The 68,038-nt window shown below is 65.0% G+C and overlaps 2 protein-coding genes across 6 annotated transcripts in view; one reads left to right on the top strand and one right to left on the bottom strand.

Moving 5' to 3' along the window:
• PTGES (prostaglandin E synthase) overlaps window positions 1–12,430 on the top strand; it is a 19,777-nt gene extending 7,347 nt beyond the window's left edge. For 3 of the 5 annotated variants that reach the window (XR_016225922.1, XR_016225915.1, XR_016225929.1), the window contains exons 2-3: window positions 1,506–4,102; window positions 6,728–6,810. Coding sequence is in view for 1 of the 5 variants with exons in the window: in XM_051829514.3 (XP_051685474.1) it covers window positions 3,974–4,102; window positions 6,728–6,810; window positions 12,181–12,430 (462 nt within the window). In the remaining 4 variants the exon portion in view is untranslated. Of the gene's footprint in view, window positions 880–1,505; window positions 4,103–6,727; window positions 6,811–12,180 lie in introns of those variants that run through there. The other 2 variants (XR_016225925.1, XM_051829514.3) reach the window with 2 other exon arrangements.
• Window positions 12,431–23,818: 11,388 nt separating this feature from the next.
• On the bottom strand, window positions 23,819–59,997 carry PRRX2 (paired related homeobox 2). Its single transcript, XM_070066608.2, has 4 exons — window positions 59,603–59,997; window positions 25,915–26,099; window positions 24,971–25,149; window positions 23,819–24,184 (listed from the first exon to the last, which is right to left on the bottom strand). Exons 1-4 carry the CDS (start codon window positions 59,832–59,834, stop codon window positions 24,049–24,051), a joined length of 732 nt encoding a protein of 243 aa, XP_069922709.1. The 5' UTR covers window positions 59,835–59,997; the 3' UTR covers window positions 23,819–24,048.
• Window positions 59,998–68,038: the final 8,041 nt, after the last annotated feature.

Raw genomic sequence — 68,038 nt, 5'->3', positions numbered from 1 at the left:
CACGCGCGTGGGAGCCCCCGATGGAGTGCCGGGCTGTTTCCTGACGTCCTCCCGGCTCAGCCTCAGCCTCGTGGGCATCTGGGGGAGTGAACTGAGCAGACTGGAGATCTCCGCCTCTCTGTCTCTCAAATGAATAATAAATAAAGAAATAAGTAGACGGCTCCTTGCTCTGAGCCTGGTGTGCATCTGTGGCCTGCACAGCACATTTCGCAAACGCTGCGTCTCAGACGAGGGCTGACGCCAGCCACAGGGATGACGCCCGGCCGAGGTGCATATTAAAAGGTCACTCCAGCCCCAGTCGCTTCGAGTTCACGTGTGCGGTTCCCCACCGCCGGCTGCATGGGTCAGGAACCAGCGGCCGAGGTGGGGCCGCTTCCTCCTCCCCCGGCCTCCTCTGATGTTCCAGGCAATTAACCAGCGTGAAGAGAGGGTTTGGATCCTCAGGAAATACCAAGGATGGGAGCTGGAATAAACCCGCCCGGCAGGCAGCCGAGGGGGCAGGCGGGGGCACCTTGGCAGCACTGACAGCGTGGAAGACCGACCTCACCTGGGAAGACACAGGCCTTGCGCTTATTCTTGTGCACGCGCTGTTGGGTGTCCACCAGGCCACCCCTCCCCGTGCCCACCGCCAGGCTCCCGGCCCCTCCCCGGCCGGGCAGGGGCACCGAGCTCACCGAAAGGCAAAGAAACCGAGGCCCAGTGAGGAGCCCGGCCACGGTCGGCACCGCGCTCCAAACGGCAGCGGCGGCTCCCCCGGCCGAGGGCAGCTTTGTGGACGGCCCTGGCCGCAGATCAGAGAAGGTTCTGTCCTCCTTGCCAAGCCGTGGCCTCGCTGGCTCATTTCAGCGGCTGGGAGGAAGAGATTCCGGCTGAGGTCAGGTCCGTGGGCGGGAGGTTTCCCTCTGCCCAGCCCTGGGCCAGGAGCGCGTCTCTCCTGACCTTTGAGAAGAACCAGCGGGGCAGAGCAGCCCCGCCCCGCGAAGGACAGGCTCAGGCTGTCACAGGATGGGTCTGGTCCACGATTCTGGGGGTGGCACAGGCATTGGCCCCCAACCGGATAGCTGGGCCTTTTTTTTCTTTTAAGATTTTATTTATTGCGGCTGGTATTGTTAGGCAGGAAGTTAGGTATGAGCTTATGTGTGTGTGATAAAGGCCTCCGGAGAAGACTCCTATGTCCAGCATCTGCATCTGCATCTCCAAGTCATCCCGATAATGCTGCAGGGGCAGCCCAGTGTTCCCATCCTGCCCTGCCCCCTCCTACCCGATAACCTGCCAGGTGGGGGCCCCGCCCCTTCTGCCTGACAAATCTCCCACAGTCTCCCAGGTGCAGCCCAGTGTCAGCATCTCAAACACCCTGCTCCGGATCCCCATTCTCTAGGGGGTCCTGCTCACCCTTCCTCTGAACCCAGGATGGCCCAGCTAGGCTTCCTCCTGTCTGATACCTTCAGGGGAAAACTCAGACAGGAGCTTCTTAATATTTACAGCCATAAAACCCTTTGTTTCAGGAGGAGATGTGTGAAGACAAAGACCCATCTCCTTAAAAACCCCCAGCCTCAACCGGACAGCGGACAGCGGACAGGACAGCGGACAGTGCGCTCAGCCCTCTGCCTCTCTGCTGAGCCGCCCGCCTGGCCTGGCCAGGTGTCATCTCTCCACTCAATCATGTAACCTCGCTCCCCCCCCCCCAGTCTCTCAGGCTCTGTCTGGGGGGTGCCCATCCATCCTTATGGATGTCCCTGCCCTAATAAACCTTGCTATTTTACCTCCTACTACTCTCTGTCTCATGCCTGAATTCTTTCTGGCACGAAGACAAGAACCCTGCAATTTCTCCAGTAACAGTACTGTGGCATAGCGGGTAAAGATGCCGTCTGTGGTGCTGGCGTCCCATATGGGTGCCTGTTAGAGTCCCAGCTGCTCCACTTCCGATCCAGCTCCCTGCTGTGGCCTGGGAAAGCAGTGGAGATGGCCCAAGTGCTTGGGCCCCTGCACCTGTGTGAGAGAGAGTTACAGACAGAGGCAGAGAGGGAGAGAGAGAGATCTCCATCCGCTGGTTCACTCCCCAAATGGCCACAACAGCCTGAGCTGGGCCGATCCAAAGCCAGGAGCCGGGAGCTTCTTCCAGGTCTCCCACGAGGGTGCAGGAGCCCCATCACTGGAGCCGTCACTTGCCTCCCAGGGAGCTGCAGCCAGGAGCCCAGGCACTCCGATGTGGGCGTGGCTGACTTAACCTGGGGTCACAGCCATGAGGACAAAGGGCCACGCGCCTGTAGCTGCCTTTCTCCACAAGGCCCAAGCTGCCTCCAGTGGTTTCCCAGAACTGGGACAAGAGAAGCAGGCATCGGCGTCCGCACACAGCAAGTAGGGGGCTCGCTCGGCTCCCGGGATGCAGGGGTGCGCCCCCACTGGCCGTGCCCCGTGCCTGATGGGGCCTTTGTGGGTGCCAGCGCGAGTCCGTCCGGGCAGCCGGGGACTCAGGACACGAGAGTCGCTTTATCAAACACAGTGTTTGCCCAGGTAAAGCAGTGCGTAGCACATGGTGAGGGGCAGGACACCACGGTCCCCAGCAGGAGGGGCGGGTTCCCCAGCCGCCCTCCTGACGTCCCGCTGGGGAGGGAAGCGGCCCCATTACCGGGAGGAGGAAGCCCAGGCCCAGAGGCTCATCCTGATCGTGGGCCACCTCCGTGCCGGGTGCTCGGTCAGCAGCAGCAACGGGGGCCGGCCGCACCTCGCAGCCGAGGACACCAGCTCAGAGTGGGGACCCTGCCTGCCCCGGGGCCGCACAGCTGCCCCCACCTCCTCCTAGGGCTGGCACTGGGCTCGAGGCCTGCTGGGTCTGGTTCTGGCCGGTCTGCCCCGGATCTCCGCGCCATCCCTGAGGCTCCAGGTGTTCCCAAGAACAGAGCAGGTGCAGGAGGCCATTTTCTCCCTCCCGCACCCCACTCCACCCCGGCACGCCAGCAGAGCCTGAGAGAGCAGGAGACCCCTGCATTCACCAGGCCCCCCGGGAACAGCAAGGTGGTGGAGCCGGCGAATGTCGGGGCTCAGAGGGTTGGTGCTCTCCGGGGGAGGCTTCCAGGGGAGGAGAGGGCACTGGCCTTGGAGGGGCCTGGTCGCTGTCACCGTGGTAACGAATGGCACATCCGGTGGTGGAGATGGCCCAGGTGCGCCCTCACCGGGGCTCACGGGGCTCAGGCGAGGAGCCGCGGGCTGGAGGAGCTCCGGGGGAGAGACTTTTCCCCTGGCTTTTCCCAGCGCCTGCAGCTCGCTCCTCCCACAACTGCAGCCCCGCGTCTGTCCCCAGGCCAGCTGCCGCCTCCTAAAGGCCCTGAGGGTGCCTGGTGCTCACTGGCAGTCCTTAGGAGACCCCTGTCTGCAAAGTCCTTTAGCCGCGGAAGGTGACGCGTTTGCAGATTCTAGGGAGGACATGTGGACCCCAGGCAGGTGGGAAGCCCCCATGGACAGCAAAGCCTCGGCCATACGTGCGTGGCTGGGGCAGATAGCTTGCCCTGACCCCTCCGGTCATGGATCTGTGACATCCGCCACGTGGGGGGATCCCCTTCTGGGCCCCGACCCCCAGCAGGCAGGCTCTTCCCGAAACCCCAGCATTCCAGCCGGGGAAGCGGATCTGAGTGGGATTCGAAAGCGTTTCAGGGTTTGCCAGCGCCGGATGGGGGTGGGGGTGGGGTGGGCGTGGGGATCTCCGGGCTCTGCGTCCTTCCAGCAGCATCCGGAGGCAGGAGTAGCTCCTCCTCTCCGTCCCAGGAGAGGGGGCCGCGGGCACGGCCGGCGGGCGGGCCGGCGGGCGGGGAGTGGGCGGGTGCTGGGTGGGGACGGCGGCTCTGCCCACCTCCTCCGTGCTCTCCCGCAGGCGCCCGTCTCACTCTCAGTCCCGCCGCTGCCGCCGCTGCCGCCGCCATCATCCGTCCGTCCGTCCTTCCGTCTGTCTGTCCATCCCGGAGCGCTCCTCGCAGTCATGCCTGCTCCCGGCCTGGCCATGACGAGCGGCCAGGCGCTCCCAGCCTTCCTGCTCTGCAGCGCACTGCTGGTTCTGAAGATGTACGTGGTGGCCGTCATCACCGGGCAAGTGAGACTTCGGAAGAAGGTACGTGCCCTCCGCGGGGATCCCCCGGCCCCGCCCGCTCCCGCCCAGGGACAGCCGCCCAGGCGGTGTGAGGGCCAGTGCGTGAGCAGGCTCGGGACCGTGTCCTCCCAGACCCCTGGATGGCTCCCCCCTGGCTCTGGGGGCCAGCAGCACCCGCCGCCTCTGGCTCCTGCTGTCGGGACAGGTGACTCAGCCCCGGCCTCCCTGGACGGTGGCGCGTGGGATCCGTGAGTGGCGTGCGGGTGCAAAGCCTGCGCCTGACCCGGCGGCTTCCCGGCCCAGGAGCTCTGACGCTCGGGCGAGTGGGAGCCACAAGATTTTCAGTGGAAATTCCCAGGCGCAGGCTGCCCAGGAACCCGGGGCGGCCTCCAGAGGCTGGGTCTCGGCCGCGGGGCACCCGGTGGGGACTTTCCTCCTCGTCCAAGTCCTTGAACCCCGACGGTGACCAGAGGGGGCCGGGGCAGGCACAGGGTCCAGCGCGGCAGCACAAGGCACCCGGCACTGAGTGCCCGCGAGATCGGGGTGGGTCTGCAAAGCCCAGGCCACGCTCAGGTCCGTGGGAGAATGCGGAGGCCCTGGGGCACCTGCTGCTTATCTGCCCAGGTATTTTAAGTGGGGAGTCATTTCCTGTTGCCGTCTTCCTGTTGGGAGGCAAGCTAGGGGCCCAGACTCCAGACATCTGCCCTGGGAGCCTGGAGCTTGCCCGGGAGCCGCGCAGTCCCTGGTGCAGGCACACGCAGCCTGCCTCGGGGCACGGGTGGGAGGTGCAAGATCCCAGCACGGAGCCAGACACCTGCAGTCAGTCCCAGAGTCCTTCCTGTGTGCCGCCCTCTGGGTGTTAAATCCCCAGCGGGGCGGGCGTGCAGTGCATCAGTTAATTCCGGCCTCAGTGCCTGGGTTCCAGTCCCGCCTCCGCTCCCCCTCCAGCTTCCTGCTAATGTTGCACACCCTGGGCGATGGCTGAGGCACCCCGTGCCTGCCACTCACTTGGGAGACCCGGATTGAGTCCTGAGCTCCTGGCTTCGGCCTGGCCCAGCCCCCATGGTTGCAGGTGTTTGGGGAGTGAATGAGTGGATGGGAGATCTCGCTGTGTCTGCTGTCTCTCCCTTTCACATAAAAATAAATGAACAGCAACACGAGAGTTCCTGCCCCGGCCCTGGGGGAGGCTGGGGGCAACGCGAGAGTTCCTGCCCCGGCCCTGGGGGAGGCCGGGGGGGCGGTGGCTGTGTTCACCCGGGCTTAGAGGCCGCCCTGGGCTTCTGGCTTCTCACAGTGCTTGCCAAGTTCACACAGCCAGGGTTGAACGTAGGGGGCGGGTCCAGGGCCCACAGCCATCTCCGGGCTGGGGAGCCTTCCCGAGGGGATTTAGGGGTGGGAGGAGGTGGGCCTGCCTGCTCTGCAGAAAGGAACCCTTTCGCCGGCCCCCTGGGGCTTCTCCTGGGGCTCGGGGTCCCGACAGGCCCCTGTGGTGCCCACGGAGGGCCGGGGCTTCTCTGCCCATCCCCCACCTCAGGCAAGTCTGGGGGCACAGAGCGGGCGGGGGGACTCAGTGCCTGCCCTGAGCCCACGCTCTCAGCCTCTATGACTGGAGCCCACGCCAGTGGCTCCCACCCTGCCCCTGGGGGAGTCGGAGCCCAGGTTTTTGGCAACAGGAAGTGCTAAGGCTGGCTGGCGTGAGCGCGAGGTGAGCAAGGCCATGAGCTCGGAAGGCAGGCGTCCCCTGAACGCTGAGGCCCTAGGAAGGGGGTCCCGTGCCTGCAGACTCTGGGTGGCTGCCGACGCGTGGACTCCAGGGCCGGCAGGGAGGGGCTCTGGGTGTGGAGCTCCTGTGGTAACCCAACAGGGGTCAGGCCATTCACATGGGGGCAGGGCAGGCCTGCCCTCGGGCCAGCGCTGAGTCAGATGAGCCCTATGGCAAAGCTGCCGCTGAGACAGGTTCTGCTTGGAGCGCCTGGGCGGCAGCAGGTGGAGCGGGGGCTGGGGGCTGGGGGCTGGACCCCTGCTGCCTGGAGCGTGACCTTGAGGGACGCTGAGCGCCCCCCCCCACCCCAGTGCTAGAGGCTTCCCCCGGCCTCCGCCCGCCCATCACCGGGTGCCTGGGCTCCCTTCCACCCGAATCTGCAGGTGAGGAAGCCACGGCACGGGAAGTTCAGAGCCGGGGTTCAAGGCCAGGGCTGGTAAGGCTCCCTCCATGCATTTGCTGCCAAGTCCAAATTCTGACGGAGCCTCCAGGACCCCGCTGACCCCTGCACCTCCATCCCAGGCGCTGTCCCATGGCCTCTGGGCTCCCCAGAGCTGGTTTTCCTGCTCTAAGCTGTCCAGCTCCTTCTGACCCCAGGGCCTTTGCACCTGCCGTTGCTCTGTCGATGCCCCCTTCAACCTCAGGGGAGCCTTCTCTCACCCCCACGGACATCTCTGTGAACAGGGGAGACCACCTGGTCTCCCCTGGTTCTGAGGTGGCTCCCGGTCAGCTGTGAGCTTCGCAGCAGCAGGGACAGAAGGGTCTTGGGGCAGACCGAGTGACTGTGTGGACACGGGTGTGTGACCCAGACCTCTGTCCCAATGCAGGGACAGAGGGGGCAGGCCTGGGGGGACGGTCAGTGATCCTCCGCTGCTCTCTTTCAGGCTTTCGCCAACCCCGAGGACGCCCTGCGCCACGGGGGCCCCCAGTACTGCAGAAGCGACCCGGATGTGGAGCGGTGCCTCAGGCAAGTACTTCCGGGTCACAGCGGGGGGGCCGCGCTCTCCATGCACCTGTGTGTTCCTTGTCTAACAAATCCTCAGAAGGTGACACAGGGCCCTTCGAAAAGTCAGTGGAAAATGGGGTTAAAAGATAAGTTTTCTTTGGTGCAAAAACATCCTGAAATCCGTGTAGATGACGAATGTGCGGCTCCAAGGTGCGTTTCAGAAGTTCGTGAAAAAAAATTCATGGAAAATGTGTGCAGTGGTGCTGACTATGTGTAGATAGCAAGATTTGCACCAAAATAAACTTCCCTTAACTTTCACTTTCCACAAACTTATTTAAAGGCTGAGGGTGAGACAGACAGACAGAGGGAGGCCTCGCTTCCGCTGCTTCCCCCTCCAGATGCCCACAGCAGCCGCGGCAGGTCACTGCTGCCTCGCAGGGTGTGCGGGAGCAGAGCTGGGACTCGAACTTAGGCCATCCCCAAGGCAGAGGCAGAGAGAGACAGAGAGAGAGAGAGGTCTTCCATCCGCTGGTTCACTCCCCAGATGGCTGCAATGGCCAGAGCTGTGCCGATCTGAAGCCAGGAGCCAGGTGCTTCTTCCAGGTCTCCCACGTGGGTGCAGGGGCCCAAGGACCTGGGCCATCCTCCACTGCTTTCCCAGGCCACAGCAGAGAGCTGGATGGGCAGTGGAGCAGCCGGGACTAGAACCGACGCCCATATGGGATGCGGGCCCTGCAGGCGGCGGCTTTACCCGCTACGCCACAGCGCCGGCCCTTGACACCATTTTCAGCAGACCGACATGCGGTCAAACTGTCAGACCTCCGCCGACGTGACCGGCAAAGATTCAGACAGCGTTTGGGCTTTGTTTTGCGTTTCTCTCCTCCTGAGTGGAGGCGGCCATCTTTCCGTGGGCCGCACGCGTCCCCAGTTAGTTAGAAACAGCTTCCCCTCCTGTGGACATGGGAGCGGCCCACGCAGACGCTTTGGGTCGTGGTGAAAATCCACAGGATGCGAAGAAGGAAACCGCTCCCGATCCGCAGCCCTGGTAACACTCCCGGCCCTCTCTTGTCTTCTGTGTCGAAACATGTCTCATAAAAGCAGGCGCGCCGTGGGTTGTCCTCGGGGTTCTGTTTTCCCAGCAGCCTCTGTGTCACAAGCGCTTTCCATGGTCAGGCGAACTGAAAGCCTGATGCTCCAGGCCCGGCTGAGTCTAAATCAGCGTGGGACGCGATGTCGACTTCCTGTGGCCAGTGCCGGCCTCCCCGCTCTTGGCAGCAGCCTGGGGAGGGGGCCTCCGGGCGGGGTGGGGGATGGGGGGTGGGGGAGGAGCAGGAAGCCCTCCGGAGGCCCCAGGTGTGAGGGCGGGAGTGGGTGGGACGCTGAAGTTTGAATAGTAGAAATTCCTTCATGAAAAGGAAGGCTGTGGCTTTTCTTCTGATGTTTTTCTTGGCCGTGGACAATAATATCCGCACCTGCGGTTTCCAGACATCACGGGGATGTGTAATGTAGGCGTGGAGGCTGTTGCTATTCCACTCTTTCTAGTGTGGCTACAATGTGTAAGGAGCAGTGCGAGCCCCACCCAGCTACCGCCCATCCCCCGTCCGTCCATCCTCCCTCCCCCACCCCCACTCATCCACTTTATATCCGTGAGGATGCACTGGGGGCTCCTGTGTCCTGGGGGGGCTGCTGGGTCCCCAGGGCTCGTCAGCCCCCAGACTTCACCGGACGACATGCAAACCCAGGGGGCCACCAGTCCTGCCGTCGATTCCGGAAGGCCGGCTGGAACCCAGCAAGACCCCCGACACCCCAGCCCCCAGAAGCAAAACTTGGCTAAATGCTAGCCCAGCGTGCACAGGGCAATCCGAGTCCACACAGGCGCGCTTACAGCTTGGTTCTGGGAGTGGGATCTGCTCTGCAGATTGGCATGGGCTGGAGCCAGAATGTGGGCCAGCTCTGCAGGAGGCCAGCAGGCCCAGCTGTCCCTGGGCACGCGTGTGCGAGGACAGCGTGGCGCTCTGGGCCCAGCACCGCAGCCCGGCTGAGCTGTAGAGGAGGAGGCTTGCTTCGGCCCTCGGCTCTGGGGGTTCAAGGTCCGGGCCTGGCGCTAGCGTTCCCAGGCTGTCTGCCCTGGCTGGCACCTGTCTTCACCACACAGCTGCCCCAGGGTGCGGGGAGGTCAGGCGGCTGGGCTGGCCGCGGCAGGTGAGAGGCAGGCCGGCAGGTGAGAGGCAGGCCGGATACGGCTGGCGGGAGCTGGCTTGGGGAGCCTCCGCCCTCCCAGCTGCGGCCGCCCTGACTGACACACAGGGCCCGGGCTCTGTCTGCTACGTGACTCCCTCCAGGTCTCAGCCGCGGGGGCGGGGCGGGAGGTGAGTTGGCTGCGTCCCGGTCCCTGCACTGGGCCAGCCCCAGGCCGCGGGGAGCCTTCTCAGCCCTGCCTGGTGACCCTGGGCGGGAGCCGCTGAGGCTCAGCCTGCTCTCTGCAGGGTCCTCTGCTCCCTCCGCCCGCTCCCGCTGCCCGGCTTCTTCCCCCACCGGCTCTCTGGGCCTGGCCGTGGCCGTGCGCTCCTCCCAGGCTCTGTGAGGGTAAACGCGCTCTTTGGGGAGAGCGGTCTGGGCGGAGGGGTTCTCTCCGCTGCTGTACTTTCCCTGCAGCTTTCAAATAAATACGAGGGTGCTCCACAAAGTTTGCGGAAGGTGGGATTAAGAGAGTTTATTTTGGTGTTAAACAGTTTTGAAATCACAGGCATGTTTCTATGGGCTTTAAAAAAGCCCCCTGCACGCCTGGATTCCAGAGCTTTTGGCACCAAAATCGAGGCGTCTTTTTGTCCCGTTTTTTCCCGTAAACATCTGGCCGGCCCTTGTACGTAAATACCGCAGAACGGCTCCTCCCGGGGTACCGCCTTGGGGGCTGTCGGTGGTCGGCAGCCGCGTCTGGGGACATGTTGGCTTCGTCTGAGAAGGGGTCCCTCGGATGGGCACCCAGGGGGCGTCGGGCACACTGCTCCGCGTCCACAGGGCGGAGTGATTTTGGGGGAAGCTCGTCTTTGCTTTCATGGTTCCCAGGGTAGGGCGGGAGCTTGGTGGAGTGGCCCGGGGCAGTGCAGGCCCCGCCCTCCCAGACGCTGTCCCCTGCTGCCCCGGCCAAGGCTGTGGACCTGGAGTGGCCCAGTCCCCGCCTACTCCTCTCCCCCCTTGAGGCCGGCCCCCCAGTATCCCCCAGAGCCCGCCTCTCCGTACTGTGGGCAGGCTGCGTCTTCCCAGAGCTGGGAGACACCTGCCCGGATGCAAAGTTGCCTTTTTTTTTTTTTTAAAGATTTATTTGAAAGGCAGAGTTATGGAGAGAGAAGGAGAGACAGAAGGAGGTCTTCCGTCTACTGGTTCACTCCCCCAAAGGGCGGGGCCAGGCGGGAGCCGGGAGCCTGGAGCTTCTTCCAAGTCTCCCGGGTGGGTGCAGGGGCCCAAGCACTTGGGCGGTCCTCCACTGCTTTCCCAGGCCACAGGCAGGGAGCTGGATCAGAAGTGGAGCAGCTGGGACTAGAACTGTGCTCGGATGGGATGGGCACTGTCCACTTGCTTTCCCCGTAGCTGGGTCACGAAGTCGAGGCTCGCGTCAGGGACGGAGACGCCAGCGGCTGGCCCCCAAGTTCATTCTGAGAAAGCTCCAGGCCTCGCTGGGCTTGCGGGAGTGTCTGTGCCTCAGGTTGAACTCCAGGTTCCTCCCCCGACCTCCCGGGTGCCCTCTTCTCCTGTGACACGCTCCAGCCCCTGCGCCGCGCTCCAGCCCCTGCGCTGCCTCTCTGAGCTTACTCCTACCACAGGGCCTTTGCACGTGTCAATCCCACTCCCAGGAGAGTTCTTCCTTGACTGTCCAGTCTCCTTTCTGGACCACCCAGCCACACTGTGGAGATGTCCCCGCCCCCACCTTGCCCAGTGCCAGGGTGTCCGGCACTCTGGGCCCCGCCTTGCCCTCTTTTTAGGCCGCCACCCGAGACCCCACTTGCCAGCAGGAGTGACAAGGAGACCTCTGGGTCAGGTCACCTTCAGGGGCCTCTGGCTGGACCAGCACCTGTGGTGACCATTCCAGCGGGGGTCTGGAGCGGGGGCTTCCGTCTGCAGGGCCGTGGCCTGTCGCAGGGGAGGGCACGACCTGGACTCCGAACTCCTGTTTATCTGCGCTCCCTCCGCGTGGTCGCCCATGGCCGTCCAGGGTCTGGTTGCTCCTAGTCTCTGATTTATGGGACCGACATCCTTCCCCTCCATAAAGCAAACTGACCGCTAACAGGGGTCACGGGAAACATGAGCCGGCTCTTAGCAGAAGTGGGTGAGCTTTCTCTCGGCCGATTATTTATGGTGGGGTACACACAGCCCCCGCTCCTCCCACCCACACGCCCGACTACTTTAAACAAGGAGCCGAGCCAGGTCCCAGGGCAGGAGGAGGAGGCGGAGCTCTGGGCCCCAGGTGGGGGCTGGGCCGGCCCCAGGGGGCACCCGTGGCTCTGGTGATTGCTGTCTCTGGCACCTGAGTGTAGGGGGCAGCAGCAGAGCCAGGCGGAAGGAGGCGCAGGAGAGACCCGCCCTGGGGGTCCAAAGCCCTAACTCAAGTCAGAATGAGCTCGAACCCCGGCTCCACCAAGTGCCCAGCCGCTCCGAGTCCCATGTCTCCTGCTCGTGTCCTGGAAGCAGAGGGCACTGCGGGGCCGAGTGTGGCAGGGGCCACCGTGGGAAGACGGAAGCCAGCGGCCAGTGCTTCCCCAGGGTCTTGGCTTTCCCGGGCCGCTTGCTCCAGGCCCCTGCTGGGCACTGCTGCTTCCCTCCTGGTCGTGCCCACGAAGGAACCTGAGCAGCTGGGACCCGGTGGGGGACAAGGCCCTGGCCCCTCGGGCAGCTGTGCTGGGAGTGCATGGCTCACTCCCCACCAGCCCCCTCCTGCCCCAGGCAGCTGTGCTGCCCAGGGACTGGCTCACCCCCCACCAGCCCCCTGCCCTGGGGTGGCTGTGCTGGGAGGACCTGGCTCACCCCCACCAGCCCCCTGCCCAGGGTGGCCGTGTTGGGAGGGCCTGACTCACTCCCCACCAGCCCCCTGCCCCGGGGTGGCTGTGCTGGGAGGGCCTGGCTCACCCCCAGCAGCCTCCTGCCCAGGGTGGCTGTGCTGCCCAGGGCCTGGCTCACCCCCCACCAGCCCCCTGGCCTGGGGTGGCCGTGCTGGGAGGGCCTGGCTCACCCCCAGCAGCCTCCTGCCCAGGGTGGCTGTGCTGCCCAGGGCCTGGCTCACCCCCCATCAGCCCCCTGCCCCGGGTGGCTGTGCTGGGAGGTCCTGGCTCACCCCCAGCAGCCCCCTGCCCTGGGCCGCCGTGCTGGGCCTGGCTCACTCCCGCCTTGCCTCCGCAGAGCCCACCGCAACGACATGGAGACCATCTACCCTTTCCTCTTCCTGGGCCTGGTCTACTCCTTCCTGGGGCCTGAGCCCTCCGTCGCCTGGATGCACTTCCTCGTCTTCTTCCTGGGCCGCCTGGTGCACACGGTAGCCTACCTGGGGAAGCTGCGGCCGCCCACGCGCTCCGTGGCCTACACCCTGGCCCAGCTGCCCTGCGCCTCCATGGCCCTGCAGATCCTCTGGGAAGCGGCCCGCCACCTGTGACCGCCCAGCGCCAGCGCCGCCCGCCACCTGTGACCACACAGCGCCAGTGCCGCCCGCCACCTGTGACCGCCCAGCGCCAGCGTCACCCGCCACCTGTGACGGCCCAGGGCCAGCGCCGCCCGCCACCTGTGACGGCCCAGCGCCAGCGCCGCTCGCCACCTGTGACCGCCCAGCGCCAGCGCTGCCCGCCACCTGTGACCGCCCAGCGCCAGCGCCGCCCGCCACCTGTGACGGCCCAGCGCCAGCGCCGCCCGCCACCTGTGACCACACAGCGCCAGCGCCGCCCGCCACCTGTGACCGCCCAGCGCCAGCGTCACCCGCCACCTGTGACGGCCCAGGGCCAGCGCCGCCCGCCACCTGTGACCGCCCAGCGCCAGCTGCTGTGTGAGGGGCCCTGGCTTCCTACTAAGCCGGCTGCTCGCGTGGCCTGTGTGAGCATGTGTATGCACGTGTGTATGTGTGCACATACATGTGTGTGCCTGCGTGTTTCTTAGCCCCTTAGATTCCTGGATGGAGTGGCCGACTGGGGCCATTGAGAGACTGCTCTCAGACAAGTAGAAAATCCTCCACCCCGAGTGATGGCACATGCGTGGCGGAGAGAGACTGCTCAGGACTCCCAGAGCCAGCCCCCGCCCTGGGCAGGACCGCGTGGGCCAAGCTCCCAGGCCACTCCAGAGCGCGGTCCAGACTGCGTCCCTAAGAGCGCTGTGGCTCCTTCGAAATCTGTGAAGTTTGAAAACAGCAAATGTCCACCCAGGGGAACCGTGTGCATGTGTGTCTGTGTGCACACCTGTGTCCCAGGCTCCCATCGGACCACGCGCGTGTGGTTGTCAATCATTAAACGGCAGTTTCGGAGCCTCTGGGGGTGCTGCGTTCCCGGGGTCCCCCCACCCACCCCTGCAGGCCTGAGGCTGCGGCTTGCTGGGTGGTTTTGCTGGTGTGTGCCTGGGGCCGACGGTCAGGACTGGTCCCTGGCACACACTGAGGGACCCCAGTGCTGCTCCCACCGAGCCTCCCAGTGCGGGAACAGGTGAGCCCCGGGATGCCCAAGTCGGGGTCCCCTCCCCTGTGGCATTCCCGCCTCTCTGCTGTCAGTGCAAGGCTGACACCTTGAGCCCGGGGCTACCCGGCTCCAAACCCCTGCTGCCTCAGTTTCCCCAAGTGCTCCCTCCCAGCACCCCGCAGGCCCCAGCCCCTCTGACTGATGGGGCCTGCCCTGGGGGACTTGGTGGGGAAGGGGCTCGGGGCTGCGAGACCCCAGACCTCGGCAGGAAGTGCCGAGCTGGAAGCGGTCACACTGCCCCCTGGTGGTGAGACGCGGCCTCTGTCCCCGGGCCTCGGGCGCCCGCCTGGGAGAGCCCGGCACTGATAGAGGGGGCGTTTACAGAGGAAGGCACAGCGTGCAGGGCGGCAGCCTGGCACGCGTCTGTTCCGGGGTTTTCCATCCCCGCAGGCTCCTGCAGCCCTCATCCGTCCATTGGCCCTGCAGCTCTTCCACCACCCTGCACCCTGCACCTGCAGCAACGGAGTTCTGGCCTAGGGGCCAGGGCCTGCAGAACGGCAAGTGCCACAGCCCAGGGAGGGCGGGTGCGGGAGCGGTGGGAGAGCCCTCTGACCCTGGCAGGGGGGGGCCCCCAGACGCAGTCTGAGGCTTCAGGGGTCTTCAAGCCCGGGTGCAAAGATGAGAGCCCCGGGGCCTGGGGCTGGGAAGTGAAGGGGGAGGGGAGCCAGGCGCCTTGGAGTCCTGGTCCTGTTTGGTTGTGTGTGGGGGTGTCCCGCAGGGGTGGGCAGGGGCTGGACAGGGTGCAGCGGGCACAGTGGCTGTGGCATGGCCCTTGTTGGGGCCTTCAGGGTGTGGCAGGTGCAGGAGAGGCGCTGGGGAAGGGTGGTGCCCAGAGCAGGAGCTGATGAGTCCCAAGGCAGAGGGGGAGGCAGGGCCAGCCCTGCAGGTGGGGGCCTTGGGCTGCTCACACCTGCTGCCCCAGCCAGAGGCAGCAGAACGGGGCTGCCCCCCCCCCCCCCCCCCCGCCCAGCCCAGAGTGCGAGTCGGCTTCTTCCTGACCTCGCCCGCCCCAGACTCCACCCAGGCGGGGGCCACCTCTCCCTCCCTCCTGACGCTGGTCCAGGGGCTTCCAGAGCCACAGCCCAGGGAGGCAGCTCAGGACTTCTCAGCCCTTGGGGATGGGGCGTGGGGTCAAGGCCAGGGGCCATCTCCTAGGAAGTGGGCGAGCTGGGGTTTGTGCAGACCCCCCCCCCCCAGGGGGACTGAGCTTTCAAATTGTACAAATTTACTGCTGTGCAAGCATTCACGCCCCTCCCCCACATGCTGCAGACAGGCAGAGCTGGCGGCCCCGCCCACCTGGTCCCCGTCCCCCCCAGGCGGCCCCGCCCACCTGGCTCCCCATCCCCCAATGCCTGCAGCCCCGCCCTCCTGGCTCCATGTCCCCCCAAGTGGCCCCCCCAGGGCTCCCTGCCCTAGTGGATTTCTTTGCACCCTCGGTGTGGGAGGCACAGGTGAGGGTGGACAGAGGGGCCAACTCCTCAGCCCTGGGTGTTGGTCTCCGAGGCCAGGTTAGGACTTGGGTTTGGGGGCCTCTCTGCAACCCAGGAGGAGAGATCAACCCCTTCCGATTCTGGAAGGGCTGAGCTTGGGGAGTGCTGGAAGAGGGGGTGTCTGTTGGTGGAAACCCAAGCAAGCTTCCCAAGGGAGGCAGCCTGGAGGGTGGTGGGACTGCTAATAGGCACTCACAGGTGACGGTCAACAGCATGGGATTAGGGACCACGGAAAAGCCCAAAGAGGAAAATCAACTCCTGTGCTGGCACCAGACCCAGGCGAGCCCCAGGGTCCACACGCGTCGCCGGGCAGAACTCCTGTTGATGGTGACGGGGTCCCGAGTCCCTGTTGTGCCCCCGGCAGGGCTGTTGAGTGAATGTTGGGGGGTGGGGGGGTCACACAACAACTGTGCGCATAAATTCAGTGCACAGACAAGGGCTGTGTCGTCCTGGTGGGCGGTAACGCTCGCCGGGGATGCCTGGGCCCCGGGGAGCCGCAGGTGCAGGTCACGGAGGCTTTCTCCATGACACGTCTACACTGCCTCCCAGGGCTGTCAGGGGCCAGGAACGCGGATTCTAAAGGCACCCTGCGGCGCATCATCCCTTGTTGTCAGCCCTTGCTCCTGGCTAATTAGTTTTGCAGACTGCGTCAGCCCGAGCGGTGCTCTCAGGGGCGGGGGGCACCTCGGCACAGCCACCCCGAGCACGCCCATTTCCGTCCAGGGGCAGGCACTCAGCCGGGCAGTGACATGCTGCTCGAGCTGTCCACGTCCCACAGCCGCGTTCCTGGGTTCCAGACCCAGCCCCAGCTCCGGACTCCAGCTTCCCGCTAGGCAGACCCGGGGCGGGGCGGGGGGGGCGGGGAGGGAGGCGATGGCTCACGAAGCTGGGCTTCCGGCCACCCATGTGGGAGACGGGCCCAGTGTGGTCATTTGGGGAATGAACCAGCAGGGGGAGCACCCCTCCCATTCTCTGCTCAAATAAGTAAGCAATTAAATTTGTAAGAAGTGCATCTCTAGAAGTACAGCTACGGGGAGAGAACAAGGGGTGTTACTAAGGCTGTGCCATGTTTCGTGTCCTCCAAACAGATGGTTTCAGCTTAAACAGGATTCCTAGTTTTGTCCTTGTTGGTGCCCAAGTAGAGAAACTCAAGCGCGCATATGAAGAACAGAGGCCACCCACGATCCCCCCACCCACCCCAGGAAACCCCACTCACGCCTTGTGTATGACTTCCCAGGGCTTTTTATGCTTTACTGCGCGTATGAAATTCATACGAGGGTGCTTCAAAGAACGTGTGCAAAACCGGAATGGAAAGACAAACTAATTTGGTGCAAGCACTTTGGAAGCCCACGAAGGGTTTTCTTCATCATATACATTTGCCATGAAATTTTAAAATATTTAATTCATTTATTTATTTGAAAATCAAAACTACACAGAGAGGGAGAGAGAGAGAATCTTCCATCTGCTGGTTTGCACCTGACATGGCCACAATGGCTACGGCTGGGCCAGACCAAAGAAGCTGGAGCCAGGAGCTTCTTCCCGGTCCCCCATGTGGGTGCAGGGGTCCAAGGACTCGGGCCATCCTCCACTGCTTTCCCAGGCCACAGCAGAGAGCTGGACAGGAAGAGGAGCAGCCGGGACTAGAACCTGGGGCCCATGTGGGATGCGGGCATCAGGCAGAGACATTACCTGCTCTGCCACACCAGCCCCTGCCGTGAACTTTAAGAAACAAAATAAACTTGCTTTGAATTCCATTTTCCCGTGCACATTCCATGCGTGTAACATAATCGACAAATGACGGGCGTGTGCCAACGAGTGGGGCTGCTTCCCGCTTCACCTCTGACCCCACTCTCCTCCCGCTCAAAATGGATTCGAAAGAGATATCGAGAGGCAGAGAGAGAGAGAGAGAGAATCTCGTCCAGTGGTTCAGTCCTCAGATGCCCGAGACAGCTGGGGCTGGGACAGCCAGGAGCCGGAACCCCACCCAGGTCTCCCACGCAGGGAGGGCCCAGCACGCTCTGTCTCTGGGTGCGTTAGCAGGCAGCTGGAATTGGAGTGGAGCTGGGACTTGAACCCGGCACCCCCACATAAGCACGCAGCACCCCCCAGTGGCGTCTTAAGCGCTGGGCCAAGCGCCAGCCCCGACTCCCTGTGGTGTCACTGGGAAGCTCCCCGGGGCTGCCGCTGCGCGTCCTCATGCGGTGGCTTGTGCCAGCCAAGAAGCCCTGGAACAGCCACATTAATTCAGAAAGCGGTGGGATTTTTCTTTCCGCGTCCCACACACAGCATTGTAACAGAGAACCATACCTAGGTATGACAGCTGCTAACTGTGCAGAATTTGATTCCAAGCTGGCACAGCATCGCCACACTCATCAGAGTGGCTTTTCCCGGGGCAGGTGGGAGGGCGCCCCTGCAGCAGGCGACGGGGTGGGGGCGTGGCGGGGAGGGCACTGGGGCACCTGGGGGAGGGGCTGAGGTGGGGAGAAGCCTGGCCTGGGGGACCCTGGGGAGCCATCGCAGGGGTTAAGCAGGGGAGAGGCGTGGACACCAGCGTGCGGTATGTGCAGAGCGGCCCCCAAGGCCGGTGGGCATGCAGCCAGGGGGCTGTGACTGTGGCCTTGCGGACAGTGGAGCCTCCGTGGCGGGTCTGGGGGCTCCGTGGGCGTGGCTTGGGCAAGCACAAGGTGGGCTGCCCGGTCCCGCCCCCAGTGCCCTGGCTCCCCAACACCGCACAGCAGGCGCCACACAGGTAAGCGGCTTAGAGTCTGGGCGCCGCTGAGCTGGGTCCCCTGCTCAGGGTCTCACGAGGTGGCCGTCAAGGCGTCACCCACGCTGGGGCCTCCCGTGAGGCTCAGCGTCAGCCTCCAAGGTCACGGGCACTGCAGGCAGAACCCACTGCCCGCGCCCAGCAGCCCCCCCCCCGTCAGCCCCCAGGAAATGGGCTCTCTGCTCTGCATTCAGCTTTCGGGGTCCTCTTTCCATTTGATTCACTTTTGTCTACTTGAAAGGCAAGAGACAGACATCAGAGACGTCTTCCGTTTGCGGTTCACTCCCAGGGCTGGGGCAAGCCAACGCCAGGAGCCTGGAGCCCTGGCCAGGTCTCCCATGTTGGGGGCAGGGACCCAAGGACCTGAGCCACCAGCACTGCCTCCCAGGGGCACACTGGCCAGAAGCAGGACTCCCCTGTGCGGTACAGGCGTCCCAAGCAGAGTCTTTTTTTTAAAGATTTTTATTCATTTATTTGAGAGGTAGAGTTACAGACAGTGAGAGGGAGAGACAGAGAGAAAGGTCTTCCATCCACTGGTTCACTCCCCAAATGGCTCCAATGGCTAGAGCTGCACCCATCCAAAGCCAGCACCCGGTCTCCCACCTGGGTGCAGGGGCCCAAGGACTTGGGCCATCTTCCACTGCTTTCCCAGGCCACAGCAGAGAGCTGGATAGGAAGTAGAGCAACCAGGACTCGAACCAGTGCCCATATGGGATGCCGGCGCTGCAGGTAGAGGATGAACCCACTGCCCCACTGCGCCAGCCCCTCAAGAGGAGTCTTAACCACTGGGCAGCGTGCCTGCCCCGGGGTCTGCCCACAGAGGCCTCTCCGGCCCCCCTCCAGGGCAACCCCCGCCCCGTGGATTCCACATCAGTCAACTGACGGCGACCTCCCTCCCTGGGAAAAGCCCCCTTCCCCCTTGCCACGTTCTGGCAGCTAAAAGTGAGTCGCAGACTCCACTCATGACAGGAGAGGGCGACACGGGGTTGGGGCTCCCGGGGTGGGAACCGTGAGGCCAGCTTGGAATCTCCCCCGCAAACCGTCTCTCGCCGGCGCGCCCCTCTGATGCAGGGTACCTGCTCCCGGCCTTATCTTCCAAGCTCAGTGCACTGCTGCTTCCTCCAGCGCATGAGCCAGGACTAACCGAGTTCTCCAACTCGGGGTTCAGCACGCAGAGCTGCCACCTGCGACGCCCCCACCCCGTATGGGTGCTGGTTCTAATCCCGGCTGCTCCACTTCTTCTTTATTTTTAAAGATTTATTTATTTATTTGAAAGTCAGAGTTACACAGAAAGAGAAGGAGATGCAGAGGCAGAGAAAGAGAGAGAGAGAGGTCCTCCATCCGCTGGTTCACTCCCCATTGTCTGCAACGGCTGGAGCTGAGCCGACAGGAAGCCAGGAGCCAGGAGCTTCTTCTGGGTCTCCCACGTGGGCGCTGAGGCCCAAGGACTTGGGCCAACTTCCACTGCTTTTCCAGGTCACAGCAGAGAGCTGGATCGGAAGTGGAGCAGCCAAGACTTGAACCAACGCCCATATGGGATGCCGGCGCTGCAGGCCAGGGCTTTACCCGCTATGCCACAGCGTCGGCCCTGTGCTCCACTTCCGATCCAGCTCTCTGCTAGTGCACCTGGGAAAGCAGCGGAAGATGGCCCGAGTGCTTGGGCCCCTGCACCCAGGTGGGAGATCGGGATAAGGAAGTGAAGCAGTGGATGGAAGATCTCTCTGTAACTTTCAAATAAATCTATTTTAAAAAATCGCTCACAACATAAAGGGAGCCTGGTACCCAGCAAGCGGCAGGACCTTGGGGACTGAGGCAGCCCCGGGCAGCTGAGCAGGAGTTCCGGGCTGCGGCCGCAGACAGGGGAGGGCGCGTGGCTTTGTGCGTGGGGCACTGAGGGACGTGCGCGCGCGCACACACACACACACACTCGGACGCCAGCTACCTAGGAGTGCACCACAGTCATCTCCCTTCCCAGCGTCCGGTCCTGAACGCCCCCAGCAGGGGCAAGGCCAGGAGCAGGGGCTCCGCCGGGTGGGTGGCAGAGACCCCAGCACTGGGCCGGCACGGCCACCGCTGCCTTAGCGGGGAGCTGGGGTGGAGCCCCGGGGCCGGCCCCTGGGACGTGGGAAAGACTCCCGTGGAAGCGCACCTGTAACCTTGTAAGCGCTCACGGGGCATCCCGCAGCGCTCCCTGCCCGCTCTGTTTTGCAAGGCTGTTTCGTTTCCCTGTGAACTTATTACAGAGACCCCGGCGCCCCGCAGGCTGGGAACCACCCTGAGCTGCACGGTCCTGCCGCCTCGGTCTGGGTTCTCCAGGACCAGCGACCACGCAGCCCGGGCGGCACCGGGAGCCACAGCGCCCCCAGGGGCGGGCTGCAGAAGTGCAGGAGCCCCAAGCAACGGTTTGCAGTGAGTCCCCCAGGGCCCCCCAAGATGTGGGCACCCAGGCAGGGGGAGGACCTCGACATGCACACCCCGCACTCCTCCCTGCCTGCTGCGTGGCCACCCACACGGACTGGAGCCCACGGCCCTGTGGGGCAGCCTCTGCTTCCATCCCCCACTGTGCGGAAGGGGAAACTGAGTCCAGGGAAGTGCTTTGCCCAAGGCCTCGAGCCAGAAACTTCGCCCTGGTTTCTCTGGCTTTGGTTTTGGCAAGAGCCGGGCTGCCTGTCCTTCTTCCTTTATGTCACATAAAAATGGAACACTGGGGCCGGCGCTGTGGACCAGCGGGTAAAGCCAGAGCCTGCAGTGCCGGCAATCCATATGGACGCCGGTTCTAGTCCCGGCTGCTCCTCTTCCCATCCAGCTCTCTGCTGTGGCCTGGGAAAGCAGTGGAGGCTGGCCCAAGTGCTTGGGCCCCTGCACCCACGTGGGAGACCTGGAGGAAGTTCCTGGCTCCTGGCTTCGGATTGGCTCAGCTCCAGCCATTGCAGCCATCGGGGGAGTGAACCAGCAGATGGAAGATCTCTCTCTCCTCTCTCGCTGCCTCTCTGTAACTCTGCCTTTCAAATAAATAAATAAATAAATAAATAAATCTTGTAAAGAAAATGGAAAGCAGCCATCTTAGATCCCTGTGCTGAGCCCACTGGGCCCCACCCGCCAAGGCAGGCAGGGAGAGGAAGGGGCCCGGTCCCTCCTGTCCCCCCCAGCCCCCTAGCCCCGGGAGGCCTCTGCACCTGTCCTTAGGACAAACACTGCTGGTCACAGGCCCAGGACGCTCGGACCCAGGCCACAGCAGCCATGGCAGCCACAGCAGGGCTGGCTCTTTCCTGCCTCCCGGGCAGGGCGGCCGGGCGCCCTCAGCTTCCCCGAGCGGCACGTTATCAACCAGAGCGCGGGAGAAGGGACCCTGACAGCCTCCGGTCACACGGCCGTGGGAGCGAACCCCAGCCCTTGGCAAAGCTGGCACTCCTGGCACCACTGCCAGGCCCCCTCCGGTGGGACCCCCCCCCCGCCGCCGCCGCAGGCAGCCCCAGCCTGGCGGGGCTTCAGGGTCTCCGGGTGGGAGCCGAGAGCTGCCCGGGCGCTGGCACCGCGGGGTCAGCCACCGCCGGCGGCACCAGCTTCTCAAGTCGGGGTGCTGGTTCAGTTCAAGTCTCCGCTGCTCCGCTTCTGAACAGCAGTGGGAAAGCAGCGGACGGCGGCCTGAGTGCTTGCACCCCGGCCACCGCGTGGCAGCCCCGGACGGCTCCTGGAGCTGTGACCGTCTGGGGAGAGAAGCAGCCCACGGGAGCGCTCGCTCTCGCACTCTTTCAAATAAACGAATACATCTTTAAAAAATAAAAACAGCATGGCAAGCGCCGCGGTTCACTAGGCTAATCCTCCACCTTGCGGCACCAGCACACTGGGTTCTAGTCCCTGTCGGGGCACCAGATTCTGTCCCGGTTGCCCCTCTTCCAGGCCAGCTCTCTGCTGTGGCCCGGGAGTGCAGTGGAGGATGGCCCAGGTGCTTGGGCCCTGCACCCCATGGGAGACCAGGAGAAGCACCTGGCTCCTGCCATCGGATCAGCGCGGTGTGCCGGCTGCGGCGGCCATTGGAGGGTGAACCAACGACAAAGGAAGACCTTTCTCTCTGTCTCTCTGTCTCTCTCTCTCACTGTCCACTCTGCCTGTCAAAAAAACAAATAAATAAAAACAGCAGAGACTTGACATGCCCGCTGTCCAGCCCCGGGACACTGCCGGGCGCCGGGGGCCCTGTCCGTCCGTCCTCAGCTCCCAGGCGCTGTCTCCCAGGCGAAGAGGCGAGTCCGAGCAGGGAGGAGCCTGGCCCCAGCTCTGTCTGGAGGGGAGAACAGGGCAGCCTCTTCCAGAAGCTTCCGCCAGGCAGGCCCGGGGTCCAGTGTCTTTCTCCTGGAGGCTGCTGTGTGCCGGGCCTGCCGCTGCCTCTGAGAGACGCTTCCGGTGCCTGTCTCGGGGCCTTCCCATGTGCTGTGCCCTTAGCAAGAAACACGGTTCTGCCCCCGCTCTTTGCCTGGTAGATTGTTTGTTTTTGACAGGCAGAGTGGACAGTGAGAGAGAGAGACAGAGAGAAAGGTCTTCCTTTGCCATTGGTTCACTCTCCAATGGCCGCAGGAGCCAGGTGCTTCTCCTGGTCTCCCATGGGGTGCAGGGCCCAAGCACTTGGGCCATCCTCCACTGCACTCCCTGGCCACAGCAGAGAGCTGGCCTGGAAGAGGGGCAACTGGGACAGAATCCGGCGCCCAGACCGGGACTAGAACCTGGTGTGCTGGCGCCGCAAGGCGGAGGATTAGCCTAGTGAGCCGCGGCGCCGGCCGCCTGGTAGATTGTTTATCCTCTCTCTCGCACACCTCCTCGCTGAGACTGCCCCTACCTGGGCCCCAGAGCCACGCCCCTCCCAGCCTCAGTCATCACCTGTTTGGTGCAGCCCTCTTGGAGGGTCCGTCGCCTGCTCTCCCCTCCCCCAGACCTGGGGCAGGGCCCTGGGCGCACAGCAAGGCTCTCCTATTTTCTCAGTAAATGCACATGAATGGAGGCCCAGACAGCACTTACCAAGGCCAAGGTCAAACAAGCAGGACCCCCCCCCCCCAACAGGGCCAGGGCGGGGCGGCTGAGCGCCCATGCTCGCCCGCTGACCGGAGTCCCCGCTCGCACCAGGGCAGGAGCCGCCCCGTCCCCGGACCGGGGAGCAGCAGTGCTGGGGCCACAGCTCCAGGTCCCCCAGGGTGGACTTCCAGGAGGAGCAGGACTGGGGGTATTTGGGGAGGCGCCTGGGACGGGAGGAAGCCCCACGTCACTCGGACCCGGGACCTCCCTCGGGCCAGGATTTGGGGCGGCTCCTGCCTATTCGCCACTGCTGGGACTTTGGGAACCCTGAGGTGGGTGGCGGGGGGAAGGCAGAACGGGGGCACTCGCCCAGCTCCAGGGTGCTGCCTCCCCCCACCCACATGGCTCCTGGCACTGTCCTACCTCCTGGGGCTGGGCAGGGGCCCTGTTGACCAGTGGGCGTGCCCCTGAGAGGGTGGCACAGGGCCAGGGGGAGGGGGCTGGCCTCATCCGCAGACCCCACTGATGTCACCCCCATTTCCGCCTGTGCACGGGTGGGCTGGGGGCCCGGGGACGTCAGCTGGGAGGGGACCCCTCCTCTGGCCAGGTCTGCACCCCATCTTCCCGGCTGCATGCTGGGCCCTCCAGGGGAAAATACCGGAAAGGCTCCTCGCAGGACAGAGGGATTCGGATCCTGCTCCTGCCCCACGCCCTGTCGCTCAGTCCAGGAGCCCCCAACCACGTCCAGCGGCAGAACAAGGTCCCCTGGACCGCTGGGGTGCCCTTGGGACCCGGGATGGGAGAAGGGTCCAGGACAGGTGCTGTTCCCACCCCACTGCCGTCCGAGGCCTGCAGGGGGCAGAAGACGCATTCCGTGGGAGGGCACCGTGGCGGCCTGGGTCTGAGCCAGCCGGGGGCGGGTTCCACGGCTGCCCCAGGCAGAGCCAGGTGTGGGCGTGGCTGGGTGGGGCACCGCGGGCTCCCAGCTCCCCCTGAGCAGCCACCACCCCTTCTGCCCTCATCCACCCTCCCGCAACTTCTTGGGACTGAAAAAAAAAAAATGGTTTTATTTCTTAAAGACAAAAGCTCTCGCGTTTTAATACACAAAGTAGTGAGGTCCTTGGCGCCTCCGGGCCCAGCCACTCCACGGGGGGGCGGCACCCTCCAGGGGCCGTGGATGGGGCGCCGGGGCCACAGCAGCCTCTGGGGCTCAGGAGTCCGTCGGGAGGGAGAGGCCGGGTGAGAATCCCTTCCGTGCACCTGCTCTCTCCTCCACTGTGGGCGGGGCTGGCCCTCAGTTCACGGTGGGCACCTGGCTGTGGTGGAGACTGAATTCCTTGGCCTTGAGACGGAGGCTGGCGATGCTGTTGGCCATGTTGACCCCTGGGGTGGCGGGGCCCGAACCCCCAGGGCTGTAGGGGGTCACGGAGCTGGGGGCGACAGGAACACAAGGACACACGGGTGAGGCTGGCCCGCGGCTGCCGCTGACTGCCAGTGCCTGTTGGTTCTGGACTCCGGCCGCTTGCCCTCCTGCCCCCGCCCCTCCCCCCAAGCTTGCTCTCCTGGGGGGCTCTGTCTGGGGGCGGGGCAGCCAGATCGGGAGGAGCTGGCCTGTCCACCTGCTGCTGAGAGCAGTGTCGGGCGGTTCCCGAGGACTGGCCCTGGGCCTCCCCGGCCGGGCGGGCAGGGTGCAGCACACACCGCACTGGGGTGCTTCCGGGTCCCTCCCCTGCAGGGGGCGAGGGCCAGGGTCCCACAGCCGCCCGCTTCCATCCCTGCCTCCCACGGGACCCTGGATCCAGAGCGGCCGCCCACACAGGCGAGGAGCAGCTGATGCCCCCTGGAGTTCTGGGGTCCAGTGTGTCCCCCCAGCTCCCTGGCATCTCCCCCTGCCTTCCAGCCCCAGGCGTGGCTCACGGCTCAGGGCTGCCATTTCTTCCTCCCTCCCAGACTCAGTCTCTCGTCTGGAGCTTGACACAGGTGCCCCGGGCGCACACGGGGGCTCACGTGCACACACACACACACACACGCTCCTGTGTGCCACGTCGACAAGACACATGAACATGCATGCACACTCCGACGACACCCACTTGCACAGGTCACGAACACACACTCTCGGCGCACGCGCACACACACACACCCATTCCCCACCCCTCTCTGGACCCCAGACCCAGGCCCCCTGGGCCCCTCCCCAGCCGTGGGGCTCCCGCTCTCACCTGTAGGGGGATGAGGCCGTCCAGGAGAGATAATCGGGGCTCAGGGCTGTGGGCCGGGGGGCCACCGGCTGCTCCATGGCGGCCTCCTGGCTGTAGGACTTGAGCAGCGAGGCGGAGCGGTTGGCCAGCATGGCCCGCTCGTTCCGGCGGAACTTGGCACGGCGGTTCTGAAACCAGACCTGGGGCACGAGGGTGGTGGGAGGGTGCGCGGGGGGCGGCAGAGGGGACGCCCAGCCCTCGCAGGCCGGGGGTGTGCACCTGCCCCACCACAGCCCCGGGCGAGCAGCACCCCTGGGAACCTCGGTTTTCTAATCTGTAAAACGGGGGCAGCCCAGGGGCCGGTGCGGGTCTCAGCTCTCTGCTCCTGACCCAGCTTGCTGCTAATGCGCCTGGGAAAGCAGCGGAGGAGGGCCCAAGGACTGGGGCCCTGCACCCGCGTGGGAGACCTGGATGGAGCTCCAGGCTCCCGCCTTCTGCCTGGCCCAGCCCTGGGCATTGCAGCCCTCTGGGGGAGTGAACCAGCAGGTGGAAGACTCTTTCCCCCTCTCTCTAACTCGGCCTGGCGCAGAGGGCGTGGTGGAGGCAGGGTGGACGGCCGGCCGGAGTAAAGGGTGAGGGCCATCAGCCCCGGCCTGGGGCTTTAATGAGTGGTGGGACAGACGCTGGTGCTGGGGACTTGAAAACCGGTTTCATTCCCGAAAATCCTCTGAGCCAGGCACTCCTCTAAGCGCGCTGCCAAAAACATGTCGCCTTCCGTGACCGTAAGACCCCCCCCCGCCCCGAAACAGACCCCCGTGACCCTCATCCTACAAGGGGGAGTCCCAGGAACAGAGAGGCTAAGGAACCCACCCAGGTGGCACAGCCAGCAAGGGGCGGAGCTCCGACCTGAGGCTCTGCCCTGGCAGCCCCGACGGGCAGGTGCGGCCCCGCGACCCCGCGCTCACCTGCACGCGCGCCTCGCTGAGGTTGACGCGCCGCGCCAGCTCCTCGCGCACGAAGGCGTCGGGGTAGTGCGTGCGCTCAAACACGCGCTCCAGCGCCTGCAGCTGGCTGCTGTTGAACGTGGTGCGGTTCCGCCGCTGCTTCTTCCGCTTGGCCGCGCCGCCGCGCCCGGGGCTGGGACACTCGCCTGCGGAGGGGCGGGGGCGGGCGGTCAGCAGGTACCTGCGGAGCCCAGGCCTGGCCGGGTCGCCCAGCGCCGGTGCTGGGGGACGGGGGCAGGGGCTCCATCCCGCGGTGAGTTTGCAGTGCGCCTGCGTCCCCTGTACCGGGCGGGGGAGGGGGAGGCGCCGACCCAGGGTCAGGAGCAGGATCTGGTTACTCCCCACTCTCGCCCCTCCCTCACTTCTTCACCTCCTATGTGCCCAGCTAGACCCCGGGGGCGGGGCATGACTGACAAGCCCCCAGGCCCTCCCCCGTGGTGCCCAAAGGTGGAGACTGGGACAGGGTGCCACAGGGCCACGCTTCCTCGGAGACAATGCCTCACGGAGGGGAGGGCCAAGCGGGCAGCTGCATGTCCCCAGCACCTGTCCCCAGCACCTGAGTGTCCCCAGCACCTGGCCAGGCTCTGGGGCCCGGCACGGCCGCCTGGCGTCACCGTCTGTTGTTGGATGGTAATAAGAAAAGAGGAACACCAACGAGCCCCTCCCATGGAGGGGCCAAGGTTCCGAGGGCCCAAGGTGAGGACAGACAGAGAGGGGGAGGCGGGCAGGGGTGGGTGCCGGCGGGGGCTGGCGGAGGCTCAGAGCCCGCCTGTGGCACAGAGGAAGCAGCCCTGGACACACAGCGGTCAGCACCTTCCCAATAATGGTCACCTTCTGGGCCCGTCCTGTCCCTTGCGGGGGTGGGGGTGGGGAACCGAGTGAGAAGTGTTCAGCTACGATTCCCACATTAAAATATCAGCCAGGGGTGAAACTGCTGACCTTCACCCCCGCTCCGGGATTCAGTTCGTCGCCCCCTCCTCCAGGGAGCCCTCCCTGATCACCCGAGTCCACAGTGAGCCCCCCTCCCTCTGAAAGCTCACCCAGCACTGGGAACCCATGCCACCCAGCCTAGCGCCACCTCACCTATCTGGTTCTCTTATAAAAATGTATAGTTTAGGCCGGTGCCGTGGCTCACTAGGCTAATCCTCCGCCTGTGGCGCCGGCACCCCAGGTTCTAGTCTCGGTTGGGGCACCGGTTCTGTCCCGGTTGCTCCACATCTCTCTGCTGTGGCCCGGGAGTGCAGTGGAGGATGGCCCAGGTCCTTGGGCCCTGCACCCCATGGGAGACCAGGAGAAGCACCTGGCTCCTGGCTTCGGATTGGCGCAGCACGCCGGCCACAACGCGCTGGCTGTAGCGGCCACTTGGGGGGTGAACCAACGGAAAAAAGAAGACCTTTCTCTCTGTCTCTCTCACTAACTCTGCCTGCCAAGAAAAAAAATGTATAGTTTAATAAGAAAGTAAAATCACTGTCACAGTAACAGCTTCAAACCCCGAAGGGTACAGAGGGAGACGCAGAGTTCCCAGCCCCCCGCCCCATGGTCTCCAAGATTACAATATAAAATCAGGAGCCGGTGCTGTGGCACAGCAGGTAAAACCGCCATCTGCAGCGCCAGCATCCATGTGGGCGCCGGTTCGAGTCCCGGCTGCTCCACTTCCAGTCCAGCTCTCTGCTGTGCCCGGGAAGGCAGTGGAGGACGGCCCAAGTACACCCTGCACCCATGTGAGAGACCCGGAAGAAGCTCCTGGCTTTGGCCTGGCCCAGGCCCTGCTGTTATGGCCATTTGGGGAGTGAACCGGCAGATGGAAGACCTCTCTCTCTCCCTCTCTCTCTCTCTGATTCTGACTTTCAAACAAATAAATGAAAAAATCTTAAAAAACTCTAATTCAAAAACTTTTAAAAAAGGTTTATTTATTTGGAAGTCAAGAGTTACACACAGAGAGAGAGGAGGGGGGGGAGGGAGAGAGAGAGAGAGAGAGAGAGAGAGAGAGGTCTTCCATCCACTGGTTCACTCCCCAGATGGCTGCAACGGCCGGCGCTGCGCTGATCCGATGGCAGGAGCCAGGTGCTTCTCCCATGGGGTGCAGGGCCCAAGCACTCGGGCCATCCTCCACTGCACTCCCGGGCCACAGCAGAGAGCTGGACTGGAAGAGGAGCAACCCGGATTCGAACCAGCGTCCATATGGGATGGCAGCACTGCAGGCGGTGGCTTACCTGCTATGCCCCAGCGCTGGCCCCTCTTATTCAAAAACTTAACAAGCATGAGACCATGCTGCACACACTGGTGCCTCAACTCGCCTGTGCTTTTATTATCATTATTTACTGAGAGGGAGGGAGGGAGGGAGGGAGAGAGGGAGGGAGAGAGAGAGAGAGAGAGAACGAGCGCCCAGTCACTGGTTCACTCCCCAAACGTCAGTGCCAGCCTGCCTGGGGCGGAAGCCAGGTCTCCCACGTGGGCGGCAGGAACACGGCCACTGCCTCGCGGGGTGTGCACCGGCCGGGAGCTGGGTCAGAGCCGGGCATCCTGGTGCCTGGGGGGACCCCGCCCGCTCCTTCCCCGCACCTGCAGGAACCATTCTTAGAATTAGCTGTTGGTTTTCGCAGTCACGCGTGTTCCCGCTCCCTCTGCTGCGGAGAGTGCCGCCCCCACCCGCCCCACACGCACGCCCACGCAATCGCCACCGCCTTGGCTCCCCGCCCCCGCCGGTGCGCTGCGCTCCCCACGAGCACTCCCACGCCCTCCCCACGCCCACGCCCTCACTGCCTCCTCAGCTCCCCGCCCCCGCCCCTGCGCTCCCAGTGCGCCAGCCCCGTCCGGGCCCGGGGCGCGTTCCCGGCCTTCAAAACTGAGGCCGCAGGAAGCTTTTGGCCGCGCGTGTCCGGCACAGACCCCTAGAAGCCGAGCTCCAGGGCCCCGCAGGCTCGTGCCGCCCTGCGTTCCCACGCGCACGCACACGCACACGCACACGCACGCGCGGGCGCCTTGGCGCCCTGCCCCCGCCCTGCGTCCCCATGCGCTGTCGGCCCACAGAGCGCATGGCGGGGCTTGCGGCTCCTGTTTTTGTCCCACGGCCACTGTGTCCCCGTGTGCTCTGCGCACAGCCGGCCGTGTGGTCACTGTCCGGTTTCTGCGGTTCTAGCACACTCCATGCTGCCGCAGGGCCCTGCCCTTGAACTGACAGCCGCAGGTTAGCAGAGCTCAGGGGCTCTGGAGGCCCCGACTGGCGGGAGCTTAGGTTACATCGGTCCGAGGAGCAGGGCCTGGCCTGGGGGCGAAGAAGCCGGGTCCCACCCCGTGTAGCTGGGCTTCCTCCACGGCTCCAGCTCCACCCCCAGCTTCCTGCAGACCCCGGAGGCTGTGGTGATGTTCAAGTAATTGGGTCCCTGCGCGCCGGGGATCAAGCTCCTGGCGTCTCTGGCTACAGCCGGGCCCCATCCCTGCCACTGGAGGCATCTGGGGGGATGAACCAGCGGCTGGGCGCTCTGTCTCTCTCCTGGCGTCTCCGGCTACAGCCGGGCCCCATCCCTGCCACTGGAGGCATCTGGGGGGATGAACCAGCGGCTGGGCGCTCTGTCTCTCTCGGCCTCTCAAAGCTTGCTCCATGGGGCTAGCAAAGGGTCGCGCCTGTGCGGGTGGGGGCTGCCCGCCTGCAGGAACCAGGCAGGGTGCCCTGGTTCAGCGTGACCTTGGGACGACGACCTTGAAGCAGGGTTTGAACCGGTGGCTGTCGGCCAAGGGCACTTTTGCCCCGGGACACGGTTTTGAGTGGGGCGCGGCTGGCGAGGATCTGGCGGCAGGCCCCTCTCCGTGCAGGCGCAGGCCTCCGCCTCCAGGGCTCGCGCGGTCCAGACTGTAGTTCACCTGGCTCAGACACAGCACCGGGAGCCCACGCTCAGTCCGTGTCGCCTCCAGGGAAACACTGGCAAGCATGCATGAGACAGAGCGGGGCGGGGAAGGCGAGGGAGGGGCACAGCCGTCACTCCTCACCCCTTCCCCAGGAGAAGGCCAAGGCGGCTGAGAGCGAGCCATGGGGCCTGGGTACCTCTCTCGCTCTCTCGCTCTCTCGCTCGGCTCCCGCCTCCGCCCCCTTGATGGAGAGAAACTTTAAACCGGAACGCAAGGCCGCGGGTGCTGCAAACCCGGCGGTGAGCCACGGATTGAAGGTAGGCATGGAAGCTTCTGGAACGCCCACCAGCCCAGAGCCTGATCTCCGCCCTCCTCCAGCCGACGCCGTTTGGGCACACGACCAACGCAGGAGGCATTTGCAGCCAAAAAAGGAGATTTTTGGGGGAAGTTTCTGAGCAACTCAGACCTGGGGGGCGTTCAGATAAAATGCACGCGGCAGCCTTCGCTGGCCAAGCGGGCACCGGAAGCAGCCGCTCCGCTCCGGTGCCGGAGACGCCCGCGCGCGGCGTCGTGGGGCCCAAACCTTCATGCAGAGGTGCTGTGGGCCCCTCCCCACGCCGACACCAGCCGGGCTCCACAGCGGGTCCCAAACCGGCTCCCTCCGGGGTCACAGGGCCGCTGGGATGGGACACACCCGACCGAAGCTGGTCATGCCCCCAGCCCCGCACCACCAGGGAAACTGAGGCTGTGTCTCTCCCAAGGCCGTGCGGCTGGGACAGGAACCCACGTCTGTCGCAGCTCAGCAGGCCAAGGCTGGAGCTCACGGGCAGGGCGTCTGCTCCTGTGGTCACCTCGAAGCTAGGCACGGGGACATGAGGGGTCTAGCACATGTCCCAGGCCCTGCCCCCAGAGCCCGGGCTCCGGGAGATGCCGCCGTCTTCTCCCAGGTGCAGAGACGCCCCGGCCTCCATCCCAGCCCACGGACGGGCACCCTGGGAGCTGGGCGAGGCAGCGGCCCCCAGGGGACACCGGGTTGCTGGAGCTGGCGCCAGGGGCAGTCAGTGCTGGCTGAATGGTCACCCCCATATCAGACAGCGCCCGGCAGGGCCTAGGAAGTGAGGGGCACGGGGGTGCAGGGGACGGGAGGAGAAACTCCCAAGGCTGTGTCACATGGTGGGGCAGCCACAGGTGGCGGCACCTGTCTTCAGAGAAGCTGCTGCAGAGGACTGCAAACGCCTCTGACGAAGGGAAGCATGCTTGAGGTGATGGGTATACCAGTTGCCCCATCTGCTCTCGCGCCTGTTGGACGTCCCCCTGGGGGCTAGTGCTGGGCCGCTGCTTGGAACCCCAGCATCCCGCATCAGAGCCCCGGCTCCATCTCGCATGCTCTGCTTCCGATCCAACTCCCTGTTACTGCACCTGGCCCGGCAGCAGAGGGCGCCCCAAGTGCTTGGGCCCTGATGCCCGTGTGGGAGACCCAGATGGAGTTCCGGGCTCCTGGCTTCAGCCTGGGCCAGCCCTGGCTGCTGCAGGCACTTGGGGAGTGACCAGCAGATGGAAGATCCCCCCCCTCTCCCTCTCTCTCTCTCTCTCTCCCTCTCCCTCCCCACTCTCTGTTGCTGTATCTTTTTTTTAATATATATTTTTTATTTTTATTTTTGATAGGCAGAGTGGACAGTGAGAGAGAGAGAAAGAGAGAAAGGTCTTCCTTTTGCCGTTGCTTCACCCTCCAATGGCCGCCGCGGCTGGTGCACTGCGGCCGGCGCACCGCGCTGATCCGATGGCAGGAGCCAGGTGCTTCTCCTGGTCTCCCATGGGGTGCAGGGCCCAAGCACTTGGGCTATCCTCCACTGCACTCCCTGGCCACAGCAGAGAGCTGGCCTGGAAGAGGGGCAACCGGGACAGAATCCGGTGCCCCGACCAGGACTAGAACCCGGTGTGCTGGCGCTGCAAGGTGGAGGATTAGCCTGTTGAGCCGCGGCACCAGCACTGTATCTTTCAATTAAGTGTTTTTTTTTTTTTTTTTTTTTTTTTTTTTTTAAAGAAATGCCCCCCTCGCCCCATAAACAGGACAAGAGTGTTTCAAAAAGTCCACGGGAAGACGGGATTAGGGAGGAGGCACCGAGCCCGCCGTCTAGCTCGCACACCCGCGGCTGAGCGCCCGAGCCGACGGCCGCTCCCGCTCTGCTGCAGCTTCCTGGGGAGGCGGGGAGGGCGGTGCAAGTGACCGGGCTCCCGGCACCCACCAGGGAGACTGGACTGCTTCCTCCGCGCTGGCTGCAGCCCCAGCCCAGCCCCAGCCACCGTGAGCCTCTGGGGGAGTGAGCCCGCAGCGGGGAGCCCTCCTCTCCCTCTCCCTCTCCCTCCCCCTCCCTCTCTCTCCCTCTCTCCCTCTCTGCCTCTCAAATTGAGAAAGGAAGGAAGGGAACTGAAGGGGAGACTGAGTGGGGTGCAGAGCGACTGCAAAGCCCCCTGCAGTCTGTTCATCATATGTGTCTCCCGGGAGAGGTAGAGTTACAGAGAGAGGGACAGAGAGAGAGAGAGAGAGATCTTCCATCCGCTGGTTCACTCCCCAGATGGCTGCAACAGCTGGGGCTGATCTGAAGCCAGGAGCCAGGAGCTTCTTCCAGGTCTCCCACGTGGGTGCAGGGGCCCAAGCACTGGGCCATCTTCTACGGCTTTCCCAGGCCACAGCAGAGAGCTGGATCGGAAGTGGAGCAGCCAGGACTTGAACTGGCACTCATAGGGGATGCCGGCGCCGCAGGCAGAGGATTAACCTACTGTGCCGCCAGGAGCTCTTCAGAGCCCTCGTATGCATGGATTCCGGGTGTCTCTGCACCAAAACAGTCGACCTTTCAGTGCCGTTTTCCCGTGAACTTTCAAAGTCCTCTCGTACAAGTGCTGTGCGTCCATCAGCAATAAAAGCAGATGTTGACGCGGGTCCATGCCCCCTAGCAAGGCGGTCCTGTGCTAGCAGCCCCGCTCAGATCCCCCACTCGGGGCTCAGCCTGCAGGCGGTGACCGTGCAGGGTCCGGCGGCCGTCTGTCCCGAGCCACCTCCTGGAACCGTGGGCGGCCACATCCTCCGTGAGCCCGCACTGGGGCTGCAGGCATTTAGAGAACAAATAAACAGTCCCGAGCTGCGGGCGCCTTCACCGGCCCCTTCCTCTGCCTCTGCCCTCAGGCCGACAGATGCTGGGCCACTCAGCCTGGCTGTGCCCCAGTCTCACAACCACGTACGTTTCCCTGTGATGGAGCGCGAAGCAGGAGCCGCTGCCATCGGAACGGGCCGTTTGGATGTCAGGGCGGGGGCAGGGGAAGAGGCAGTCAGATGGAGGTGGCCTGCAGCGCTCGCTTCTCTAAAACCGAAATTCTATCGTTCCTGATTCCAGTACGATTAAAAATAATAATAATAAGACGGGAGCCAGTTCCCTGCCATTTCTTTATTTCACACATACCATTGAATTGGCTGACGCTGGCGGGCCCGAGACGTTTAAAAACCAAAAGGTCCAGGGCTCCCCCCGCCCCGCGCCCATGGTTTTTCTTACTCCGTGTAATTTAAGGGCCTAAATAGTCTGGAGGGAATTAACTGCAAATTCTTCCTAAGACAAATAAACCCGGCCTCTTCGCCGCGGCCTTTCTCAAGCTGTTGAGAGACGCGCTCTGTTTTTGCTTCAAACAGCCAGTTTGCGTCTGACCCCGGAGCTGCGGCCAGCTCCAAGCCAAATAAATAACTTTTATTAATTAGCATTTATTCTGACCAAGCAAAGCAGCCCCCACCCCCGTGCGAGCCCTGCCAACAGGATCGCAAAAATAAACCCGGGTCCCTGGGACCTTGATGTGGATTTCACAAATTAACACGGGGATGGGCCGGGCGCTCCGAGCTGCGCCGGTGTCCGGAGCAGGAAGTGGATGTGGCGGCGGCCCGTGGAGCCTGCGCCTTCCCCCCACCTTGCAAGGGCCCCCGGGAGGCGGGTCAGGCAGGAACCTGGGAGCCAGAGCGCCCCCGGGCGCCCCTGAGGCAGAATGGGCTGGTGGGGGGCTGGCGGTTAAAGAGGTGGAAGGAGAGAGGGGGTGGAGCGAGGAGAGCAGGAAACAGGGCCCCCCGAAACCCGTGGGTACAGATGCCCGGCTTCCAGCGACTTCCAGACCCAGGGGTGGGGTCCCCTCCCCGCTAGCCCCACCCCCACCCAAGACCTGGCTTCCACCTGATGCCCTGCGTTGATAGCAGCCCCGGACCCTCAGGGCAGAGGGGCTTGAGGCCTCGGCTGCGGTGGGTGCCGGCACCCGCACCCCTGGAGCCCACTGTGGCTCAGGGCCACTCTGGTGGGTGGAGCCAGGGCTGGTGGCCGTGGGTGGTCTCGGGGCAGGCCGGTGACATCCTTGGAGCTAGTGCTCACACGGGGCACGCACCCCTCCTCTCTGCTGCTGTCGGCCTGCGCCTGCCACATTCCTCCCCCTCCCCGGCTCATCAGGTCCCAGCACAGGCGCCACCTCCGCCAGGAAGCCTTCCCAGATCCCCAGGCTGAGGCTCCCAGAGCCCTGTGGGTCCCCAGTACACACGGTTATTGGGTTATTGTCGGTTACTGTCGCACTGCAGGCTCAGTGTGGGGTGTTTGGCCCAGAAACTCAGTATTTCCTGTCTCCTTCGACCCCACTGCAGGGCCTGGCACAGGGCAACGCTCTATAAATGTTTGTTGAATGAATGAGTGAGGAGGCATAGCAGGGGCCCGGCCCCCCACCCTGGAGGACCCTGGGCTCGGGGGACGGCTCATCCCATGCATTCACAGCGGAACCCGAGATACTGACACGTTGGCAGCCGCCGGCCTGGAGAAGCAGAAAAGCCATCCCAGGGCGGGCGGGGCTCCCCCAGGGGGTCCTCGGCCCCCTCTTGTGGTCTCCCCAGGCCGCAGCACCGCATGTGAGGTCTCAGGGTCACAGGCCACCCCAGCCTGGGACGGGGTGCCCCCAGCCCTGCGGCCAGTGACCTCGGTGGCTACGGGGAGGCCTTAGCAGGCTCGGAATGACCCTGGAGCCTGGAGGGGGGCTCCCTCATGTCCCCCAGGGCGCGGCAGGAGGCAGCGCAGTGCACGGCGTCTCCCTGGGGTCTGGCACACAATCCCACGGGACCACGAGACCCCAAGGAGTCCCAGTGGAGCTGCCTTCGGCAGGGAGCACAGCTCCTTCCCGCCTCGGGGCCTTTGCACGTGCCGTCCCCTACCTGGACCACTCTTCCTCCACTTAACGCTTACCCAGCCTTCAGACCCAGCCTGCGAGCCCCCCCCCCACCCCAGAGCCTCCCCCAGCCCCCGGCCAGGGCGGGGTCTCCACGCTGCAGATTCCCAGGTCTGTGCCCCGCACATCTGCAATTTCTCAAAACAGAGAAAGTCCGTGTTCGGCCACCTGCTTCCTGCCTGTTCCATTCAACTTGAAGCTCCAGGAAGGCAGGGCCTGGGGTTGCCGGCCTCGGTTAACTCCCCAGGCGCAGGTGAGAGGTTGGCTTCGCGCATGTTTCTGAGTGGGCAGCTGATGTGTAAACGGAGGAAGGGCGTGTCCCAGGGCAGCGTGGAGAGTCTCAGCTTCCTAGCCAGGCCTCCTCACCCCCACAAGGGCCAGACGACCGTCTCGTGGACCCGACACGCAAAGCACAAGCAACCAGAGAGACAAAGGCAGTGCTGAACACCACGGAGCAAGCAAAAGGCGACCCACAGACGGGGCAGAGACCTGGCTGAAGCCCCTGGCTCCTGGCTTTAACCCGGCCCAGCCTTCTGAGGAGGGAGCCAGCAGATGGAAGACTCTGTCTGTCTGTCTGTCTGCCTCTCTCTCTGTCACTCTGCCTTTCAAATTAATAAATCTTTTTAAAAACTAACAGCAAGCCACGCACACAATGAGCTACCACTTCACAGCCCCTAGGATGGGAGGACGGAAGAGATGGATAATAGCAAGTGCGGGCCAGGGCGCGGGGAGATGGCAGCGCGGTGGCAGTGGATGGTGGTGCAGCCGGCGTGCGAATCCCGCTGCAGGTTAAGCCCGGGGCTGCCGGAGGGCGCTGCAGCCCCAGCGCTGGGCAAACAGGCGGAGAATCGCCTGCACCCAGGACCGACGTGACCACGCCCAGCGACGTCACTCACTGCAGCCATCAAACGTGGCCCACGCAGACCGGCACCTGCTCTGGCTCGGCCGAACCCAGAGAACACCACGCCAGAGACGGGAGCCGGACCCCAAGGGACACACGTCGCAGGGGTATGGAACACCCCCACCGTGGGCCAACCCCACCGTGGGCCAACCCACAGACAGCACAGACGGGCGGCTGCCAGGAGCTGGGACGCGGGGATCGGGGGCTGCAGAGTGACGGCTGGCAGGGGCAGGGTGCTCTGGGGACCGGGAGATGTTCCAAGGTCAGGACTGGGGCAGGCCCTGTGGCACAGTGGCTGAAGCCCTGGTCTGGGACACCGGCATCCCGTGTCGGGGAGCCTAGGATCGAGTCCCACCTCTGCCTCCCACTCCGCTTCCTGCTAACGCGCACCCAGGGAGGCAGCAGACGACGGCTCAGGAGTCCGGGCCCTGCCACCCACAGGGAGACGCGGATGGAGCTCCCGGCCCCTGGCTTCAGCCTGGCCCAGCTGTTGTGGGCATTTGGGGAGCGAACCAGTGACTGGAAGGTTGACCTCTCTCCCTCTCTGCCTTTCAAGTAAATTTAAAAAAAATTAAAAATGAGGATGACAGTTGTACCATCGAATCTACTAGAAAATCACTGGCCCGTACACGTTGAACAGGTGAGCCCTACAGCCTGTGAGTTACAGCTCAACAAAGTTATGTTTTAAAATGCACAGGAGGGCTGGCACTGTGGCACAGGTTCATCCTCTGCCTGCGGCACCAGCATCCCATATGGGTGCCGGTTCAAGTCCCAGCTGCTCCACTTCCGATCCAGCTCTCTGCTGTGGCCTGGGAAAGCAGTGGAAGATGGCCCAAGTGCTTGAGCCCCTGCACCCATGTGGGAGACCCAGAAGAAGCTCCTGGCTCCTGGCTTTGGATCAGCGCAGCTCCAGCCAGCCAGCCATCTGGGGAGTGAACCAGTGGATGGAGGACCTGTCTCTCTGTTTCTCCCTCTTACTGTCTGCAACTTTAACTCTCAAATAAATAAATAAATAATAGAATGCATGGAAAAGGGGAGCTGGCAGAAACACTGGCACAGGCAGAGAATGGCACACAAAGCAGCGCCCTGCATCGCTGATATCTGGGGTGCAGGCGGGCCGGGGTGCAGGCAACTGGGGTGCAGGCGGGGCCCGGCACGGCCAGAGAGGCCCAGAGCCGCTCTGGCAAGGATCTGTGGGAGCCTCCCCGGCCCTGAGGTGTGGTTCTTGGCTCAGAGCATCCCCTCGTGGTGCTGTCGCAAGAAATGGGGACCCCCCGGGCCCAAGAGGGAGCAGGGATCAAGTCCTGTCCTCGAGGCCGGACACAGCTGCTGGCTCTGGGGCCTGGGGCTCCCCAGGGTGGCACTGGTGTGAGGCCCTCTCTCGCCCTCCCAACCAACCAGGCCTCTGGCTTCTGACCCTGGCTGCCTCCCTCAGGGCACCTGCAGCCAGCGGCTCTCCGCTCACACCTGTGGCCGGCCCTGTCTCCTCCCCTGCCCAGACCCCCGAAGAGGGCTGCAGAGTGGCCGCGCCCGGGCAGAGGAAGCGGGCAGCCTTGTGCTCAGAACTTGGTCTCAAGAGGGGTGAGCGCTGTCCCACCTGGTTCTCATCCGAGGCGGATGGCCGAATGCCAGACGTGTTGTAAAGCCCACGTTTCCACGTCGCACTGCTGGGGGCGGAGGCTACCCTCCTTACCCATCTCTAGGCCTGGACGGGGCTCTCCGCTAACCCAGGTGGGGGTTTCTTCCCCACTTAGGAGCTCCTGGGTCTTTCAAAGCCTGCAGCCAGCTGCCAAGGCTGGGTGGGGGCTGGGGGCTGGGGGCCGGGGTCTGGGGGCCGGGCACGGAGCTGGCCGTTTTCAGTAAGTTGGTTTAGTAGCAAAGCAACCTTGGAAGGCGGCTCTCAAAGCCCCTCATTTGGGGACGGGTGCTGTGGTGAATGGGTTAAGCCGCCGCCTGCGAGGCCGGCAACCCTTCCCGCTGCTCCACTCCCGATCCAGCTCCCTGCTAGTGCGTCTGGGAGAGCAGCGGAGGACGGCCCACGTGCTTGGGTCCCTGCACCCACGTGGGAGACCCGGATGGTGTTCCAGGCTCCTGGCATCGGCCTGGCCCAGCCCTGGCTGTTGCAGCCATTTGGGGAGTGAAGTAAGCTCTTTCTTTCTCTTTCAAATAAATAAAATAACCCTTTTTTTAAATGCCCCTCATTTTGCAAGTGGGGAAACTGAGGCACAGAGGGGCAGCAAAGCCACGGGACCCTCAGTTCCACCCTTTGTTTTTCTTTCCCGCTCCCATCTCTGCTCTGGCTCCTGGGAGGGGGCCCTGGTGGGGGGCACAGTAGGCAGCTCCCCACCCCCCAGGCAGCAGGGGCCGTGTCCCCTGAGCACCAGAGAGCCAGAACAGCCCCCCAGGGGTCCCAGGTCTGACCCTCTGCCCATCAGGGCAAGGACAGTGCAGTGCTGCAGCAGGGACCCCCAACCCCGAGGGACACCCGCTCTGGCTCCCTGGTGCACCCTGTTTGGATCGCGCACCCCACTGAGGGCCCTGCGGGACCCTGCACAGCCCTCGCGGCCCTCCAGGCGCGCAGGGAAGTTCACATGTGACTTATCACGGGCCCTGAATCCTGCCCACGGCCTGGCCCGGCGCACTGGGCTCCGAGGGAAGTCGCCTTTCTCCCCAAGCACGTGGAGGTTCCCTGGCCAGCCCACGGCGGGGAGCAGCCAGACACGGCGGTACCCGTCCACCCCGGCTCCCGGAAGCTCAACTTGAGGCCACCGACGGAGTCTGATCCTAGCTCGCAATCTGCTTGGGAGCCCCGGGTCCCCTCTTTAAAAGGGACGTGCTGTCCACAGGCCAGGCGGGACCCCGTGGCGGAGTCGCCCTTGTTGCAAGCCGTCGGGGAGGGAGCAGCACAGAGACCTCAGACTCCTCCGCAGGCGCCTGGATCGGCAGCCGCAGGTGGCTGGAGGCTGCCCTACTGGGCAGCGGCACAGGGAGCTCGCCCGTCACCCTGTGTCCAGTGTCCAGGGGCGCTCGGCTGTCACAGGACTGCGGAGTGTGCGGGAATGTCAGCTTCTCGTTGGCATGGGGCCTGGATTGAGTCCGGGGTTAGGATCAGACTCGGCCAGGCACACCAGGTGTGGTTGCCCAGACTGTGTGCACTGCTCACTCACAGACTACAGTGGGACTGGTGCCCCCTACAGCTAGGCATTGACAACTGTCCAGCCACTGCCCACTTGCCCGGAAGCAGTTACAGGAAGTCCCGCCTTCCCGTGCCAGCTGGGCGGGCCCTGGGAAGCAGTGGCGTCGCCTCAGTTTCCTGTCGATGGCGCCCAGCACGTGCGCAGGTGACGCCGGCGACTGTGACAATGACCTCCTGGTTGCAGGCAGCAGCCGAGTGAGGCCGCCGGGCGAGTTCTGGGCACGCGGAGGCCGACGCTCACCCAACCCCGAAGCTCTCTGCCCCGTTTCCCTCTCCTCCATCACAGCCGTGGTGGCTGCCGGCACCGCTTCGCCCACTGGGGACACCGACCGCTGAGCCACCCGGCCCCCCCTGCCGGGCGCTAGGTCTCTCAGCGTCGCTGGAGGAACGCGGTGGGGCAGCTCTCGCTTCCCCGTCCGCCAGGTGCACGCTCCTGTGGCAGGGACTCGCGGGGCCTCTCTGCCGCCCAGGGCGCAGCACAGGCCGGCCCACCCAGGCACGCAGCGATGGCCGGCGGCAGGCCCAGGTTCAAGGCCCGGCTTCGCTGAACCGTGACCCCGAGACAGCACACGGGAAGTTTTAGCGCAGTGCCCGGCATCCTAAGAGCTCCCCACATCGCACTCGCGTGTCAACGTGGGCCGGGTGGGGCTGCATCTGGGCCCCACGCTTGCCGGCCGCGCACCGGCTGCGCGATTTTTCACCGATTCCCTCTCTGGACCTCAGGGTTTGTGTCCGGCAGAGGGGCGCTGTTGGGGAGGAGGAGGCCCGGGCACACGGAAGCCTCAAGCGGGTTCTGCATTCCCTCCGCAGAGCCGGGGCTGAGACCCCCACGTGCACACAGGTGCGCGCACACACGTGCTCACACACGTGCACACACGTGCGCTCAGCCATGTGCACACTCACACACGTGCACACACATGCACACTCACATACATGCACTCACAAGTGCATTCTCATGTGCACACACCTGTGCACTCACACACGTGCACACTCACACAGTGCACACACACGTGCACACGGGTACACACACCCACACACTCACACTGCACACACGTGCACACTCACAAACGTGCACACCCACACACATGCACTCACACAGTGCATTCTGCATTCTCACACATGCGCACACTCACGTGCACACACGTGCACACGGGTGCACACACTCACACACTGCACACATGTGCACTCACACAGTGCACACTCACAGTGCACACACTGCACTCTCACACATGTGCACACTCACGTGCACACACACGCATGCACACACATGTGCACACAGGTACACCCACACACTGCACACACATGCACACCCACACGTGCACTTACGTGTACACACCCATGCACTCATGCCCATGCACACTCACAGATGTGCACACTCACACAGTGAACACTCATGTGCACACACACGTGCACTCACACCCGCGCACACACACGTGCACGGACCGCAGGATGCCAAAGGGACCAGCGTCCTCCCCCCGCCTTGTTTCCTGCGCCTCCAAACGCAGAGTCGATTGGGCCCCAGGCCCCGAGCCCGGTCCCTGGAGCACAGCCGCCCCCTCCTCCGGGGTTCTGAGCCTCCGTGTCTGCCGGGACCCGGGTTCCGATGGGATGGGGCCAGTGCAGCCCCACGCCACACAGCGTCTTCCCTGCCCACGCGCACCCCGCCCCGCCCCCAGCGTCATCCCAGCGCCCTGCGCGGAACGGGGCAGCTGGGAAGGCCCAGGCCCTGCCCTTCCACGTCGCTCTCTTCTCCCAAGCACGGGCTTGGCCTGCAAACCAAGAGGGAACTCCCCAAGCCCCGCGGCCCTGCGGAGGCCGCTGGGCAGCAGCCAGACTGCGCTGGCTCCCTCTCTGCTCTCCGTGGGGCCTCCGTGGACAGGGGCCCGGGTGACCCTCCCCATCCAGCCTTGCGCCGGGAGCGGGCACCCAAGGGTTCCAGCACCCCAAGGCCGGGCTGGGCGCACGGAGCTGACCTGGGCAGGGCTGCGGCCATCCCGGGCTGGGGCGGATGTCGGTCTCAATGAAGCCCTTGTCTTCACGCGGTGGGCGGAAAGCCCCCCCCCCCCCGTCCAGATCCCCGCCTTTAAAAGCCGCCCCCGCCCCCAATACCCCGTGCGGCCCAAACGCCCCGGCTTAGGGGAAAAGCTGTGACTCAGAAAGCTTCGGAAATAAACTTAGGAAAACAAGTTGGGGGCCTGGGGCGGGGGCGGCGAGAGCAAGGGGCTGGGTTCCCCGAGGAGGGGGACAGGGCCCCCACGGGACACCCCCCACCCCCGCCGCCGCCGCCCGGCCCGGGAGCCCAGCGCCCCGGGGCGCGCTCGGGGCCGCTCCGCCGGCAGCCGCGGCCGCCCCGCCCGGCCATGTGCGCGCCAGCCCGTGCGTGCGAGCGGCCAGAGCGGCGCCGAGGCACATCTGGTTCCAGGCGAGCCCCTGGCGCCTGCCTCGCCGCAGACCCGCGGCCCAGACACACAGACGTTAATAGATCGGCGCGCCCAGCCCCGCGCCCGCCGCCGCCGCCGCCCAGCCGCGCGGGGCGAGAGCGCCGGGGAGGGCGCGCGGCGACCCCTGCCCCGCCCCGGCCCTCCGTCGACGCCGCCTCCTCCTCCGCCGGGGCTGCCCCTTCCCGGTCTGGGCACCGACGCAGGGGAATCTGCTCCCCAGCTGGCCCCCGGAGCCGCCTTCCACGCGCCGCGACAACCCTCGGCGGCCAAGTACCGCTGCTACCATCCCCATTTCACAGCCGGGGAAACTGAGGCTGGGGAGGGAGGCATCCCCCCACCCCGGGAGGGGGCGCACAGCCGGGCTGCTGGCTGCCAGCCTCGGAGATTCTGGCACCGCGGGACCCCTCCTCAACGGCCACGGGACACACCTGGACCCCAGGGCCACCAGCACCCCGTTCCTCGGGGAGGCACCCTGTCCCCGAGCCGAGGTGCTGGGGGAAGGGAAGCTTCGTGGGCACGGTCCAGGGGCTGGGGTCCCCTCCTGTGGCAAGGCGGCCAGCCTGCCGCCTACGGAGAATTCTGCCCCTTTATCACGGGCAGCACTGGAACCCCCGCCCCGCTCTCTGGGGCTGGCTTTGCTCTGAGAGCCGGCTGGGAGGGGGGACGATCCTGACTCCGAGGGAATGGGCGGTGGGCTGCCCAGCAGAGGTGGCCTTTGTCTTTCTCTTGCCCTTCCTCCCTACCTCCCTCTCCCCAGCGGTGCTGGCCTGGGTGCAGCTTCTGTGCCCCTCCCTCCTGGGTGGGTCTACACCCTGGATGTGCCCTCTGAATTCACTTGGGGGGCTTGTGCACCCCGGGGCTGTCAGACTTCCTGCAGTCCAGAACACAACTGCACGGTCAGGTTGCACGTGCGGGAGGCTCTGGGTTGGAGGTCCAGGGCGGGGGTGTTGGTGCACACACCCCGGCCCCGCCCCCACCATCATCAGTGAGGATGCAGGGCTTTGTCCAGGAAGTGGGGCTCGGGCACTCACTCTGGGTGCTCCGAGTCAGCTGGCGGCCGTGGTAAGACTGGGCTCTTCCCGGGGTGACCGCAGACCCAGCGAGCGAGCTGGTCCGGTGCAGCTTGGAGCTCGGGGCTGGGAGCCTGGAAGGCAGCCGGGTCTACCAGGCCTCTGCCACCCGGCAGCCGGTGTTTCCGTAGAGACAGGGGCCCCGGGGACCCCAGGGCGCCTGTGGCTTTTTCCACTCACAGGCCCCATCCGCTCAGCTCGCGGCCGCCCCTCAGTGAGGAGCTTCTGCAGAAGGTGCCCAGCGCGGGTGCCCTTACAACACGGGGGGCACCTCTGATCTTCACGAGCCCTTGGCCTTGGCCAGGTCCAGCCCCCTGCCCGTGGGGGAACCCCCAAACACTCAGCGGGGTGCTGTGGCTCTGCCCCTCCAAGACTGCCTGCGGCACCCCAAGTTGTCCTCCATGGAAGCTGCAGGTGCGGGACTGGGTGGGGGGCTCGGATGCGCCTAGGGCGGAGGCCCCGTCCAGCCACGGGCATGTGCAGACCCCACACGAGTCTGAGAGGGGCCTCCCAAGCTGGACCCCACAGAGCCCCGTGTGCCAGGCACTTAGCACGCACAACTCCGAGGAACCCTCACATCTGCAACCCTGGGGGGCAAATGGGACCACGGAGCCCATCTGTAACCAAGGGAGCAGGCCAGGGAGGCCCAGGGACTTCCCAGGGTCATGCAGCCACTTAGCCCCTCTGCGAGAGTCCAGCACCCAGGGCACGGACCACTGACCCTCACTGCCGCCCGCTCAGCCTGTGTGAGTCTGCGCTGACCCCCTCCCCGGGCAGCGGAGGCCCACGCAGAGTCAGGCTCAGAAGGAAGTCAGGAGACACTGGGTCCAGCGCTGGCTTCCGCGGCCGCCGGCTCGCGGCGGTGCCGTCGCCTGCCACTTCGGATTACCTGCTAGTAACCGCCACGACCACTACCGAGTGAAGGCGGAGTTGGAGGGGCTGGGGCTGATTAGCTCTGTCTGCCGTGGGCTCAGCGGGAGTCCCAGACACAGCCGGAGTGCAGCACAGCCTTGGTCCCCCACACAGCGTTCTTTACATCTCAGGTGCCACCGTCTCACCACCCCGTCCCACACGCTCCCTCGGGGAAGCTGTGCACCGGGAGAGATCCAGGCTCGGCGAGATCCAGGCTCGGCTCTGCTGCTTAGAGCAAACAGATGAACGGGGACCCAGCAGCCAGCCAGCGGCAAGTCCTCGCCGGGGGCAGGAAAGATGAGGCGACATCCACCCCCGCAGCTCAACCCCGGGTTGCTAGGTAACGCCAACGAGGCAAGTGTTACCCCAAGAGAAGAACGTATTTTTTGAAACCACCATGAGAAAAACATTTCTTTTTTCATAAAATGAAACTCTAAGCAACGTGATAAAGTAGACAAAACATCTGAGCAGACACGTCACCCAGAGAGGCAGTCAGGCGGCAGATGAGCCACGCCCCTTGCTCTTCAGGGAATGCCCATCAAAGCCACAGGGAGACATCAGAGCGGCCCAAATGCAGACCCCCAGCCCCCAGAATGCCTGCGCCCCTGTTGGGGACGCCCAGCGGCACAGCCACTTTGGGGGACGCCTGGAAGCCTCTTACGAACAAAACACCCTCTCACCCCAGCGTCAGCAATTCACTTCTTGTCATGTGCCCAACTGAGTTGGGAACTTGTTTATTTGAAAGGCAGAGGAGAGAGAGAGAGAGAGAGAGAGAGAGAGAGAGAGAGAGAGATATCTTCCACGCGCTGCTTCACTCCCCAAATGGCCGCAATGGCCACAGCTGGACCCGTCCAAAGCCAGGAGCCAGGAGCATCTACCGGGTCTCCCACGTAGGTGCAGGGGCCCAAGCTCTTGGGCCATCCTCCACTGCTTTCCCAGGTGCGTTAGCAGGGAGCTGGATCGGAAGAGGAGCAGCTGGGACTTGAACTGGTGCCCAAATGGGATGCCATCGTCATGGGTAGTGGCTCTACCCAATATGCCACAACATGGGACCCTGATCTGTTTATTTTAAAAGCAGAGTTACAGAAAGAGAGGGAGAGAGAGCTTCCCTCTGCTGGTTCTCTCCCCAGATGAACCACGACGTTGGTTCCTGTTATTTCATTGTAAATAGCATCTGTGTTGTAGCGTAGCAGCTTAAGGCTGGGACACGCTGTCCCGTCTTGGGAGAATCGTGGGACGGACGTGCTGGGGCGCAGGGAGGCCCACGGAGAGGGGCAGAGACCGGTCAGCAGCCACGCCCCAGAGCGGGGGTCCAGGGAGGCTGGCTGTTTCCAGGGCTCCGCCCAGGCCTGAAAGCCCTTCTCATCCACCCTCGGGGACCGTGCAAAGTCGGCGCCGTCACTGAGCCGCCCCACCTGCCTGACCTTATGTCCACGCCGCCTCTCTGTGTCCCAAACAGCAGGTGCACCCATAACGCCCACCCCACCAAGTTGTCCCCACGATTCCACAGACCCAGTGCCGTGGCCCGGCTCCCCTCTCGCCAGCTGTTGCTCACTCGTCTGTCCAGCAGGGCACGTGGGGGGCCTTGTGGGCACTGCGCCAGGCCTGGAAGGTGGCCGAGGCGGGACCCACAAGTGTCACGGGGCTGACGGTGCCGGGGCAGGACAGGCCAGCATTCCTGCCCGGCCAGGGCTGCTTTCTTTCCGAAGCCTGGCGGGAAGCAGGTCTGTGCCGCTGGTGACCCCTCCACCCAGGCGCTACCCTTCTGGGGCGGGGGCTGTCCCCCAGCCATTGCCGATCAAATACAGCCATTTTCATGATTCGCTCCCCCCAAACCTGGGTGCCCTGATTCATTAGCGGCCTGCCCGGCCTGCCCCTCCCCCACTGGACCCACCAAGACCCCCACTCAGAAGATCAGGACACGGCAGCTTTTTCAGAGAGAGAGGAGAGGAGGGGGCACGGGGTGGAGGAGGGAATTGACCGAAGTCTCAGGTCCCCGCCAGGCAGGAGGCGCGTTCTGAGCAAGCCCTGGCCTGGCGAGGCACCAGTCAGGGAGGGGCTGGGCCAGGCGCCCACCCTGTACCAGCACTGCCCGGACAGTGGTGCCTTCTTCCCTCTGCACGCCGTAGGTCTCAGTCCTCTCACTCTGGTGGGACCCAGGAGGCAGGCCAGGCCAGAGGGGCTCCCAGCATCGGGACCTGCGCCTCTCCAGCCTTTTGGGGGGCCCCTGCGCTTCACAAGCCTCCCACCCACCATGCCAGCCTCCCTTAAAGTCCCTGGACGCTCACACCCTGTCACTTCCTGCCTTTGCATGCACTATCCCCTCCGGCTGGGACTCTCATCTTCAGCATGGCTTCCTCCCCCCAGAAGCCTCGGGCGCTGTCCACCTCTCAGCGGCCACCATCGCTGTCTGCTCCGACTGCCCAGCTGCTGTCCCTCTGTGCTGGCAGCAGTGCCTGCAAACGCAGGATGGATGAATGGATGAACGACACACGGCCGGGGACGCTGCAGCCTGCAGGTCCCCGACCCCAAGCCCCCGGACTTGTCAAAGGCCCAGAACGGGAGTCCTGATGCACAGATGTTTTTGAATTCGTTCCAAAGTGCAGCACAGACGAAGCACGAGCGAGAGGTTCCGAACCGTGGCCGCCACTGCTCTCGGTCACAAGCAAGCACGTTTGGCAGTGTTTGATGTTGCCGACGGCTGCAAGGTGGGGGGAGGTGTCCAGGCCCCACAAGACCCCTGCGGGCCCAGCATGCATGCCCTCAGCCCTGGGCAAGGGGGCTGAGTGACAGAATCTCCCTCCCTGTACATGGGACGGGACGGGGGTCAGCTGTCCAGGCCTGCTGCGTGGACACCAGTGGCTGCGCCGGCGGCTCTGGAGTGAGTTCCCACCTCTGCACCCGGGCGCTGGGGGCCCTTGGGAAGCATACTGGTCCCCGCTGAGCTGCGCCTGCCTTCTACCACGCAGCCGGGGCAGGTCCCGCCGTGAGGATTAGGGATGAAAGGCGGCGGCACTTAAAGCGAGGCCTGGCGCTGCTCCGGAGCGCGGCTCCTCCAGAACCCCCCACCCCCACCCCAGCGCAGCCGGGGGCAGCCAGTGCAGGCTAAGCTCCGCCCCGCCCAGGCCTCGGCCAACCAGCACGCAGCCAGCGTCTCCGGCCAGTGTGATTGGCTCAGAGGTGGGCGGGGACCCACACTCGGTTGACTCCCGCGGCGGTGCGCGCTCCCCATAGGAAAAGATGGAGGAGGCGGCAGAAGCCGGTGCCCGCGCCCTGGCCGCAGCCTGGCCCTAGGTTTCTCGGCGGAGCTCACTGGCAGTCGTTAGCCCCACTTCAGCTAGCTGTAGGTGACAGCACACTGGCAAAGCCCCAGCTGCTGGGACCCCCTGGTCCCGGGACCCCCTCCTCACTCCTATCCGCGAGGAGCTCAGGCCGGACAGACAGACTTGGGCACCTGCCTCTGGCGTCCTCTGTTCTCTGCCCCCAGCCTTGTCCCTGCCACGTGGGCTGGCCCCGGAGCTCTGCAGCCTGTAGTGTGTGTGCTTGGTGGCCGGGGACAGTGGGGGTACGGCTCCTGGCGGCCCCAGCCTTGCACACTGCAGGGAGCAGGATGGGCAGTGCCCGCTGTGCAGCCTTGGGGTGGTGACGCCGTCTCTGAGCCCCAGATGCCCCCAAGCTTCTCCTTGCTGGAATGAGAAACCTGGACTGCCTCCTGTTACCTGACGGGTGGAGGTCTGCCCAGTGCCTGCACAAGAAATGCAAGCGTCCTTCCCAGAGTGCGTGGAAAATGTAATTAAAGGCTGATTTGCGTGCGAGACAATTCCACGCACGGTCTTTTCACAACGTGCACTTCCCATGAACTCGCTGAAGGCAGCTAACAGAGGCCGAACGGGGAGCCCCTTCTCTGGGTGAAATGGGAATTTCTCTAACTCTCCCGACCTCCAGGGGAGGTGTGTGCCGTCCTCAGGCGGACAGGACGCCACCCTGTTATGAAGGGGGTCCCAGCAGGGGCTCCCCGAGGCCACGGCCTGAAAGGCCTCCATGGTGGAGCAGGAGGCCCTGGGGTGGAGCCCCTCCCTCGAGTGCGTGTGCACACACACACGTGCACACACACGTGCACACAGGGCCCGGGCTGGCGCTGTGCAAGGGACTCGGTAGGAATGGGGATGGCCAAGCAGTCACCTTGCAAGGGCCTGAGCTGATGCAGGCACTGCCCGTTCCCCCTCGGCCTGGGCCCCAGCAGACACCGGGAGTAAACACCCCCGCCCCGCCCGGCTCAGGGCTCCGCGCCAAGGGTGGGGCTGCAGGCTAGTTTGGATTGGGAGGGAGGAGGGCCCCAGGGGGCCAGCAGCAGCTGCCAGGGGTGCCAGGACCTCACAGGGGCCCACGCTTGAGCGGCTAATAATAGTGATGGCAGTGATAATAATAATGGGGCGGGCAGCAGCTTTGTGTGAAGTGCGCTCTGTGTGTGCACCCCCAAACCCTCGCCTCCCGGCCCCGCCTCCCAGGGGAAGGAGCTGAGGCTGGGAGAGGGAGAGCCCTCTGCCCCACGAGCCACGGGGGGAGGGCCTGCCTCTCTCCTGCCCAGGAGCCACACCTGCACCTGACGACTCCCAGCCACCGGTGCTGGTCCCAGCTTTGAAGAAGGCAGCAAAGCCTTGGCCGTGACCTCACAGTCCCGCCCGCCGGGCAGCCGTGAGCTCGCCGGAGCCGGAGGTTTTCTGTGGGGGCTCCTAGCTGGCCCCCAGGTGTCACCAGGGGCGCATCGGCCATTGGCCTCTCTCGAGCCGGGCTCACTGCCTCCAGGTTTCTCTCCCAGGGCCCCCTTCCACGCCGTCAGCGCCCCCCCCCCCCGCCCCGCTGCTCATCTCCATTCTCATCTGGTTCTGGTTTGGGGCGTGGAGACTGGGAGGACTGACGGAGACGCAGAGAGCTGGCGCGCGGTGGAGGCAAACCCCATACGCTCCCCGCTTCCTCATGCCCCAAGCTCCACGCTGTCCCTGCACAGCCCGAGCTGCCCCATCATCACAAAGAGCAGGAGCCCCGCTCCGGTGGCTGCCTGAGCCCAGCCAGCGTCGGGAGGAGCTGCCCAGGGGGTGTCAACGCCGCCGTGGCTGAGCCAGCTCTGCCGGAGCCCCTGCTGGCTGAGCGCGTGGGCGCGAGGGCACACGTGTGTGTGTGTGTGTGTGTGTTCTGGATGCCCAGTGCGGTGCCCGAGGACACACCTCTGGGCCCCTCCGCCTTCCTCCCAGAGCTGTCTGACCCACGGATCTCCTAGAAGCTGCAATTCATCTCCAGCTGGAATATTTAACCTCAGACGCCGCATTATAAGAGTAACTGTGCTGTGTTTCATAGGCGTTATTTGTCATGAAATTAGATATGGTTACAGTCGGAGGCGCGGAAAGTGAAGCAAGATGTCTCCCCTGCACGGGCGCCGCGGCCAGGTCCCTCCATGGCTGGCCCAGGGCTGCGGCCAGTCAGCGCCGTCCTTCAAGACCAGGGGACCCCCCCCCCCGCTCCCTATCACCAGGAGCCCTGGCAGGGGCGGAGGGTCCTGGCCCTGTGGGAGCTGGAGGGCCTGGGCTGTACAGCCCGCGTCTCTTTTGGTGCCAGCAAGGCCCCCTCCCCCACACGCCCCCTGCTGGGACTCAGAACTTGCCTCCTGGTCGCAGCCCCCTGCCCAAGGGAGCCTGGGAAACCACTCACTGCTGTTTCACCACTTCTAAGGGGCAGACAGTCCTAACCACACACCTGCCCCTCCCGCCAGGTGGCAGGGAGAACACTGGCAGACACCTGTCGGGGACGGGGAGCACGGAGCTGAGCCCCGGGTGTGGGTGCTGGCAGATACCGGTGGGGACAGGGAGCACGGAGCTGAGCCCGCATGTGTGGGTGCTGGCATATACCCTGGGACAGGTAGACAGAGCTGAGCCCTGGGTGTGGGCGCTGGGAGACACCTGGGGGACAGGGAGACAGAGCTGAGCCCCGGGCGTGGGCACTGGGAGACACCTGGGGGACAGGGAGACAGAGCTGAGCCCTGGGTGTGGGCACTGGGAGACACTGGGGGACAGGGAGACAGAGCTGAGCCCTGGGTATGGGCACTGGGAGACACCTGGGGGACAGGGAGACAGAGCTGAGCCCCGGGTGTGGGCACTGGGAGACACCTGGGGGACAGGGAGACAGAGCTGAGCCCCGGGTGTGGGCACTGGGAGACACCTGGGACAGGGAGCACAGAGCTGAGCCCCGGGTGTGGGCACTGGGGGACACCTGGGGGACAGGGAGACAGAGCTGAGCCCCGGGTGTGGGCGCTGGGAGACACCCTGGGACAGGGAGCACGGAGCTGAGCCCCGGGTGTGGGCGCTGGGAGACACCCTGGGACAGGGAGCACGGAGCTGAGCCCCGGGTGTGGGCGCTGGGAGACACCCTGGGACAGGGAGCACAGAGCTGAGCCCTGGGTGTGGGCACTGGGAGACACCTGGGGGACAGGGAGCACAGAGCTGAGCCCTGGGTGTGGGCACTGGGAGACACCTGGGAGACACCTGGGGGACAGGGAGCACAGAGCTGAGCCCCGGATGTGGGCGCTGGGAGACACCTGTCGGGGACAGGGAGACAGAGCTGAGCCCCGGGTGTGGGCGCTGAGCCCGCGTGTGTGAGCGGTCGGCCCTGCAGGCCCGAGCCCTGGGTACTGTCACGATGCTCAGAGCCTTGAGCTCTTCCCAGCCAGCAAGGCTGAGCCCGGGGCCACAGCCCTCGCCTGACCCCCGGGGATCCTCCTGGGTGGCGCTGCCTCTGTGTGCGCCACCTCAAGCCACATGGGGGACGATGGGGCTGTCCCTGCCCAGGACCCGTCCTGCCTGCCCACCTGCGCCGGGGGCAGCTCTTTCTGCTCCAGTGCTGTGGAATCTCCTCCCCCACACCTCCCACCACCAAACCGAGGCTGGAGAGGCGGGATGAGGGCAGAGTGAGCCCAGCCTGGGGGTCCTGCTGCCAGGGGTGGGAGCACCCCGCAGACGAGAGCTGCAGGCCTGGTGCCCCCATGTCCTCACCACTGTTTCTGGGCCTCGGTTTCCTTGTCTGGAAAATGGGGCCATGCAAATGATTTACTGAGATGACTCAGGCACACAGCCCCCAGTCACCCAGCTCAGCTGTCCCCACTGTGCCACGAGCCACCCAGCTCAGCTGTCCCCACTGTGCCACGAGCGCCCAAAACTCGTGTTTTTGTTTGTTTGTTTGTTTGTTTTGTTTTGTTTTGTTTTGTTTTTGACAGGCAGAGTGGATAGTGAGAGAGAGAGAGACAGAGAGAAAGGTATTCCTTTTTGCCGTTGGTTCACCCTCCAATGGCCGCCACAGCTGGCACACTGCAGCCAGTGCACCGCGCTGATCCAAAGCCAGGAGCCAGGTGCTTCTCCTGGTCTCCCATGGGGTGCAGGGCCCAAGCACCTGGGCCATCCTCCACTGCACTCCCGGGCCACAGCAGAGAGCTGGCCTGGAAGAGGGGCAACCGGGACAGAATTCGGCGCCGACCAGGACCAGAACCCGGTGTGCCGGCGCAGCTTGGTGGAGGATTAGCCTATTGAGCCGCAGCGCCGGCTGCCCAAAACTCTTATCCCTCGTGGGATCTGCAGCCGGACAGCCTGGGACGCCCTTCGCCACCGTGACAATGAAACTTCCATCCAATGGTCATGTGCACCTGTGACACACAGCCCGGGTGTTGGATCCGTCACCAGACGCAGCTGCCTGGTGCCGCTCCTTCCACAGTTGTGCCAGCCTCCCCGGGGGCGGAGCCTATGCTGTTCCAGCTCCCGGCTCCCTGCTGCCCCTCCCAGCAGGGCCCCCCAACCCAGGATCTGGGCTCCTCAGCAGAGGCGCTGGGGTCAGACCAAGGCTGGCGCAATCAGTAACAGCTTCTGGGGAACGTGGGCACCCCCAGGAGGCCACTCAAAGCCTGGACACAACACTGTCACCAGGACAGCCACTGGCTCCCACGCGACGGGCCTGGGCAGCCCGCACACTCAGGACACCCCGGACGCACAGCAAACACCCTCACCACCCTTAACACAGAAACGGCCAACGAGGCACCAGGCGGCTGGGCGGCTGTCTCCCAGCCTTCTGTCCCTGGGACGGCCTCGCGCCCCCACCCCTGCACCTGCTGCTCCCTCCCGAACACCCTCCCAGCTCCCTTGGGGCTAGCGCCGCTGGTTCTTCATGTCCCCTGGGAATTCCGCTTCCCCTCCCATCCCAGGCAGCCCTCCCATTATCCACCTTCCTGCCTGGGGGGCCCGGTGATTATGGGGGGAAGGAAGGAGGAGGGAAGGGCTCACAGGTGCCTCCCCACTTCCGCTCCTGACAGAGGGGCCGGCCCCTGAACACAGTCCCCTGGGAGCCGGCGTGACCGTGCGGCCACAGCGAGCTTTTTTCCTTTCGGCACGCAGTGTGGCTTCCAGTTGGGGTAGATCCCTGCTGGTGCTTCCGCGTGAAGCCAGCGTAGCCGTGTCACTCCAGGTCTCCAGCCCCAACACTCCTCCCAGCGGCACGTGGGGGCCGGAGCCCCTGCCCGTGCCCCGGTGCAATGGCGGGCCCCCACCCTGCTGGGCAGGCCTGTGCTGCCTCCAGCAAGGGGACCCTGGGGCTCCCGGGGAGTGACACAGGCCCGGGGGGGGGGTTGCTTTACCTTCCTGAGCTCAGCTCCCCCTCTGTCAGGTGGGGGCGATGGGGGAGAATGCAGGGGGGCCACCTGCAGGGCGTGGAGCTGGGCGCTGGGCACAGCACAGGGAGCCACACAGCCGGCACACTGCACGCCCTGGGGGCCGGGGTCTCAGTGAGCGACAGAGCACACGGGACATCTTGGTGGGGAGGGGGAAGCGCGGAGTTCACAGCACTGTCTCTTGGGAGGGGTCCAAGCCTCTCCTTGTGACGTCACTGCCGGGGGCGATGGAACCCAGGCCACTCTTCCCTCCTCCACCGCAGGCACTTGCCCCCCCCTCGCCGGCGGCGGCAGATCTGTGTTGGGCGGCGGCAGTGGGCATCAGGTTGCAAGGCTTCAGAGCCCAGGGATTAGAGGCAGGGCCGCCATGGGGTGGGGGGAGGAGTGGCAGAGATGGCCTGCTGTGTCCCGATGAGCCCACCCTCTGCCGTGTCCCGGACCAGAAGCCCACCAAGGCCAGGGCCGGGCCAGGTCCACTCTGGAGCGCAGCCCGGCGCGCCCCACGGCATCTCTCCCAGCTCTGGGCTTCCCAGCATCCTGAGTAGGACAGCGCAGGCCCTGGGTCCTCCCCGGAGTCTCAGCCGGCTGTGGCCACTCGGCGCTCTGAGCCTGCTTCCTCAGCTGCCAGATGCTGCTCCCGCCTTGGGCCTGCGCACTGTGCCGCACCCTCTCCCCGAGCCCAGGAGCACCCTGCAAGGAGCCAGGAGCCCTTTCCCCCTGCGATGAACAAGGGGCCCAGAGACGGAAAGAAACCGGCCAAGGTCACACAGCGGCCTCTGGGTCCTGTGCTCTTGATGGTGCCCCCTCCTCCAGTGGAGGGCTGGCCGTGCTGCCCCCCCCCCACCAAGGGGCAGGGGACCAGACCCTTGCACGCAGCCACTCTGATGGCTGGGCTCACCAGCAAGAAGATGGGGCGAGCGAAAGGAGAGGGGGGCGGCTCCCAGGTCCCCCAGGTTCAGGAAGCGGCCTGGGAGAGCCGGGTGGGGCGCAGGTGCTCCCTGGGGGCCCTGCACCCAAGCCTGAGTCCAGTGGCACAGCCCGGCTGCCCACTGGCTGGACCGGCGGCCCCATCTTGAGAGCATTAGGGGCCGCTGTCACAGATGTTTTCGGTTACGTGCTATTTGTTAGTCTAATGAAAAGAGGTGCACGGACTTCCAAGAGCCCCGGGGCCGCGGGGTTTTATACGGGAGGCCATGGAGCCCTGGCGGCAGGAGGCCGCGGGGCCCCTGCCAGGCGCGCCCGCCCGGCGGCTCCCGCTTTGATTCCGAGGTTTGCAGCCATCCGCGTGGTAATTCCAGCTCTGGTTAAATGTCATTTTTAATAACGCCATCTCGGCTGTGTAAACGGCTGTGCCCTCGGCGGCGGGGGGTGCGGTGGGGGAGGCCAGACCGAGGGGCAGAGTCTGAGGCCCCCTGGGGACAGCAGCTCCCCCATCCCCAGGGGGGCCCCCAGGGGCAGCAGTGTTGGTGAGGAGGGGAACCTGGACGCCCTGAGACCCTGGGTTCAGCAGCGAGGCTGAGTGCCCCCCAAACCCAGGGGGGAGCCAGGATGCTGGGGGAGGGGCGGGAAGCTCCCCCCCTCACAAAACCCTCTTGGGCTGGTACTCAGTAGGCGCCTAATGCATGCCTGTGGATGGCTGAGGGCAGCTATTCTCTCCTGGACAAAGCCAGGTCCCTGGTGACGGGGGGGGGGCAGCCCCCTCCCTCTCCAGCTGGAAGCGGCGGCCCCCCCGGGAGTCGGGTTTCAGGGGCTGGGCGGGGCCTGGGAACATGCATTTCAGCCAGCGCCCTGTGGGTGGCTGTGACGCGGCATTCCTGGGAGGACGCCTCCCGGGCAGCAGATGGGGACACGGCCCAGTGTAGGGCCGGGCGAGACGAGCGGGGGACCCCAATTCCCCGAGTCCTAGGCCGGGGCCCCTCTTACTGCCTGCCGGGCAGCGTCACAGGGGGGCGTGGGGTGGGGTCGACCGCACCCCTCTCGGATGGCCCAGAACTGATTTCCCGGAGCCCGGCCACCTTTAGAACACAAAGACAGCCCTGTCCCTGACGGGCCCTGACATCCCGGACCCCAGCGGGCCATCAGCAAACGGCTTCCCAGATGTGGAAGGGGTGGGCTCAGGGCCACCACAGCAGCTGGGGCACGGGCGGGGTGGGGGGTGCTTTCGTGGTCTTTCGGGACCTCTGCTCCCAGGGACTGTCCCTGCTGTGCCCCGCCAGCCCCCACCCCCTGCCCGCCGCCAGCACCTCCCCTTCCCGCTGGACTCCGGCTCCCCCCCATCTCTCCCTCTGCCCAGCGTGGGAGCCAGGCGAGATAACTCCCCCTACCTCCCTGTCTAAACAGGAAGCCTCCGCTCTCTCCTACTCACCACCTCGCAAAAGGCACTTAACCCTTGGCCCGCACCAGCGCAGCGGGAGGGGGGCCTGGCCGTGGGGGCGGGGCAGGGTCCTCCCCCGTGTGTGTGCGTGGGGGGTGGGGCGTGTGTGGCATGAGGCCTGCGTGGGGCCCTGTGCATCTCTGTGGTCTGTGCGTCCTGGACCGCCCGCCCGCCATGTGGCTCCCGAATGCCGGCACGTGCCAAGCCCTCAGCGAGCGACCTACCACAAGACGGGCAGAGAGACGGGCAGCCAGGGCGCCTGTGGTGCCACTGCTGCCAGCCCGGCACAGAGCCCTCCCTGGCTCTGAGATGCCGCAGCTCTTTGTCCGATAACAGGATGGGGCCCTAAGACGGCGTTGGGGCTGTCTGGCCGCGGCTCTGGGGGCAGAGCTCGCCATCGGCCCGCCCTCTGCCTGTGCCTCCGAGTTCCTGGAAAATCCACTGCAGCGAAACCAGGAGGCGGGCGGGGAGGCCGGGGCCTGCACCTGCGGGTGCTGGGGAATGACCGTGCGACGAGCGAGTGTGTGAGTCGGGGGCTGCGGACCCTGTGGGCGCTCCCGTGTCCCGGGGGCTGCAGCGCAGGGGGGCCGAGACCCCTCTCCTCTCCCCCGACAACAGCCCAACGCTGGGCAGACCCAGGCTCCTGACTGCCTCATGGTGCCCCCACGCCAACCCGGACACAGCCCACACCTGCAGGGGCTGGACCTCCCGGCTCAGCCCACCCCAGCCTTTCCCCGGGCTGCATTCAGACAGCAGGGGGCGCCACCGCAGGGCAGGCCCTGGCGGGAACCGCACAGGGATGGCAGCGGTGTGCCTGTGCCAAGTGGCCCGATGCTCGGCGCCTCAGTTTCCCTCTCTGTAACACGGGGATCGCGAGAGCGCCCAGCTCCCATAGCTGGTGGTAGACACGGGGCCCCTGGGGAGGGCTCGGGTGGCCGGGCTGCCAGTGCTCGCTCTCACTGGGTCCCCTCACCCTCCAGGCCCAAGGCAGCCACAGCCCACAGCCTCCAACCCAGGGCCCCACGTAGATGCCCCCTCTGTAGGGTTTTAAGGATATATTGGATCTCCTTAAGTCACCCCCTGGCCAGCCCCACCTCAGGTCCTACCTAGGACAAGCCACAAAAGGCCCCTCCTCCCGTCTCGGCTCAGTGGGACCCCTAGCACGTGCCCCGAGTCCATCCCAACGGCTCCACCCCGGGCTCATCCTCCCCTCCTCATCCCCTGCCCTGCTCGGTCTCCCCAGATGGGGCTCCCTCCACCCCGACTCCTGCGGCTCCGCAGGAGAAAGGCCTGGGCGTGGGTCCAGACCCAAACCCCACCTCCTTTCCCAGCTGTGCAACCTTGGGCAGGCAGCTTTGCCTCTCTGGGCCTGTGAACGACAGGGAGGCAGTGGGGACCCCTACCTGACTCCCAGGGCTTCCACGAGCACCCCGAGGAGCTGTGACGAACCCGCCGTGAGCACCTTCCCCGGGCTGGGCAGCCTGCATCCAGGCACAGCTTGCCACGCCCACTGTTCCCATTTCACAGATGGCAACACCGAGCCTCAGCGTTGCTTCTGGGCCTCAGGGGTGGCGTGCAAGAAGGCGCCACCCCTGTTACTGCAAAGCCACTTTTCTGGAAGTCACAGCTCTCGTCTGCTGAGCTTGGGGCTGCGCTCAGCCCTGCGCTGGCCCCGGCTGAGTGGCTGGGCAGAGGAACAGGACTGTCCTGGAACCAGGAGCCAGGAAGAGCAGCGCCACCCCTGGTGGCAACAAGGTCAGGATGCGACTGCTGCCCGGGCCGCCTGTGGTCCCAGGGCCGCCAGCCTCTCACTCACTCCTCCTCCCAGACCTGGGTTCAGAGACCCCGGGTCCCTGGGAGATGGGCCCAGCGTGAGGTCTCTCTAAGCCTGGGTAACACCAGGGTCAGAGTCCCGAGAGGCCCCACAAACCCCGCTCCCGCTGTGCTGTCCCCCCCCCCCCCCCCGCCCTGTGCTCAGGTGCGGAGCCAGAGGAGGCCACCCACGGGGAGGGCGGCGGGAGCCAGGACCTGGCCCGGGCGTCCGGATCCCCACCCGCCTGGCTCTGTCCCCCCAGCAGGACACGGAGACAGCTGTTCAAGGGTTCAGCTCCAGGGACCACTCATGCCACGCCAAGTTTCTGAGCCAGGTACCGGGATGCCGGTGAGCACCCCCAGTCACCCGTGCAGCTCCCAACAAATCACAGGATCACCCGTGGGCGTCGGCCGCAGGGCTGCAGCGGGCACCCATACACCCCTGGACCGCCCCCCGAGATTCCGACCCGCGCACCACACCGACCGCCGTCTGGGACCCTGCTGGGGACGGGCTCGCCGCTCCCTACCCAGGCCCAGGTGCATGCTAGAGGCACCCCTCCTGGAAGTCAGACACACAGAGATGGACAGCCGAATGGCTCCCACTGCGGCAGGGGAGGGGTCGGGAACGTGAGTACAATCAGCGCCCCAAACAGCACACTTGCCAGCAGCTAGAGTGGGGACCCTCACGGTAGGCACATGCTGATCACAATTTTAAAAGGAGCCAAAGCCCACTTGCCCATCTCCCGAACCCACGGTCCCCCTTCGGGGCCTCCTCTTTGGCCCTGACCACCCGGCATCGCCCCCCAACCAGCAGATGGGGCTCAGCCCTGCGCCAAGCCCCTCGAGGGTGTCCACAAGCCCCCGGATTCTCCGGTCCCTGCCTGGTGCGGCCCGGGGTTTCCCAGGCAGCGGCTGGGCGGCCTCCCCCGGCTGGGGGCCTCACCCCTGCCTGGCTCCGGGCGCTGTGTGTATTTTCACAGGGTGTCCACGTCCCCCCGTTTCCGCCCTGCCCACGGGAGGGAACGCTTCAGGGCTCACTCGTTATTAATGTGGTTCCTTTTGTTGTAAGTCATCGCGAAGGCAGCCATCAGGGGTTTATTTTCCTAACGTGCTTGGCATAGCTCGGCGCCCGGGCGCAGCCCTCGAGACCCCGGCTGGCTCTGAGTCACCGGGAAGCCGCAGCGTCCGCAGCCGGGGCTGGGGGAGGCCGCTCCTGGAAAGCCATCGGCGGGCGCGGGCTGCATAGTGGTGGCTTTGTGAAAACACGAGACCGAAAACTTTCTGAAAAAAAGCTCTCGAGCCCGCTAGCCTGGCGCGTTGAAACTACGCAGATCTTTGCCACTCCTCTGTCTCCCGTTCACGCTCGCTGTCAGAGCGGAGGCACCGCACCTCTGCTGGACAGGAGGAGGACCCCGCCAAGCTCCCCACCTCCCGTTCAAGGCCTGCGCCTGCTGGCCTGGGGTCCTAGCACCCCGAGACTGGCTGCCCACTTTCTAAAGGATACAGTGACGAGAGCTCAGCTCACCTGGCCAGGGGACAGGGGCTGCTTCCCCCACCCGCCTCAGAGCCCCCAGCTAGTGCCAGTGGGAGGGGATGTGGCGACAGGTCGGCAGGGCGCTGGCCTCCTCCCTCTGCCTGCAGCCTACACCCCAGACAGGGGCTCAGCACCAGAGTGAGAGCGTCACCGTCCCCAGGGCAGAGCCTGGTGGCCTGGGGGTGCAGCCCGCCGGTGCCTGCGCCCACCTGGCCCCGCAGCTGGCCCGTCCTGTCCCCATGCATGCTGGAGCCCCGGTCCTCCAAGGAAAGGGTCCACAGGCCACTTGGCTCTCAAGCAGGGTGGAGGGGGGCTGCTGGGAACACCCACCCCCCAGCCAGCCTGGACACGGCGGAGGGGCCACCCCAGCCCTCCTGGGACCCCAGGGAAGCCCTCCGCTTGGAGGCCTTCCTCGCTGTATCTGGAAGAAGCGTGGCCTCCGCCGACAGTCCCCGCCCCAGGGCCCGGGCCAGACAGCGGCAACCACCCCTTGGCCAGGACCTGCTGCCCACCGTCCTCATCCTGCCGGGACCCCTCTCCCACCCCGCGGAGCCTCCAGCAGTGGGGACCCCACTCCAACCCTGAGGGCCCAGCTCAGAGCCGGACAGGGGAGCCCCCACCGCTCCTAGGGCACCCGCGTGGCTCTGGGCCCAGACCGCGCCCCTTCCAGCAGCTTTCAGCCCACACCTGACCCCAACTCCCAGGGGCCCCGTGCGCACCCCAGCCACCACCGGCAGGCCACAGGACACCCGCGGGTGCCAGCCCCGTGCCTCCAGAGGTCCCCCACGCCTGGGCGCGCCTTCAGATGTGGCTGCAGTCACCCCCTAATCTCTGCCGCCCAGCATAAGGAGCTGGTGCAGAAAATGAGGGTCTCCAGGGGCCCCAGGCCCTCTTCCATCACCTCCCAGGCCACTTAGGGGAGCGAAGCCCAGGCAGGTGGGTGGGGCATCAGGGCCCCCGGCCCGCAGGCCAGGCTGCTCCCCAAACCCCCCGCACCCCTGCAGCACTGGGCCCCTGCTCCACCTCTATCTTCTCCCCTCCCCCGCCCCCCTCTCGGCACGAGCTCAGGACCCTGGGATCCTGGGAGACTTCTGGAAAAAAGCCACTTGGGTGGGTTGTTTGTTTTCAAAGCCCCTTCCTGATGACCTCTGACCTCCACGGAGGAAGGGGGGAGGGGACCGGCTGGCCCCGTAGGACTGGGTCACTCCACCTGGGAGGCTGCCCTGGGAGCCGGCACGGCAGCCCCACCAGAGCACCCATCTGAAGACCCGGCCGTGGCACAGGGGCGGTGGTCGCCGCTGGACACAGAGTGTGAAGCCCGCTGGGAGGCAATCGCTTGGTTCCCCTCTTGTCCTAAGAGCAGCAAGGCTGGGCCAGCACCCTCTCTGGGGAGGGGGACCTCTGCCCCCGTAGAGTGTTCTAGAAGATCGCAGCCCAGCCCTGCCCCGACTTCGGCCAAGGTGCCCAGCGCCCCTTCTCTGTGCGGCCTCCGCCGCTCGGACCCCGCATCCTTCGCCTAAACTCGCGCGTGCGCTCGGCGGCCCCCGACCTCCCCGCGGTCTCTGCGGCTCGGGCCCCGCACCCCCGTGGGGCCCGGCGTCTCCATTCCCACGGCCCGCGCACTCACCGTCCTGCGGCGCCGCCTCGCTGCCGCTGCTGCCCCCGGACGGCTCCCGCGCCTCGGCCCCGGCCGCGGGGCGCGCCGCCAGCCGCCCGGCCGCCGCCACCTCCTCCAGGTCCAGGAGATGGCTCACCGTGAAGTTCTTGCGCGCCTGGGCGCAGTCGCTCGGCCCCGGCGGCGGCCCCGGGCCCAGCGCGGGCTTGTCCAGGGCGAAGGCGGCGGCGGCCGCGCTGTCCATGCCCGCGAGCGGCCCCGAGGCGGGGGTCGCAGGCGCGCCCGGCCGCCCCGCGCTCTGCCCCGCTCCGGGCCGCCTGCTCCGCTCGCTCGCTCGCTCGCGGCCCGCCCGGCGCTGACGTCGGGGCCGCACACTTTCCGCCCTCCCCTTCTCGCGCCCCGCCGCCCGCCCCGAAGTGGCTGCGGCGAGCGCCCGTCCGGCGGCCACGCGCCCCTTCTGGAGTCAAACCTCGCCCCCTCCCCTCCCCCTGCCGCGCGCCCTCGCCTGCCCCCACCCCTCGGGCGGCGGGGAGGGGTCCCTGGCCGCGGCGGGCTGGGGGCTGGGACAAGCGTCCTCTCTCACCCTCCTGCCCGCCTCTGAGCGCGTGGTGGCGGCTGTTTGAAGGGTGCCGGGGGTGGGGGTCTGGGGAGACCTGTCAGCCACCCCTCCATTTACAAATCCCTCCGCGGGTGGGGCGGGGGCGACTCAGCTTGGCAGGGAAGATGTCCAACCGGCCAGCGCCACCCTTGGTTCCCCAGCACCGTCCCGGCCCGTCCCCCTGCGCCCCCTTGTCGTCCCCAGGGTCTCTCCCCGAGGGAGGTGGGCACCGCCCCCCAAGAAGCCAGCCCTGACCCTGGGGTGCGCCCCCTCCCCTCCCTAAAGAAGGGCACGGGGAGGAAGGCGCCCCTCCAGGACGGACAGCCAGGCTGACGATGCCCGGGCTGGGCTGGGCTGGGCCGGAGCGCCGGGTTTGGGTCTGCAGGCTGGTTCCTGTTTCTCCGGAAAAAAGCAGCAAAGAGGCAGCGCTGGGACTTCCAGATGCCACAGGTGGCTGCTGATTGACACCCCCACCCCCCCCACGCACTCCTGTCCCTCTGTGCCCGGCTGTCACCACGAGGCCGGAAGGCACATCAGCAAAAGGCCTCTGAAGCAGCCTTCCTGGGCTCGCGTGCTGCGGCCACCGGGACAGCCTGGGCTGCACACCGAGCCTGCACGCCCCCTGCAAGCCGGGTCGCCGCGCAGGCCCGCGGGGGTGGGGGGTGGAGCGTTGGGAGATAACGGCCGTAGTCCTTAGAGATCTGCCCCCAAGAAGCGTCCCATGAGAAAGACCCGCGTGGAGGGGGCCAGCGGAAGCCCAGCCTGGGCCTTGGGGGTCCCCAGTGCTGCTGGGGTGTGTGCGGCTGGACGCCACGCTGAGCAGGGTGGGGCTGCTCCCCGGCTCTGCACCCCGTCTGGAGGCCCCGTGCCCAGACCCCCACTCCCCAGGGGCAGCCAGGTCACGGGTGGGGTCCAAGCCCTCTGGTTTTACGGTGTCGCAGCGGGACTGGTGGTCACGGCGTGGGACACTTGGTGCCCGGTGAGCGCACACTAAGTGTTCACAGTATTCTCTAAATTTACTTGAGAGACAGACACAGAGAGAAAGCCACACAGAGCTCCCATTGGCTTGTTCACTTTCCAGGTGCCGGCCAGGGTCAGGGCTGGGCTGGGCTGAAGCCAGGACCCAGGTCTCCTATGTGGGTGTGGGTGGCAGGGATCCAAGCACTTGAGCCGTCCCCGCTGCCTCCCGAGATGCACGATAGCAGGAAGCGGGTGTCAGGGGCCGGAGCCGGGACTCGAACCGGGGTAGCAGGGTATCTCAACTTGGCTGCGTCTCACCACTAAGCCAAACGGCTGCTCCCCACTAGTGTTGCTTTTTAACTTCTCTTCCGGGAAGCAGGGCAGTGCGGTGAGGAGACGGCCGGGCCCTGCAGCTGGGGCGCCCGGGTTTGGATGTGTCCGCTGCCATTTGCCGGCCGTGTGGCCCTGGCTGTGTCCCTCGATCACCCGCTCTGAGGACAGTGAAGGAAGCAGACCACAGGCTCTCTCACTTCCCGTCCTTGCTCCTGTTGCCGTGTGGTTATAACTGCTCTGCGCGTGCCTGGGGTGAGGGCCGGGGCGACGGAGGGCGCCATTCCAAAGCTGAGTCCCCAGCCAGCCTGGACTCCTCCCCGGAAGCTCCAGGAACCCAGGGAGCGGGGACTCGGGGACTCACCAGCCCAAGGGCTGGGGCTGCACATGCGACTCAGTCGCTCTGAGCCGCTAACCCAGGGCGGGGCCAGACGGCTGGGTTCGAGCAGCGGCTGTTGGCCTGGGCTCTGTGCTGGCCTCAGGGCGGGAAAGACAGCAGGGACGGGCAGAGGTCCCCGTCCCCAGGGAGGGGTTCTGTGGACAAGGAGCCCGCCTCCAGCTGATGCCGTCAGAGCTGCATGCAAAAATGCGCATTTGCAGCAGGCTCAGAAGCTCCCGTGCCCCCCCAGAAGTTAACTTCCCTTATTACCGAAGTGACACGCTCGTCCCCGAGGCTTCAGGAAGCGTTAAGAAAGTTGGGGGGCGGGGGGCGGCCCCACGGCCATTCTGGGAGTGAACCAGCGGATAAAAGACTTCTCTCTCTCTCTCTCTCTGTAACTATGCCTCTTAAATAAATAAATAAAATGAAGTCTTTTAAAAAATTAGGAAAATAGGGACCAGCGCCGAGGTGCAGTAGGTTAATCCTCCGCCTGCGGCGCTGGCATCCCATATGGGCACTGGTTCTAGTCCCGGCTGCTCCACTTCCGATCTAGCTCTCTGCTGTGGCCTGGGAAAGCAGTAGAAGATGGCCCAAGCCCTTGAGCCCCTGCACCCACGTGGGAGACCCAGAAGAGGCTCCTGGCTCCTCGCTTCGGATCGGCGCAGCGTGCTGGCCGTAGCAGCCATTTGGAGAGTGAACCAATGGAAGGAAGACCTTTCTCTCTGTCTCTCTCTCTCTCACCATCTGTAACTCTACCTCTCAAATAAATAAATAAAATCTTTTAAAAAAATTAGGAAAATAAAGGTTCCCCATAACCTACCCCTAAGGAGCCTTGACACGCAGTGGGCATCAACAGGTTACAAAAACAGAGTCGGTGTATTGAAAGGGGGTGGAGATAATCACCCTGTTTGTTCAATCTTGAAGGCCTTGAAGAAGCAATAAGACAAGAAGAAGAAATGGCTAGAAGTAACGTCGGAGCTACCTCTGCAGCGTCCAGGTGACAGCGACGTGAGCCCACTGCACCGCTGGTCTGCAGACCGGCTCTGTGCGGGCAGCTCAGCCACCACCGCCTTTAACAGGAGCCGAGCGACTCATGTTCCCGCTGCATCCACAGCGGTTCCTGACAACCAGGAGTGGAAGGCGGCTGCCTGAGGGCGGTGGGCAGGCGATGATCTCTCCCTCCCCCTCCCCCTCCCCCTCCCCCTCTCCCCCTCCCTCTCCTTCTCCCTTTCCCCCTCCCTCCCTCTCCCTCCCCCCTCCCCCTCCCCCTCTCCCTCTCCCCCTCTCCCCCTCCCTCTCCTTCTCCCTCTCCCCCTCCCTCTCCTTCTCCCTCTCCCCCTCCCTCCCTCTCCCTCCCCCCTCCCCCTCCCCCTCTCCCTCTCCCTGCCTCTCTGTAACTCTGCCTTTCAAATAAATAAATAAATTTTTAAAAATAAAAAAGAACCAAAGGTTTAAAAAAATTTCGAGGGAGGAGATGTGTTCCTCTGCTGGCTGGGCCCGCGGGCCAGGCCACAGCCCGGGCTGCACGGACGGCCTGGCGGCCGCAGCCCTGCAACCCCAGGAGTCCATCAGGCTCCTCACACCATTGCCCCGTGATCCCAAGAGAATCCGGGGCCAGGAAGTTACCTTTGTCTTGTGAAGAATTATTCTCAGAGACCAGCGCTGTGGCGTAGTGGGCTAAGGCGCAGCACCGGCATCCCATATGGGCTCTGGTTCAAGTCCTGCCTGCTCCACTTCCGTCCAGCTCCCTGCTAATGGCTTGGAAAAACACTGGAGGATGGATCAAGTCCTTGGGCCCCTGCACCTGCACGGGGACCCAGGAGGAGACTCCTGGTTCCTGGTTTCAGATTGGCCCAACTCCTGCTGTTGCTACCATTTAGGGAGTGAACCAGCGGATGGAAGACCTCTCTCTCTGTAACTCTGCCTCTCAAATAAATAAATAAAAATCTTTTAAAAATTATCGTTAAAAAATAGAAGAACAAGATAATGCATTTTGGACGACCCCTAGCACTTCCGTTTGCCTTGGTCACCAGGAGCCCAGAGCTGATGCGGAGACATAAGCAGGCCAATCCCCTCCATCCACGTCCATCAGCTGGGCTTCTCTGCTCTCCTGCCCCTGCCTCCCGGCTTCCCGGCTTGGATGCGGTCACTTCCCTGGTCCGGCTTCCTCGTCTGGAACCTACAGGCTGACAATGACCCGTGCCTGCCCCCACCCCCACCCCCGGGCCTGTTGCAGGCGTCAAATGAAATGATGTGTGCGAACCCAAAGCCTGGCCCGGGGGCAGCAGGAGGAAAGAATTCCGCACACATCACCCGCTGACGGGGAGGAGGCTGTGCCGAGGCCGGGCTGCAGAGCCAGGGCGGGGAAGCCGGCTGCAGGCTGGCCATGCCTGGCCGCGCTCTGTGGCCCTGGCCTTGCACCCCCCTGAGCTCTCGGCTTTTCTCATCTGAGACTTTGTCCACCCTGCTGCCCCCAAAGCCTTACGCAGGAGGCTCGGAGGACACCCTGCAAACCGCCAACCTGGCCTTGCCCCAGAGCCGCTGGCAAACAGCCGCCACCCTGCCTGCCCTCCCTCCCCCAGGACTCAGGGGAAGGGGGCTTGGGGCGAGGGGCGTGACAATGGCCCTGCCCTGATCCTGCCGTGCATGGGGGCAGCCGGCTCTGCGCTCCGAGCGAATGAGGGGTTTGCACCGCGCCGGGTGCGGCGGGGCCGGGCCACCGGGCCGAGGGAGTGATGGGGACCAGGCTTAATTGGGGATCTAATAGCTATTATTTATAACTCGCGCTTGAACTCTCGCCAGGAGGGTGTGTCCACAGCCCGCGCGCTTGGGCAGGCGCTAAGTAGCTAAACCGAGGGGCTAATCGGCGGGAAGCCCCCCGGGGCGCCTACTTCCTTACTTCGCTGATGGCTGATATTTCAGGGGTGAAATATGACCAGGTTTACGATCAAAGAGCTCAGAGCTCCCAGGGAAAGAAACGGAAAAACGAGGGGGGGCGGGGTGGGGGCTCTTCCCGTTTTCCTTCCCTCGCCCGGGGGTCTGGGGGGGTTGGCTGGACCAGAGGATTTACGCCCCTTTCTGCGGGAACCGCCCCGCGGCCTCTGGGAAGCAGAACGGCTAATGGCTTTTTTTGAAGTTGAGGTCAAGGTTTTTTAAATAAAACAAACCGTATTAATGTGATCTCCTTTTTAGTGGAAGCAAGCAGGGGCTCCCCCCCACTTTTTTTTTGGAAGCAGGAGGCGGGGCGGGAAAGGGCACCGTGTTTCTCCCACCAGACACCACCTCCCTAATGAGATACATTCATTTAGAAACCCGTCCATCAACACCCGGGCAGGGCCTGCACGCGGGCCCTGGGCGTCTCCCTCTTCATTGTTTCCATGGGGACGGTTGCAGTCTGGCTGCCTGTCCTGGCCACCGGTCTTCCCCCTGTGCCCGGAGACCCCGCAGGGCAGCCTTGGGAGCCCGCATCCCACGCGCCCGCCGCTCGCTGCCCGTCCCAACACCTGCATCTCACCACAGCTCCCTCGCCTGGGGTCCTCCACCCTCCCACCCCACCCCACCTGCCTCCCACCCCAGATCCCCGGAGGCCGCCCGCCTTGTCCCTGGAGGAGGCCGGGCTCAGTGGCTTTGCAGGTGACTCCACCCCACACAGGCCCGAGTTCAGGTCTTGCTTGGCGGCTCGCTGGCCATGGTGAGTGTGGACGGGCTGCTCAGCTGCCCCAAAACCTCCTTTCCAAGGCCCGCTGCGCACGCCTCGCATCGGCCCGGGATTCACCCCGACTCAGCCATGGCCGCCCTCACCGCCACCCCCCAGGACCTGGGCCGGAGCTCCAGGGCAGCACCTGTGGGGCTCCCTTTTCCCCACGGCTCACGGGCAGGCCGCTCCACACGCAGGGGCTCTTGCCCAGGGTGGGGACCAGGCCAGGACCCTGCAGAGAGAGGGGTGACGAGATGGCCCAGACCTACAGAGATACCACTGAGCCAGCATCGCCAGAGAGGGAGGCGTCCCGGAGGGCTTCCCCGAGGAAGGGGCATCAAGCCCACCCTTGCAGGATGAGCAGGGTTGAGCAAGTGTTAGGGCCAGGCGGGGAGCCGGGTGCGTGCCAAGGCGTCTGCAGAGCCCCCAGCCCTCCTGTTCCCAGGGGAGCGGCTTTGTAGACAATTATTGATTTGAGAGGCAGAGAGGCAAAGACACACACAGAGAGACAGAGAGTACGTCCATCTGCTGGTTCACTCCCCAGATGCCTGCAAGCGCTCGGGAGCCCAAGCTGGGAGCCAGGAGCTCCGTCCAGGCCTCCCGCGTCGGTGGCAGGGACCCGCTCACTTGGGCCATCGCTGCTGGCCCCCGCCCCGGGCTCTGCATGAGCCCAGATGCACAGATGTGGCTCATGGCGTCTTCGGCGCTGTGGGGAGCAACTCGGACTAGACTAAGTTACTGGAATTAGGACTTATTCTATGCATCTGCTCTCCCACAATATGGTGCTGGGAGAGGAGAAAACAGCTTCTACGTAGCTGCCTCTCGCCAACTTGAGTGATGACCTCCAGGAGCTGATCCTGCTCCTGATTGGAGGAGAGCAGCGTACTCGGCGTGTGGGCAGCCGAGTTGGGATTGGCGGAGGAGGACTATAAAGGAGGAGAGAGACGGCATGCACGAGGAACATCTAAGGGGAACATCTGAGGGAACACCTGTGCAGCCCCCGAGAGAGCCGGCCGGCAGTGTGCCGCTCCCCTGCGGAAGTGGGGAATGTGGCCAGGGGGAACCGCCCTTCCACGGAGGTGGAAGGGACGGCAGCCAACCCGGGAAGAACCAGCAGCAAACCCGGGGAGGGCCGAGCAGATGAAAGAACAGCGCAGGGTCCTGTGTCGTTCCTCCACGAAGACGGGGAGCGACACAGCGCCAGGCCACCGCCTGCTCCCCGGCTCGCTTTGTCTCCTGCAAACTCCATGGTGCCTCACTTTCCGCTGCGTGCAGGGAGCCCAGGTTACCCACTTGTAAGCTGCTCCGTGTGCACCAAGGCCACGGACACCATGCCACAGATGTGTACCGACCTCCTTGGCAGTCCGCTCGGGCCGAGCCTGGGCCACAGTGGGGACCGCGTGGAGCCGGGCCCCTCTCCTCAGCACGGAGAGGCAGAGTGAAGCCCCCGCCCCCGAGCAGTGGAGGAGAGGAAAACGCAAGTGTGGGTCCCGGAAGGGGCCCCCCAGGTCACCCTGGGATGAGGGGGTCTCTGCCGCAGCCCACAGCCCAAAGAACAGGTGGCAGAGGGTGGAGCAGGGCATCGGGAGTGGTGCTGCCTGCACAGACCTAAGGCCACGCATTTCCTGCAGCCCCGGCTGCCACAGGAGCTTGGTGGCCTTGTTTAGGCCTGAGGCTCTGTGCCTGGGGGCACTGGTGGCCACGGAGACCGTGGGCAGGGTCGGGCCACGCAGGGAACGGCTGGGAGAGGTGGCTCCGCCTTGAGACAGGCAAGATCACTTTCCCAGCTCCGTAAAAGCGGGTCAGAGCCGTGTCTACCCCGCCAGGGGCGTCCAGAGGAGTCACCCCAAGGAAGGCGTGGGTCCTAAACACTGGCCACCCAAGGGACTCCTGCTCGGGGGCGTTGGTTTCTAGAATCTTCCGGCACTCGCTCGCCCAGGCCATAACACGCAGGACCTTCCCCTCCGTCCTGACTGAGGCCTCCACACCCACACCAGCGGAGCCCAGGCTGGCCGCCCCCGCCCCTCTGCTGCCCGGCTCCGCCTGCCCCGGCCTCCGCTCCCGGCCGCGGTTTCGGGGTCTTTGCTGGCTGGGCTCGCTCCTTCCCGGTCTGCCAGGAATTCGGTCCCAGAGGACCCACAGCTCCGGGCTCCGCTCGGTGGGAAGCAGCAGAGAAAGAAAACGCTCCAGGCTCACATATTGGTTCCAGATGTGGCCCTGCTGCAGGCCTCTCCAGCAATTTAATTAAATTCCCCCAGACAGCCTGCCAGGAGGGGGCTTCACGATCAATTTCCCGCCACCCCCCCCCCCCAGCTGCCCGCCCCGGCCCACTCCGTCTCCCTGACGGATGCCGACGGGTGCTTCCTGCCTGCGCTCTGCCAAGCGGGGCCGGGGGTGGGCTGGGGTGGGGGCTTCCTGGGGAGCGAGAGCGCCATGCCCCCCCCCCCCAGGGCCCCTGCCTGCCCTCCTTCTCCGAGGGGCCAA

Source organism: Oryctolagus cuniculus, chromosome 1 (assembly GCF_051225735.1).
Source record: "Oryctolagus cuniculus isolate XC-2025 breed Fujian yellow rabbit chromosome 1, ASM5122573v1, whole genome shotgun sequence".
In the NCBI taxonomy this organism is placed as follows: Eukaryota; Metazoa; Chordata; class Mammalia; order Lagomorpha; family Leporidae; genus Oryctolagus; species Oryctolagus cuniculus.
Note: the sequence above shows the minus strand (reverse complement) of the source record. Positions and strands in the feature narration are given on the sequence as shown.

What these genes read in the sequence shown, in the direction of transcription:
- PRRX2 (XM_070066608.2), bottom strand. Translation starts at nt 59,834, where the DNA reads ATGGACAGCGCGGCCGCCGCCGCCTTCGCCCTGGACAAGCCCGCGCTG. An exon ending in CGAGGCGGCGCCGCAGGACG is followed by an intron (nt 26,100 to 59,602) that starts GTGAGTGCGCGG and finishes GCCCCTCCGCAG; the next exon opens with GCGAGTGTCCCAGCCCCGGG. An exon ending in TCAGCGAGGCGCGCGTGCAG is followed by an intron (nt 25,150 to 25,914) that starts GTGAGCGCGGGG and finishes CTCGTGCCCCAG; the next exon opens with GTCTGGTTTCAGAACCGCCG.